The 72089-nt window shown below is 45.6% G+C and overlaps 1 protein-coding gene across 1 annotated transcript; it reads left to right on the top strand.

Annotated features, from left to right (window-relative positions):
* Window positions 1-45982: 45982 nt before the first annotated feature.
* Window positions 45983-65750, top strand: LOC135509173 (teashirt homolog 3-like). The gene is made up of 2 exons (XM_064929605.1): window positions 45983-46292; window positions 61467-65750. Exons 1-2 carry the CDS (start codon window positions 46253-46255, stop codon window positions 64757-64759), a joined length of 3333 nt encoding a protein of 1110 aa, XP_064785677.1. The 5' UTR covers window positions 45983-46252; the 3' UTR covers window positions 64760-65750.
* The last annotated feature ends 6339 nt before the right edge of the window (window positions 65751-72089 follow it).

The following is a 72089-nucleotide window of genomic DNA, read 5'->3' as shown; positions in this document are numbered from 1 at the left end:
AGCCTTGCGAGAGTTAACACGTTTACATTTTTTACCCAAGTCGGCCACAGAGAAGGAGAGCCCACAATCTTTGGTAGCAGGCCATGTCGGTGGCACTGTATTGTCCTCAAAGCGAGCAAAGAAGTTATTTAATTTGTCTGGAAGCAAGACGTCAAAGTCCGCAACGGGGCTGGTTTTCTTATTGTAATCTGTGATTGTCTGTAAACCCTGCCACATACGTCTTGTGTTTGAGCCATTGAATTGCGACTCTACTTTGTCTCTATACTGATGCTTTGCATGTTTGATTGCCTTCCGGAGGGAATAACTAAACTGCTTGTATTCAGTCATGTTTGCAGTCGCCTTGCCATGATTAAATGCGATTGTTCGTGCTTCAAGTTCAGCGCAAATGCTGTCATCAATCCACGGTTTCTGGTTATCCACGGAAATGCTGTCACTGTGGGTACAACATCTCCAATGCACTTCCTAATAAACACACTCACGAGTCAGGGTATACGTCAATGTTATTGTCTGAGGCTACCCAGAACATATCCCAGTCCATGTGATCGAAGCAATCTTGAAACGTGGAATCCGATATCTGATTGGTCAGATCAGCATTGGATAGACCTAAGCACGGTCGCTTAATGTTTACGTTTATGCCTATAGGAGGGGTGCAAAAAGATAGAGCCATGGTCAGATTTGCCAAATGGAGGGCGGGGGAGGGCCTTGTATGCATTGCGGAAGTTAGAGTAGCAGTGATCCAGTGTTTTGCTCGAGCGGGTACTACAATCAATGTCCTGGTAGAATTTAGGTGGCCTTGTTCTCAAATTAGCTTTGTTAAAATCCCCAGCTACAATAAATGCAGCCTCAGGATATATGGTTTCCAGTTTACATAGTCCAGTGAAGTTCTTTCAGGGCCGTCGAGGTATCTGCTTGGGGGCAGGGGGGGGGTGAACAAAAGAACTTGAGTTCCTGTATGTTGCTTTGATTACAACATGAGTCCTGAATCATGAGGCACACACCCCGCCCTTCTTCGTACCAGAGAGATGTCAGGACCCGGTTTCAAACCTGGGTCTCTGGAGTGAGAAACAGTCACTTAACCAACTGAGCCACGAATAGTCAGCAGAACGCAGAAGATGAGGCAGACACAGCAGTACTTAAGACGGTGTATTTAATAAAGAAAAAATCCTAAAATACAAAAAATGGCAAATCCAAAAGGTGGTAGGAAAAACACAAAAAGACCTCAAAAGAAACTCACCAAAAAATAAACAAGAACAAAAAACAGAATACCACAAGAACTTCACCCGGAATCGACAAGAGCACACAGAACACTAGGGCAGGGTGCTAACATACAAACACAGAGCACAGAACTGAGGGAAACAAAGGGTTTAAATACAATCAGGGGAAACGAGACACAGGTGCAAACAATAATGGGGATCAAGGGAAAAACACAGGGACAAAAAGCACAATGGGGACATCTACTGACAAAAACCCGGAACAACCCTGGCCAAATCCTGACAGAATCCCCCCCCCTAGGAACGGCTCCTGACGTTCCTACCAGCTCTCTCAGGGTGGAGAACCCTGAACTGACGAATGAGGTCAGGGTCCAGGATGTCTTTGGCAGGAACCCAGGAGCGCTCCTCAGGACCGTAGCCTTCCCAGTCCACCAGATACTGCCAGGACCGCTGCACCCGGCGGGAATCCAGTATCCGGTGGATGGTATAAGCCGGCTGGCCTCCAATGACACGAGGCGGAGGGGGAGGTCTGTCTGCCGGGACAAGGGGAGAAAAAACAACAGGTTTTAACAATGACACATGAAATGTGGGATTAATCTTAAGGGATCTGGGTAAGTGTAGGCGATAAGAAACTGGGTTAACTCTCCTGGCAACCTTGAAGGGACCGATGTATTTTTGGGAGAGCTTGCGAGACTCCACCCGTAGAGGTAAGTCTCTTGTGGAAAGCCAGACTCTCTGGCCGGGGCGCAGGGTAGGCCCGGGACGGCGACGTCTGTTGGCTTGTTGTTGATACCTCTGTGAGGAACGCATCAGATTAAGACGGGTCTTCCTCCACATAAGCCGACAGCGTCTGACGAACCTCAAGGCTGAAGGCACTCTGACTTCTGCCTCCTGGTCCGGGAACAATGGAGGAGCATAGCCAAACTGACACTCGTGCGGGGACATACCAGTGGAGGAGGAGCGCAAGGTGTTGTGCGCGTATTCGGCCCAAACAATAAATGATGACCATGTGGACGGGTTGTCACGAGTCATACATCGGAGGGTGGTTTCCAGCTCTTGATTCATCCTCTCTGTTTGGCCGTTGGACTCCGGATGGTACCCTGAAGATAGACTGGCAGAAGCCCCCATGAGTTGGCAGAAGGCCTTCCAAAACCTTGAGGCGAACTGGGGACCTCTGTCAGAAACCACATCTTGAGGAATGCCGAAGACTCGGAACACATGATTAATTACCAACTCAGCCGTTTCCTTGGCAGAAGGTAACTTAGTCAGAGGGACGAACCTGGCCGCCTTTGAAAACCTGTCGATTATGACTAGGATAGTAGTATTGCCATGGGATGGAGGAAGTCCAGTAATAAAGTCCAATGAGATATGGGACCAGGGTCTGTGGGGAACAGGTAAAGGGTGAAGGAGTCCTTGAGGGCGGAGGTGAGAAGATTTGCCCTGGCAGCACACGGGGCAGGCATTGACGAAAGTGGCAATGTCTTCTCTTATGGTAGGCCACCAGAACTTACGCTGGATGAACTCCAAGGTGCGACCTACGCCCGGATGACAGGTGAGGCGAGAGGAGTGCCCCCACAGAAGGACCTGAGTCCTCACTGCCTTGGGGACAAACAACCGATTGGCAGGGCCTCCTTTAGGGTCCGGTTCGCTAGCTTGAGCACGTCTCACGGTATCCTCAACTTGCCACGAGATCGGAGCCACAATCTTAGCAGCAGGAAGGACAGGCATGTCCGTGTCATCTCGAATGGCAGGAGCGTAGACTCGGGACAGGGCATCCGGTTTGAGATTCTTCGACCCGGGCCGATAGGTGAGGATAAACTGGAATCGATTGAAGAAAAGAGACCATCTAGCTTGTCTAGAGTTCAATCGCTTCGCCTGCTGGATATACTCCAGATTTTTGTGGTCCGTAAGCACTTGAAACGGGTGAGAAGCCCCTCGAGCCAGTGTCTCCATTCCTTCAATGCCATCTTAACCGCTAGGAGTTCACGATCCCCCACATCGTAGTTCCTCTCAGTCGGGGTAAGCCGGTGAGAAGAAAGCGCACGGATGAAGCTTCTTGTCTTCACCCCTCTGAGACAGGACAGCTCCAACACCAACCTCTGATGCGTCTACCTCCACCACAAATGGTTCATCCGTAGTCGGTAGTATCAAAGGATGGGAGCAGAGAGGACGCGCTGCTTGAGTCCTTGGAAGGCCGTCTCAGCTTCTCTTCCCCACACAAACCTTGCATTGCCACCTTTGGTTAAAGCTGAGAGAGGAGCTGCCACCAAACTGAAGTTCTTGATGAACTTGCGGTAAAAGTTTGTGAAGCCCAGGAAACGCTGAACATCCTTAACGGATTTGGGGGTGGGCCAATCCGCTACCGCCCCTACCTTCCTAGGGTCCATTTGGACTCGACCGGGTTCCACTACAAATCCCAGGAATTGTACTCGGGATGAATGGAATTCACATTTTTCCGGCTTAACGTACAGATGGCTGTCCAGGAGGCGTTTGAGTACTTGTCTGACATGCTTAGTGTGTTCTTGAAGGGAGCTCGAAAAGATGAGGATGTCATCCAAGTAAACGAACACAAATATGTTAAGCATATCCCTAAGCACATCGTTTATGAGCGCTTGGAACACCGCTGGGGCGTTGGTCAGGCCGAAGGGCATCACCAAGTATTCATAGTGACCAGTAGGCGTGTTGAAAGCGGTCTTCCACTCATCACCAGGTCTGATCCGCACAAGATGGTATGCGTTTCGCAGGTCAAGCTTAGTGAAAACAACTGCTTCCTGGAGCAGCTCGAAGGCTGTGGCCATAAGGGGTAGCGGGTAACGGTTACGGACAGTTATGTCATTGAGTCCCCGGTAGTCGATGCAAGGACGTAATCCACCATCTTTCTTGGCCACAAAGAAAAACCCTGCTCCCGCCGGGGAGGTTGATGGACGCATGAGGCCTGCTTCCAGAGAGTCCTTGATGTAGGTATCCATAGCAGCTCGTTCGGGTGGAGATAGGGAAAAGATCCGACCCCTGGGGGGCAAGTGCCCGGAAACAGGTCGATGGGGCAATCGTAAGATCTATGGGGTGGTAGCATGGTGGCCCTCTGTTTGCTAAACACCAGTTTGAGGTCATGGTAACACTCGGGAACTCGGGTCAGGTCGATGGATTCTAAAGACTCGGGAGTAGAACTCGGGGAATTCTGGAAAATACAAGTAGCTTGGCACGTAGGACCCCACTGCTTGATAGTGCCCACAGACCAGTCGATGTGAGGGTTATGGCTGTGAAGCCAGGGGTATCCAAGGACGAGAGGGAACTCGGAACAGGAGATCAAATGAAAGTTCATCAATTCCTGGTGTTGTGAAACTGAAAGTCTCAAGGAGGTAGTGACATGAGTGACAAGTCCAGATCCCAAAGGGCTTCCATCCAATGTAGTAACCCTCATGGGGTCACTTAGAGGTTCAGAGGGAACGCCATTCTCCTTCGCCCAGACACCATCCATGAAGTTACCTGCGGCTCCAGAGTCTACCAAGGCTTGAAGGTGAAGCTTGTGGTTGTCCCAGGAGAGGGTGACTGGAATGAGCAGACGGGAGTTGGACGGATGGGAGGAGGTTATGTTTCCCGTTACAGTTCCCCCGGTCTGTACGGGACAGAGCGTTTCCCTGGAGCCCGGGACACGTGGAACGGAAATGGCCCGGTTTGCCGCAATATAGACAGCGTCGCTCCCTCATCCGGCGGTCTCTCTCAGCCTGGGAGATGGGTCCAATCTGCATGGGTTCCGGTGGAGCCAGCGATGATAAAGGTGGGGACTCGGAGCTGGGACTGATAGGGGCTAGAGGTCTACGGTTGAGTTCTCTCTCTCTCAGACGCTGGTCAATGCGTGAGGCCAACTTGATCAGGGACTCGAGATTGTCCGGTGGTTCCCGAGTGGCCAGTTCATCTTGGATAGTGTCGGAAAGGCCTTTCAGAAAGCACACCGTGAGCGCCTCGTTGTTCCAGCCACTCGCTGCTGCCACCGTGCGGAACTGGATGGCATAGTCCGTCACGCTGCGCCAACCTTGATGGAGAGTCAGGAGCTGTTTGGCTGAGTCAGAACCACTGCTTGGGCCTTGAAACACTCGTTTGAATTCCTCAGCAAAGGCAGAGTAGCTGGCACAGCAGGAACTATGGGCATCCCACACAGCAGTAGCCCAGGCCAGGGCTTTTTCCGACAGCAGGGTAATGATATATGCGATCTTAGACCGGTCGGTGGGAAACGATGAAGGTTGCAGCTCAAAGGAGAGAGAACATTGAGTGAGAAAGCCTTTACAAGCACTTGGATCACCTGAGAACCGTTGGGGAGGTGGAAGACGAGGTTCAGCCAGGGGGTTAACTGCCATGGGTACGTGAACCTGAGGTACTGGGACGGGAACCGTTGCCGGGGTAAGTCGATCAGATATCTGCTTTATGGAAGTCAGCATCTCCGACAGAAGATGAGAATGTCTAGCCATTAAGGCCTCTTGCTGAACCAGGGCGGCTTCGTGGCGTTGGACAGTCTCCTGGTGGTGGGACAGCGTGGCAAAAAGGTCCTGGGAACTGGCTGCCTCTGGGTTCATTTTTGGCTCTGTGTTTCTGTCAGGACCCGGTTTCGAACCTGGGTCTCCGGAGTGAGAAACAGTCACTTAACCAACTGAGCCACGAATAGTCAGCAGAACGCAGAAGATGAGGCAGACACAGCAGTACTTAAGACGGTGTATTTAATAAAGAAAAAATCCTAAAATACAAAAAATGGCAAATCCAAAAGGTGGTAGGAAAAACACAAAAAGACCTCAAAAGAAACTCACCAAAAAATAAACAAGAACAAAAAACAGAATACCACAAGAACTTCACCCGGAATCGACAAGAGCACACAGAACACTAGGGCAGGGTGCTAACATACAAACACAGAGCACAGAACTGAGGGAAACAAAGGGTTTAAATACAATCAGGGGAAACGAGACACAGGTGCAAACGATAATGGGGATCAAGGGAAAAACACAGGGACAAAAAGCACAATGGGGACATCTACTGACAAAAACCCGGAACAACCCTGGCCAAATCCTGACAAGAGATGTTTGTTTCTGTCGGTGCAAAGCATGAAGAGACCCGGTGGCTGTACCGACTCTGACAACATATCCAGTGAGCCATGTTTCCGTGAAACAGGGAACGTTACAATCTCTGATGTGTCTCTGGAAGGCAACTCGTGCCCTAATTTCATCCACCTTGTGGTCTAGAGACTGGACATTGGCAAGTAATATGCTCAGAAGCGGTGGATGGTGTGCAAGCATTCCAAGTCAGGAGTCCTGTCCGCCTCTACCACGGCGACGACATTGCTTTGGGTCGGCCTCTCCTGCGGTGACCACGTTGCTTTGGGTCGGCCTCTCCTGCGGTGACCACGTTGTTTTGGGTCGGCCTCTGGGATTAGATCCCATGTCCAGGGTGGAGGTCCGAACAAAGGATCTGCTTCGAGAAAGACGTATTCCTGGTCGTAATGTTGGTAAGATGACGTAACACTTAAGCTTTTCTGGGCTAACAATGTAAGAAATAATACATAAAAAACAAATTACTGCATAGTTTTCTAAGGACTTGAAGCGAGGCGACCATCTCTGTCGGCACCATCTAGCTATCTGTAACTGAAGATCCCTCCTTCATATTTCTAGGTAGTACCTTCATTTCCAAAGAGGGTAGCATTATAAAAAAGAATCCCCTTAGAAGAAGATACTGTACTTTCACAAATAGACACATACGTTACAGTGCAGACCAGGCAGTATGATGGAGTAAACATAGGCACTGCATAAACACGGCTGTGGCAGGACTGATTGAACACCGGCCTGTAAGCTAATGTCTGTGTTAAAGCCCAGTGATGTATGCCGATGTTGTGGAGGCCTGTTGTCTGCTCAGCTCTAACTAGAGAGGTTTGTGAGGTACCGGAGAGATGGAACATGACAACAGAGTATGCGAAACCAAAAAAATACTTTGCTGCAGGGCACAGATTTTTAATGATGAATATATTCATTATGGAATGAGGTCATTATGCTTCTGTTGTTGTGGAAAGTACACATTCATCATAAATCCACCCAAGAACAAGTCTGTTGTCCTGTTTTACAGCATGACCTGGGTGTAGCTTTTACAAGGTGAACAATTCTATAAACATGGACACACACAGAGGGTTGGGAGTAACTGATTACATGTAATCTGATTGCAAAAAAACTTGAACTGTAATCAGTTACATTACCAGCAAAAAATATTCTAATCAGATTACAGATCATTTTGAAAAACTATATGATTATTTAGAAAGAATGTGTGCAAAAAAAATACATTATGACACCTTTCTGTTGTCTCAATGATATTAAATTCATAATTGAAAAAAGGCACAAGTTTCAATTTGTTCCACAGGAGCAAATCTGACTCCAATGCAGAGACCATAAGTCAGAGACCGCTATGATGACAAAAAAATGTGTTTGATGGATCCTTTTTGTCTTCTTCTAATGCCTCTTAAAGGAAAAGTCATCCAAAAAGTTATGTTACCAATTAAAATGTTGTACAGATAACTAGTAACGGATTACATTTAGGAAATAACCTACCCGTACCCTACACACACACACACACACACACACACACACACACACACACACACACACACACACACACACACACACACACACACACACACACACACACACACACACACACACACACACACACACACACACACACACACACACACACACACACACACACGTGAGATAAATGTTGGGTAAATGTTTTCTATTTTCCCCCCTGTGGGAAGTTCATCAGTGCTGTAACATCATTAGAATATCACCCAGATATACGAGCCTGTAATCAAACATTTTATGCTAATTGTATTTGTTTATGAGCAAATTAACGTCAGGGATGCAAAACAAATGATGCTGTGAGTGCACACTGCACACAACATGATGGGATTCCTGAAGAATTCATTAGTTGTTTACAGGTAATTAGAGGTTATAATTAAGGTGATTAGTGTGCATGACGCAGACACGCACACATACATACACACACGCATGCATGAAGGCACAAACGTACGCACACACACACACACACACTAAATCAAAGGATCTAATTCTCCCCTGTACTTCCCTCTCTGGGTTTCTGTGTCATTATGAAAAGTGCTGACATAGTTGTCTGCTATAAACCAAGCATTGGATGTAGAGAGTTTGATAGCACGTTATTTTAAGGGTTCATAATAAACCTTTTATACGGCATGTATAAGGCAATTACAAACCGTTTGCTCACCATTTATGAATGATTACTGCAAAACCAATATGGAAGTGGTCGGATGAAGCAGACGAGGCTACAAGACTGTTTTGCTAGTACAGACTGGGATTGTTCTGGGATTAATTTATAAAGTCACAGGCTTTATCAATAAGTGCATTGACGATGTCATCCCCACAGTGACTATAAGAACATATCCAAATGAAAACCCATGGCTTACAGGTGATATCTGCGCTAAGCTAAAGGCTAGCGCTACCGCTTACAAGGAAAGGGACACACAGTACAAGAAAGACCTACGACCTCCGAAGAGACATCAAACATGCAAAAGCAAAATATTGGAGGAAGGTAGAATCCTATTACACTGGCTCCGACGCTCGTCGTATGTGGCAGAGCTTGCAGACGATAACAGATTACAAAGGGAAACCCAGCCATGAGTTGCCCAGTGATGCAGAACTCCCAAATGAGCTAAATGCTTTTATGCTCACTTTGAGGAATATAACACTGTGCCTTGCGTGAAAGCCCCTGTTTTTCTGGATGACTGTGTGATCTCGCTCTCCATGGCCAATGTGAGCAAAACGCTTAAACACATTAACAATCACGAAGGCTGTCGGGCCAGACGGAATACTAGGGCACATACTCAAAGCATGCAAGTGTCTGCACAGACATCTGTCCTTGTCCCAGTCTTTAATTCCAACATGTTTCAAGCTGACCACCATTGTCTCTGTTCTCCATGATGCTCTCTGCACTTTTAACGGACCTCTGAGACTATCACAGTGCAGGTGCATTTATACGGAGACTTGATTACACACAGGTGGATTGTATTTATCATCATTAGTCATTTAGGTCAACATTGGATCATTCAGAGATCCTCACTGAACTTCTGGAGAGAGTTTGCTGCACTGAAAGTAAAGGGGTTGAATAATTTTGCACGCCCAATTTTTCAGTTTTTGATTTGTTAAAAAGTTTGAAATATCCAATAAATGTCGTTCCACTTCATGATTGTGTCCCACTTGTTGTTGATTCTTCACAAAAAAAATACAGTTTTATATCTTTCTGTTTCAAGCCTGAAATGTGTCAAAAGGTCGTAAAGTTCAAGGGGGCCGAATACTTTCGCAAGGCACTGTAGCTCCACATTGATCTGGTACTGGTACTCCCTGTATATATCTCCACATTGATCTGGTACTGGTACTCCCTTTATATAGCGCTACATTGATCTGGTACTGGTACTCCCTGTATGTAGCTCCACATTGATCTGGTACTGGTACTCCCTGTATATAGCTCCACATTGATCTGGTACTGGTACTCCCTGTATATAGCTCCACATTGATCTGGTACTGGTACTCCCTGTATATAGCGCTACATTGATCTGGTACTGGTATTCCCTGTATATAGCTCCACATTGATCTGGTACTGGTACTCCCTGTATATAGCGCTACATTGATCTGGTACTGGTACTCCCTGTACATAGCTCCACATTGATCTGGTACTGGTACTCCCTGTATATAGCTCCACATTGATCTGGTACTGGTACTCCCTGTATATAGCGCTACATTGATCTGTTACTGGTACTCCCTGTATATAGCTCCACATTGATCTGGTACTGGTACTCTCTGTATATAGCGCTACATTGATCTGGTACTGGTACTCCCTGTATATAGCTCCACATTGATCTGGTACTGGTACTCTCTGTATATAGTGCGACATTGATCTGGTACTGGTACTCCCTGTATATAGCTCTACATTGATCTGGTACTGGTACTCCCTGTATATAGCGCTACATTGATCTGGTACTGGTACTCCCTGTATATAGCTCCACATTGATCTGGTACTGGTACTCCCTGTATATAGCGCTACATTGATCTGGTACTGGTACTCCCTGTATATAGCTCCACATTGATCTGGTACTGGTACTCCCTGTATATAGCGCTACATTGATCTGTTACTGGTACTCCCTGTATATAGCTCCACATTGATCTGGTACTGGTACTCCCTGTATATAGCGCTACATTGATCTGGTACTGGTACTCCCTGTATATAGCTCCACATTGATCTGGTACTGGTACTCCCTGTATATAGCGCTACATTGATCTGGTACTGGTATTCCCTGTATATAGCTCCACATTGATCTGGTACTGGTACTCTCTGTATACAGTCGTGGCTAAAAGTTTTGAGAATGACACAAATATTAATTTCCACAGAGTTTGTCAGAATTTGTGTGTTTTTGTTTGTCCACCTGCCTCTTGAGGATTGACCACATGCTCTCAATGGGATTAAGGTCTGGGGAGTTTCCTTGCCATTTCCTTGCCATGGACCCAAAATATTGATGTTTTGTTCCCGAGCCACTTAGTTATCACTTTTGCCTTGCTCTATCATGCTGGAAAAGGCATTGTTGGTTACCAAAGAAGTTGTTTTCACATGATGTGTTGGTACCACTCTTTATTCATTGCTGTGTTCTTAGGCAAAATTGTGAGTGAGCCCACTCCCTTGGCTGAGAAGCAACCCGACACATGAATGGTCTCAGGATGCTTTACTGTTGGCATGACACAGGACTGATGGTAGCGCTCACCTTGTCTTCTCCGGACAATCTTTTTTCCAGATGCCTCAAACAATCGGAAAGGGGATTCATCAGAAAAAAATGATTTTACCCCAGTCCTCAGCAGTCCAATCCCTGTACCTTTTGCAGACTATCAGTCTGTCCCTGATGTTTTTCATTTACATTACATTTACATTTAAGTCATTTAGCAGACGCTCTTATCCAGAGCGACTTACAAATTGGTGAATTCACCTTCTGACATCCAGTGGAACAGCCACTTTACAATAGTGCATCTAAATCATTAAGGGGGGGGGGGTGAGAAGGATTACTTATCCTATCCTAGGTATTCCTTGAAGAGGTGGGGTTTCAGGTGTCTCCGGAAGGTGGTGATTGACTCCGCTGTCCTGGCGTCGTGAGGGAGTTTGTTCCACCATTGGGGGGCCAGAGCAGCGAACAGTTTTGACTGGGCTGAGCGGGAACTGTACTTCCTCAATGGTAGGGAGGCGAGCAGGCCAGAGGTGGATGAACGCAGTGCCCTTGCTTGGGTGTAGGGCCTGATCAGAGCCTGGAGGTACTGCGGTGCCGTTCCCCTCACAGCTCCGTAGGCAAGCACCATGGTCTTGTAGCGGATGCGAGCTTCAACTGGAAGCCAGTGGAGAGAGCGGAGGAGCGGGGTGACGTGAGAGAACTTGGGAAGGTTGAACACCAGACGGGCTGCGGCGTTCTGGATGAGTTGTAGGGGTTTAATGGCACAGGCAGGGAGCCCAGCCAACAGCGAGTTGCAGTAATCCAGACGGGAGATGACAAGTGCCTGGATTAGGACCTGCGCCGCTTCCTGTGTGAGGCAGGGTCGTACTCTGCGGATGTTGTAGAGCATGAACCTACAGGAACGGGCCACCGCCATGATGTTGGTTGAGAACGACAGGGTGTTGTCCAGGATCACGCCAAGGTTCTTAGCGCTCTGGGAGGAGGACACAATGGAGTTGTCAACCGTGATGGCGAGATCATGGAACGGGCAGTCCTTCCCCGGGAGGAAGAGCAGCTCCGTCTTGCCGAGGTTCAGCTTGAGGTGGTGATCCGTCATCCACACTGATATGTCTGCCAGACATGCAGAGATGCGATTCGCCACCTGGTCATCAGAAGGGGAAAGGAGAAGATTAATTGTGTGTCGTCTGCATAGCAATGATAGGAGAGACCATGTGAGGTTATGACAGAGCCAAGTGACTTGGTGTATAGCGAGAATAGGAGAGGGCCTAGAACAGAGCCCTGGGGGACACCAGTGGTGAGAGCGCGTGGCGAGGAGACAGATTCTCGCCACGCCACCTGGTAGGAGCGACCTGTCAGGTAGGACGCAATCCAAGCGTGGGCCGCGCCGGAGATGCCCAACTCGGAGAGGGTGGAGAGGAGGATCTGATGGTTCACAGTATCGAAGGCAGCCGATAGGTCTAGAAGGATGAGAGCAGAGGAGAGAGAGTTAGCTTTAGCAGTGCGGAGCGCCTCCGTGATGCAGAGAAGAGCAGTCTCAGTTGAATGACTAGTCTTGAAACCTGACTGATTTGGATCAAGAAGGTCATTCTGAGAGAGATAGCGGGAGAGCTGGCCAAGGACGGCACGTTCAAGAGTTTTGGAGAGAAAAGAAAGAAGGGATACTGGTCTGTAGTTGTTGACATCGGAGGGATCGAGTGTAGGTTTCTTCAGAAGGGTGCAACTCTCGCTCTCTTGAAGACGGAAGGGACGTAGCCAGCGGTCAGGGATGAGTTGATGAGCGAGGTGAGGTAAGGGAGAAGGTCCCCGGAAATGGTCTGGAGGAGAGAGGAGGGGATAGGGTCGAGCGGGCAGGTTGTTGGGCGGCCGGCCGTCACAAGAAGCGAGATTTCATCTGGAGAGAGAGGGGAGAAAGAGGTCAGAGCACAGGGTAGGGCAGTGTGAGCAGAACCAGCGGTGTCGTTTGACTTAGCAAACGAGGATCGGATGTCGTCGACCTTCTTTTCAAAATGGTTGACGAAGTCATCTGCAGAGAGGGAGGGGGGGGGGAGGATTCAGGAGGGAGGAGAAGGTGGCAAAGAGCTTCCTAGGGTTAGAGGCAGATGCTTGGAATTTAGAGTGGTAGAAAGTGGCTTTAGCAGCAGAGACAGAGGAGGAAAATGTAGAGAGGAGGGAGTGAAAGGATGCCAGGTCCGCAGGGAGGCGAGTTTTCCTCCATTTCCGCTCGGCTGCCCGGAGCTCTGTTCTGTGAGCTCGCAATGAGTCATCGAGCCACGGAGCGGGAGGGGAGGACCGAGCCGGCCTGGAGGATAGGGGACATAGAGAGTCAAAGGATGCAGAAAGGGAAGAGAGGAGGGTTGAGGAGGCAGAGTCAGGAGAAAGGTTGGAGAAGGTATGAGCAGAGGGAAGAGATGAAAGGATGGAAGAGGAAAGAGTAGCGGGGAGAGAGAGCGAAGGTTGGGACGGCGCGATACCATCCGAGTAGGGGCAGTGTGGGAAGTGTTGGATGAGAGCGAGAGGGAAAAGGATACAAGGTAGTGGTCGGAGACTTGGAGGGGAGTTGCAGTGAGGTTAGTGGAAGAACAGCATCTAGTAAAGATGAGGTCGAGCGTATTGCCTGCCTTGTGAGTAGGGGGGAAGGTGAGAGGGTGAGGTCAAAAGAGGAGAGGAGTGGAAAGAAGGAGGCAGAGAGGAATGAGTCAAAGGTAGACGTGGGGAGGTTAAAGTCGCCCAGGACTGTGAGAGGTGAGCCGTCCTCAGGAAAGGAGCTTATCAAGGCATCAAGCTCATTGATGAACTCTCCGAGGGAACCTGGAGGGCGATAAATGATAAGAATGTTAAGCTTGAAAGGGCTGGTAACTGTGACAGCATGGAATTCAAAGGAGGCGATAGATAGATGGGTAAGGGGAGAGAGAGAGAATGACCACTTGGGAGAGATGAGGATCCCGGTGCCACCACCCCGCTGACCAGAAGCTCTCGGGGTGTGCGAGAACACGTGGGCGGACGAAGAGAGAGCAGTAGGAGTAGCAGTGTTATCTGTGGTGATCCATGTTTCCGTCAGTGCCAGGAAGTCGAGGGACTGGAGGGAGGCATAGGCTGAGATGAACTCTGCCTTGTTGGCCGCAGATCGGCAGTTCCAGAGGCTACCGGAGACCAGGAACTCCACGTGGGTCGTGCGCGCTGGGACCACCAGATTAGGGTGGCCGCGGCCACGCGGTGTGGAGCGTTTGTATGGTCTGTGCAGAGAGGAGAGAACAGGGATAGATAGACACATAGTTAACAGGGTACAGAAGAGGCTACGCTAATGCAAAGGAGATTGGAATGACAAGTGGACTACACGTCTCGAATGTTCAGAAAGTTAAGCTTACGTAGCAAGAATCTTATTGACTAAAATGATTGAAATGAAACAGTACTGCTGGAGTAGGCTAGCTGGTAGTGGCTGCGATGTTGACACTACACTAATCAAGTCGTTCCGTCGAGTGTAATAGTTTCTACAGTGCTGCTATTCGGGGGCTAGCTGGCTAGCTAGCAAGGTTGATTGCGTTCCGTTACTTTAAAAGAACGACAATAGCTGGCTGGCTAACCTAGAAAATCGCTCTAGGCTACACAATTGTCTTAGATACAAAGACGGCTATGTAGCTGGCTAGCTACGATCAAACAAATCAAACCGTTGTACTGTAATGAAGTGAAATGAAAATGTGATACTACCTGTGGAACGACGCGGAATGTTGACCGGGTAGTTGGAGTTCAATTCGGTAGAGGTTGGCTAGCTGTTGGCTAGCTAGCTAGCAGCATTACCTACGTTAAGGACGACAAATAGCTGGCTAGCTAACCTCGGTAAATTAAGATAATCACTCTAAGTCTACACACTCTAAACTGCACAATTATCTTGGATACGAAGACAACTATGTAGCTAGCTGACACTACACTAATCGAGTCGTTCAGTTGAGTGTAATAGTTTCTACAGTGCTAGTGGACAGTGGATGTTAGCTAGCTGCTTAGCTAGCTGCTGGGCAGATACGTTAGGACGACGAAATACGATAATTATGCAATTGTCGTTGATACAAAGACGGCTATGTAGCTGGCTAAGAAGAAATTGCTAAGATTAGACAAATCAAACCGTTGTACTATAACGAAATGTAATGAAAAGTTATAAAAAGTTATACTACCTGCGGACCGAAGTGTAGATGCGGCCGCTCGCTCCAACCGGAACCGGAACACAGTACAGTACAGTACAGTACAGCCTAAATAATTGAATCATTAAATATCCAATCCCCTATCTCCCATTAGACAATATCTCACTTCCCACCTGGGTCTAAGACTACAAGTCCAGAATAAAGCCAGGTGATTATTTTGAGGTGATAAGCGGCTAGGCAGCAGCCAGTAGCACCTCCCCCTGGAGGTGTAATTTGCCTGCAATAGGTTCTGAGTGCAGCCGTGGCTCATTAGTGCCAGTGAGGGAATAATCACACAGTGACTGATGACCACATGCCACAGCCTCACACTGCTGATGACTTTACAGTCTAATCCTGATGGGTTTCTTCATCTGGGTCTCAGAGTAGGATAGTTGACCTAGGATCAGTTTAGCTTTTAGATCATAATTAATACGATTATGGGGGGGAGAGAGAGAGAAAGAGAGAGAAGAGAGAGAGAGAAGAGAGAGAAGAGAGAGAAGAGAGAGGAGAGAGAGAGAGAGAAAGAGAGAAGAGAGAAGAGAGAAGAGAGAAGAGAGAGAGAGGCGTTTGAGTTTATGATGGATCAAGACTACAGCTTTGGATGCAGAGAAGTCCTTGTGCACAAGAATACATTTCGGCACTAACTGTAATTTGATTTAAGAGTATTATGGATAAGCTAGCCCGGCTGTAGATACGATGGCTGCTACTGACAAAGGCTGCTGAGCCTGAGGGGGAACATGAAACGTTTTATCATATATTTTTTATTTTTTATTTTATTTATTTTCTGAATTTTTACCCCTTTTTCTCCCCAATTTCGTGGTATCCAATTGTTGTAGTAGCTACTATCTTGTCTCATCGCTACAACTCCCGAACGGGCTCGGGAGAGACGAAGGTTGAAAGTCATGCGTCCTCCGATACACAAGCCAACCATCCACACTGCTTCTTAACACAGCGTACATCCAACCCGGAAGCCAGCCGCACCAATGTGCCGGAGGAAACACTGTACCTGGCAACCTTGGTTAGTGCGCACTGCGCCTGTCCCGCCACAGGAGTCGCTGGTGTGCAATGAGACAAGGACATCCCTACCGATCAAGCTCTCCCTAACCCGGACGACGCTAGGCCAATTGTGCGTCGCCCCACGGACCTTCCGGTCACGAACCCAGAGTCTCTGATGGCACAGCTGGCGCTGCAGTACAGCGCCCTTAACCACTGCGCCACCCGGGAGGCCGATGTTTTATCATATTGATCAACTAAGAGCTGAGAATGTTCCAGTGTGTGAAGGGATTATTGGGTAATAATTGTACAACGCTGCCTCTCATTGGCTTAGACAGGGGTTCTGGGTAGATTGTCAGTGGTGACTGATGATCAGATTGAGACCCAGACAGTCTGAAACTCAGACTCAGACATTTAAAGGTACATGCCACCTGCACTAGAAGTCATTGAAAATGTCTTCTTGGGTCAGTTACAGTGAGAAATTGAATAATTTTGTCTGCTACTGAAGGGGGATAACTTTCTCCAAGATTATTAAAAATAAATTTAATAGCTAAGAGCATTAAAAGCAGGCTCCTGCTATAACCAGCGGCCAATAGTGAATAAATGATTGGGTCGCTGCATCCAGACAGCAAAATCAATGCAGCGTACCAGAGGACTTCTTGTGTTAGTTGTGCTGCTGTGTTCGTGTCGACATGGGAAGTGGTTTCGCTCAGAGCATCATTAGACTATACCTCTTACCACTATAGGCCTAGCTGTGGACCAATCCTCCACCTCCTGCTTCTTTGGGATTTGGTGGAAAGTAAGAGAATAGGTATACTAGATAATACCAATAATACTATATAGTATAAGAATAATTGAGCCAGTTATAAGCCTCTCGTCAAATACACTACTTTGTCATGTGAACTTGCTTCACTGAACAGCTCCTCATACTTCCGCCTTGTCCCCTGTCCCCTTATCCCTTTCACCTGTCCCCTGTCCCCTCTCTGCTATCCTGTCCCTGGGACTCTGGGGTACAAGAGAGGTAGGATAGAAAAGTGGAGGGAGATAGCTCTGCTCAGCCAGAGTGACCGGGTGAAAAGGCAGTGCAGATGTCATTTGTCCTCAATGGCTGTTTGGGAAGAGTAATTGTGGTGACATTGGCCGGTCGATAGTATGGATGTTTTGTTTGGAGTGCCCTGTGTGTGTGGTGCTAAGGGAGGCCAGGAAATATAAGACGGCTGCTCAAACACAATAAAAATGGATTGTGGGTGTGGTGGTTGTTTGCTGGGCTGGTATCTGTCGTTTGGCTGTGTGTGGATGTTATACTGTAGTCGGGTTGTTTCACAATCACAAATACCCCCTCTGTCCTTCCCTGCATGACAGGATATTGTCATTGGCTTGGTGGCCATTGAAATAGATATAAATCCTTAAAATATGCATTCAAAACATGTTAGTCAAAACATAACCCAACCACAATTCTCCCTGTGTACGCCCACTAAAAGTCAAGGCACACTGAAAATAAGCCTTAATGCCATCATGACTATCAACTATCAAGGTGACTTATCATGTAAAACCACCACACACTGTAGTGTAAAGTACTCTGAAAGGAATGCCACAGTGGGTAGTACATTTATGGAAAAGCTCTGGTGTGTTTCTACTATTTTTGTCTGCCATATGAGTTCTGTTATACTCACAGACATAATTCAAACAGGTTTAGAAACTTCAGAGTGTTTTCTATCCACCAGTAATAATAATAATAATAATGTAATAATGCATATATTTCCATCTGGGACAGAGTAGGAGGCAGTTAAGTTTGGGCACGCAATTTATCCAAAGTGAAAATGCTGCCCCCTATCTCCAACAGGTTATTAATGCCATCATGACTATCAACTATCAAGGTGACTTACATTTACATTACATTTAAGTCATTTAGCAGAGGCTCTTATCCAGAGCGACTTATCATGCAAAACCACCACATACTGTAGTGTAAAGTACTCTGAAAGGAATGCCACAGTGGGTAGTTCATTTATGGAAAAGCTCTGGTGTGTTTCTACTATAATACATGATGGTGGCGGACAGAGGGAGTTAGTGTGTGGGGTGGATTGACCCCTGCACTGCTGGTACATACAGTCCTGTGACAGTTGGGGGTGAGTAGCCCCGGGGTAGACCACTGGAAAAAGCCTGCTATGGTGTCCCAGTCAGCCCTGACTAGATGAGGCAACGGTGTGAGCGCTGTGTTCTGCTGTGTGCTGTATGCTCAACCCACCATGAGGAAAGTAATGAGGGAGAAGGAAAGGGTTATAACACAGTGGGAACACAGTGGACAGACATAGCCTACACTCCCTGTTACACATACAGATGTTACACATACACGCCCACACACATGCACACACCCATACAAACACACACACAAACGCACATTCACACACATTGACTTACACACAGATGTGCACACACATGGATGCACTCACGTACAAACACACACACACACACACACACACACACACACACACACACACACACACACACACACACACACACACACACACACACACACACACACACACACACACACACACACACACACACTCACACAGACAGATTAACATACTCATACAAATACTGTATCTTTGGTTAATAAAAGTCTCAGTGTCTGGTCTCAGTGGCACAGTGCTACTTCATGTACGGATGGGATATGGGCATAAGGGCAATCCCCCTGTCTTCTCTCTCTCTATCTCTCCCCCGCTCCCTCTCTTTCTCTCTCCCTCCCTCCCTCCCTCTTTCTCAGTCCAGTGTGTGGAGTAAAGTCTCTAAACCGAGTTGACTGGCCCTGCCTCCTCACTGTCCTCCCTGCAGTCTGGGGGTGTCACCACACAGCCTCTTCTCAGCTTTCATCTTGGCAGCTGTCCACCACCGCCTGGATAATGAACAATGTGTGGCCCGTCTTCTTGGGACACCTCCCACTGCGCCCAGGCAACCTCACCCTCTTTGCCTCGACCTGCGCCAGAACGCCCAGTCAGTGTCACCGCTGTGTCACAGCTGTCATCTCTCGTCAGGTCCCGTTTCACTCTAAAGCAGCCACTCGATGAGAACAAACAGGAACGCTGGGGAACGTTCATTGAGTCAAAAGAAGCTGAGGAGGCCCCGTTCTGACACGGTGTCCGCTACCCTGACTTAAGGGAGCGCGACACCTGACAGGGAAAAAGGTCACATGGCTCATCAGCGAGCGGAGAGGAGGTTGGACAGCGAGTGGCGCTTCAAAAGGGATGGCAGGGTCACAAACGAGATGCATCCAGAGAGCGCTGATGGACACATGGCTGGAGCATGGCCTTCTGGGAGCGGTGGGTAGGACAGGAGGCCTGCTGGGAAGTGTCCCTTCTGGTTTCAGAGCCAGGGTGATCAACCGACCTCCGAGCTGGACTGAGACAATGAGGATCACGCTAAGTATGATCATCACAATAGAGTGTACTAAGAAGACTTTTGAAATCAAGACAGTTAGTTGAAGATGCACGTCCCCTTTGAAGTTATACAGTTGAAGTCAGAAGTTTACATACACTTAGGTTGAATCATTCCACACATGTCTTGTTAACAAACCACTCCACAAATGTCTTGTTAACAAACTATGGTTTTGGCAAGTCGGTTAGGACATCTACTTTGTGCATGACACAAGTCATTTTTCCAACAACTGTTTATAGACAGATTATTTCATTTATAATTCACTGTATCACAATTCCATTAAGTCAGAAGTTTACATACACTAAATTGACTGTGCCTTTAAACAGTGTGTAAAAAATAAGCTTCTGATAGGCTAATAGACATAATTTGAGTCAATTAGAGGTGTACCTGTGGATATATTTCAGGGCCTACCTTCAAACTCAGTACTTCTTTGCTTGACATCATGGGAAATTCAAATGAAATCAGCCAAGACCTCAGAAAAAACATTGTAGACATCCACAAGTCTGGTTCATCCTTGGGAGCAATTTCCAAACGCCTGAAGGTACCACGTTCATCTGTACAACAATAGTACGCAAGTATAAACACCATGGGACCGCGCAGCCATCAAACCGCTCAGGAAGGAGACGTGTTCAGTTTCCTTGAGATTTCCTTGAGAACGTACTTTGCTGCAACAAGTGCAAATAAACCCAGAACAACAGCAAAGGTCCTTGTGAAGATGCTGGAGGAAACAGGTACAAAAGTATCTATATCCACAGTAAAACGAGTCTTCTATTGACATAACCTGAAAGGCTGCTCAGCAAGGAAGAAGCCACTGCTCCAAAACCACCATAAAAAAGCCAGACGATGGTTTGCAACTTCACACGGCACAAAGATCAGACTTTTTGGAGAAATGTCCTCTGGTCTGATGAAACAAAAATAGAACTGTTTGGCCATAATGACCATCGTTATGTTTGGAGGGAAAAGGGGGAGGCTAGCAAGCCGAAGAACACCATCCCAACCGTGAAGGACCGGGAGTGGCAGCATCATGTTGTGGGGGTGTTTTGCTGCAGGAGGGACTGGTGCACTTGACAAAATAGATTGCATCATGAGGACGTAAAATTATGTGGATATATTGAAGTAACATTTCAAGACATCAGTCAGGAAATTAAAGCTTAGTCATAAATTAGTCTTCCAAACGCAAATGGGTCTTCCAAATGGACAATGAACCCAAGCATACTCCCAAAGTTGTGGCAAAATGGCTTAAGGACAGAAAAGTCAAGGTATTGGAGTGGCCATCACAAAGCCCTGACCTCAATCCCATAGAACATTTGTGGGCAGAACTGAAAAAGTGTGTGCAAGCAAGGAAGCCTACAAACCTGACTCAGTTACACCAGCTCTGTCAGGAGGAATGTGTCAAAATTCACCCAACTTATTTTGGGAAGCTTGTGGAAGGCTATCCGAAACGTTTGACCCAAGTTAAACAATTTAAAGGCAATGCTACCAAATACTAATTGAGTGTATGTAAACTTCTGACCCACTGGGAGTGTGATGAAATAAATAAAAGCTGAAATAAATCCTTCTCTCTACTATTATTCTGACATTTCACATTCTTAAAATAAAGTGGTGATCCTAACTGACCTAAGACAGGGAATGTTTACTATGATTAAATGTCAGGAATTGTGAAAAACTGAGTTTAAATGTATTTGGCTAAGGTGTATGTAATTTTCTGACTTCAACTGTACGTATATCAAACAAGAGTGTTTTTTAAAAAGAACTAAGGCCTAGATTCAATCCGGACCGTGGAAGATTGGCACTGTAGCATGCTTGACATTTAAAGCTAATTTCAAATTGAGACAACATATGTAGCATTTACCGTGAATGCAGTCTCCGCGGGAACATTGCCTGTAAAAGCTGCATAGCTTTTTGGCCTAAGAAATTGTCTGAAACAAACACAGTTGCTTGAAGCTACCATTCCACTATAGTGAAATAAGCCACCATCACTGATCAGAAATGAATATGAATAGACAGACAGAATGCAAAGTGGTATGATGGTGGAGTGAGTGAAGATGCAGCTTTGTATTTTATGCAGTGTTGGGGAGTAGTGAAGTACATGTAGCTCCACTAGTCATTCTGTTAACATTATGACCCCAAAGTGAGTTCATGACATTTCAGATTTACATATGATATTTTTTCACAAAGTAGTTTGGATGAAGCGAACTACTTTTTCAAAGTAACTTTATTTAGGTGAACTATGTCTTTCTTAAGGGTAACTTTAGTGTAAAAAACTGTAGTGTGTTTAAACGGAATAATAGAAAACCAATAATAGAAAGTAAATGTTGAAAACCACAAGAATAACCAGTCTATCCTGTGCAAGCATTTCTCCCCCCATAAAGGATGAAACTTTGAAAGTCAAGCGGTCCTTTATCCTTCCCTGCTCTGACCTTTCTGCTAGGCTGCCCTGTACTCACTGGCTGTCAGTGGCTGTTTGTCAGCAGCCATCTGTCTCTGTCCGCCCTCTCCCCCTCCCCAAATCCCAGCCGACCCATTAGGCGCAAGGATCCGGGGAACGGCAGCGCGGCCAGCCTATGGGAGATGGGCTCAGCCTGCTTCAGGGCCCTGGGAGCCCGCCTGGTATCCTTTGGTATCCAAGTAGTGGTACCCAAGTACCCCAGAGAGCTAGCTAGCTCTATATATAACGTATGACAAAAACATCAACACAGCACACCTGTCTGACACGGACCCATGGGAGAGGGGAGCTTCGGAGTAGTTGATCACTATTGGGACATGGAGAGGTGGAGAGATAGCCGGATAGCTGTTATGCTGTTAGAGAAGGCTCTAGGGTCTGGTCCAGTCTAACTGCCAGCTGAATCTGTACAAGAGGATGGAATTACTTTAGACCGGTCTTGAAAAATGTTTTATTTTGTTTTTTATTTAACCTTTATTTAACTAGGCAAGTCATTTAATCATTTAAGAACAAATTCTTATTTACAATTACGGCCTACCCCGGCCAACGCTGGGCCAGTTGTGCGCCGCCCTATGGGACTCCCAATCACGGCCTGGAATCGAGGGAGGGAGGGAGGGAGGGAGGGAGGGAGAGAGAGAGAGAGAGAGAGAGAGAGAGAGAGAGAGAGAGAGAGAGAGAGAGAGAGAGAGAGAGAGAGAGAGAGAGAGAGAGAGAGAGAGAGAGAGAGAGAGAGAGAGAAATAAAGTGAACCTGCCTCCCATTCATCTCCTTCACCCCATCTCCCGTCTCGCTGTCAGGGCCTTACACCCACTGACTAATGCCACTCTCTGCACGTGGGCACAGACAGGAGTGCCACACACTGCCTTACCACACAAACAACAGGTTGGGTTGCCCTGTAACCGGTCTTGTTGGAGCCCAAACTCATTCTATTGACCTCAGAGATGAAAACTCTTAAAGATCAGTCGTAACATAGCTGAGATTTCTGATCTCTACAATATAGATGTTGTTGTTGTGTACGAACCTCCATAATGTTTTTCTACCGCATGTTCTATAGCCTAAATATGGAGTACACAGACAATTTTCTTTAAAAAAACAATGGTGCCCAAAATGATTTGTGAAGGAGATTTTCTTCTCCTTTTCAAGGCTGAACATTACAAGAGTTGAACAGACAACTTCCTCCCTCTTTTACTAGATATTATTTGGTTGATCTTGGCCTCTTTTCAACGCTGAATATTACATGAGATTTCCAGCTGATTTCCTTTTTCATTCATTTGATATTATTTGGTTTATTTTGGCCTCTGTTCAAGGCTGTGGTTGTTGTTCCATGAACAACAGCATTTCCCTTTCCTGACCTCCCCTCTGGCTGGCTGTGGTAAGCTAGCTGTGGTAATGATATGCACATCCCACTGTGACCCCATTAACCTGTCCTGAGCTGTTTCAGGTCACTAGCTTTTCATTGATTAGACACTGGGGAAGAATACTGTCCCTGTAATAGGGTTATGTCCGGGTTGTTACCTCTTCCATTATGCTTCACCTTTAGAGCTAGACCTGCTGTAATTAATGGAAATCAGGCCTGCTAGCCTATGTAACGTTCATTAAGGTTGAAGCTCAGAAGCTGAATATTCATGGTTTCGTTTGAAAAAAACAAAACTTTTCTGCAACATGACCTCTCTGGTGCATGACATGGAGTCTTTTCATTCCAGATGCATAAATGACTGATAAATTAGTAGGACCGGCAGTTGTGAATAGAAAAACACGGTTTGTAACTGCTCTGTGGTGGTCGGACTAAAACTACAAGGCTACAGATTACTTTCCTTGTGTGTTTCAAACGAAAATCAAATGATCAACCAATTGGCAAGGCATGGCACTTCTTGATCGAGGACTCCCCGTGTTATTTCAATCATTAAAGGCTTTAATTGCACCCAGGTATAATGAAGACATAACTAATTAATAATGAAACCCGAGCAGAGTAGAAACATTAAAACCTCTCCCTCGCTGTGCCTCACCTGCATGGGGTAAATCTGTCTTCATATCAGGCCGCTGACTTTAGCTCGTCCAGACAATAGATTAAACAATGAATGAATGATTTATTAGCTGTCGTTGTCATCCCATTTAGATTGATGGCTGTACACACGGCGTGACCTCACTTCCTTGTAAGCGAGGGTGTGAGGGAGGGGGATGTGGCAGGGCTGGGCAGGTCAGGTACACCACCGGCCAGTGACAGAAGCCAGCCTCATGATCAATGATCCCAGGATTCGGTTGTGTGTTGTGTTGTGTGTGTTGGGGGGGGGAGTGTGAAACGATGAGAGAATGTACTTACTCTCCAACCTCAACTCTCCCTCCTTCCCTTTTTCTCTTTCTCTCTCAAATGGGTAATTCTGGCGATGCCCCTGACAGGCCATGGTTTGGATTTTGATTTATGTTCCTGTGAAGCTGAAATCAAAGATTCTATCTAGTGCTGCTTTATGGCAGCTGCTATGATGAATGGTGCAGTCTCTCGGTCAAACCAAGCTGCTGTGTCTTTGCCCCACATTTTAATTGCTAAAGTAGCCAGTTATTGCTCAGCCAGTTTTCCAACCCCCTTTGTCTCTAAACCTCATCCCTTTCTTTCTCTTGCTTTTCTCTCCCCATTGTCTTTCCCTTATTCTCACTTTGATTTGTCACCTTATTTACTGGGTATTTTACTGGTCCATAATAATGCTTTACTAAAGTTGGTGGATGAGAATTTGCCATGATGCCATCTGAAACAATCGCTATTCCATTTCCATCTTCAACCCGAAGCAGTATAAAGTCAAACAGACATCCCTCAGTATTTCCAAATAGCATCTTTCTTCTCCTCTGGCCTACATCCTTTTTTCACACTTCAAGCGTTGCCGCATGATACACTGCAAACAAGTCTGATGAGGGGGGAAATTGATTCCCTGAATCAACATAAAAAGCCACTTTATTCGGGTAGGAAGAATGTGTTGATGTCAGGCTCTGATAGAGTTGATGTTTTCTCGCTATTTTTCAAAAGTAAACACATTCTCGTGTAGATGACATTACTAAGTAGGTTAAGTATAGCCTGAAGCCATCATACATCACGACAGGAATGAACGTAGCATAAAATGATTCTGCTTCGATGAGAGGTGAAAGTTTTCCACTGTGTCAAAATTACATTTAATTTTTCATCTCCTGCGTAGTCCTGGGAACTATTTTGGCAGACCTGGTGCAATTTAGCTGCTTGGCTGATGATTCACAATGTGGATTCAACGGGAGCCAGTCATCATGTAATATTTGTTCGCGTCAGGCTTGTGCGCTACTGGTACAAAGTCAGGTGCAGGAGAGCAGTGAGCTGTGATCAGGCGCACTTTTATTTGGGAAAAGCACAAAAGACAGACGCAACTGCGTCAAAAATGCTCCAGCCACATGCTCCAGCCAAAAGTCAATCAGCATGAAAACACTCACAAATATACAAATGTATGACAAAATACATACAACGGGTCAAAATACGATATCCGGGGGGAAAAAACAGCCTGGCGCATCACACTAAACATGTAACAAAACAATTTCACACAAAGACATGGGAAGGAACAGAGGAATAAATAAATGCAGTGTGATTAGGAAATGTAAATCAGGTGTGCAGGGAACAAGAAAAAACAAATGTAACAATGAGAAAATGGAGTGGCGATGGCTAGAAAGCCGGTGACGTCGACCGCCGAACACCGCCCGAACAAGGAGATGAGCCGACGGAAGTCGTGACAATACCCCCGCCCCCCCCCGCCCACCCCCTTGACGCGCGGCCCCAGCAGCGCGCCGACACCGGCCTCGGGGATGACCCGGAGGGCTGGGCGCAGGGCGATCCGGCCGGCGACGGTGGAACTCCTGCAGCAGTTCAGGGTCCAACACATATGCCACCGGCACCGAGCACCTCTCCTCCGGACCGTATCCCTCCCACTCCACAAGGTACTGAAGGCCCCCAGCCCGACGCCTCGAATCCAGGATGGAATGAACAGAGTACGCCGGGGCCCCCTCGATGTCCGGAGGGGGAGGAGGAACCTCACGTACCTCAGATTCCTGGAGCGGACCAACCACCACTGGCCTGAGGAGAGACACATGGAACGAGGGGTTAATACGGTAATCGGGGGGAAGCTGTAACCTGTAACACACCTTGTTCACTCTCCTCAGGACTTTGAATGGCTCTACAAACCGCGGGCCCAGCTTCCGGCAGGGCAGGCGGAGGGGCAGGTTTTGGGTCAAGAGCCAGACCCGGTCCCCCGGTGCGAACACCAGGTCCTCACTGCGGTGACGGTCTGCGCCCACTTTCTAGCGCAGCACAGGCGTCCCATGGTCCCTCCGCGTGCCGGAACCAGTCATCCACCGCAGGAGCCTCGGTCGACTCTGATGCCAAGGCTGATACCCCAATACACACTGAAAGGGGGTGAGGTTAGTGGAGGAGTGACGGAGCGAGTTTTGGGCCATCTCTGCTCAGGGCACGAACGCTGCCTACTCCCCCGGCCGGACCTGGCAATAGGACCTCAGAAACCTACCCACATCCTGGTTTCCTCTCTCCACCTGCCCGTTACTCTCGGGGTGAAAACCCGAGGTAAGGCTGACCGAGACCCCCAGACGTTCCATGAATGCCTTCCAGACCCTCGACGTGAATTGGGGACCCCGATCAGACACTATATCCTCAGGCACCCCGTAGTGCCAGAAGACGTGTGTAAACAAGGCCTCTGCAGTCTGTAGGGCCGTAGGGAGACCGGGCAAAGAGTGGAGACGACAGGACTTAGAAAAACGATCCACAACGACCAGAATCATGGTGTTCCCCTGTGAGGGAGGATGATCGGGCAGGAAATCTACCGACAGATGCGACCACGGCCGTTATGGAACAGGTAAGGATTGTAACTTACCTCTGGGCAGGTGCCTAGGAGCCTTGCACTGGGCGCACACTGAGCAGGAGGAAACATAAACCCTCACTTCCTTAGCCAAAGTGGGCCACCAGTACTTCCCAGTCAGACAGCGCCCCGTCCGACCGATCCCCGGATGACCAGAGGAAAATGTGGGCCCAATAGATCAACTGCCCAATAGCCCAATAGATCAACTGGTCACGGACAGCAGAATGAGGAATGAGCCTACACTTTCTGTCGTTTCCCCAAGGTGTCTGCAGCATTGTGACGTATTTGTAGGCATATCATTGGAAGATTGACCATAAGAGACTACATTTATCAGGTGTCCGCCTGGGGTCCTCCGTCGAAATTATTGCGCAATCTCGGCGTTGTAATGACTGAATTTTCGGGGGGTTTTCTTAGCCAAACGTGATGAACAAGACGGAGCGATTTCTCCAACACAAATCATCTTTTTGGAAAAACTGAACACTTGCTATCTAACTGAGAGTCTCCTCATTGAAAACATCCGAAGTTCTTCAAAGATAAATTATTTTATTTGAATGCTTTTCTTTTTTTTGTGAAAATGTTGCCTGCTGAATGCTAGGCTTAATGCTATGCTAGCAATCAATACTCTTACACAAATGCTTGTGTAGCTATGGTTGAAAAGCATTTTTGAAAATCTGAGATGACAGTGTTGTTAACAAAAGGCTAAGCTTGTGAGCCAATATATTTATTTAATTTAATTTGCGATTTTCATGAATAGTTAACGTTGCGTTATGCTAATGTGCTTGAGGCTATGATTACGCTCCCGGATACGGGATTGCTCGACGCTAGAGGTTAACTCATAGTCGAGGATCTTTTCGTGACAAAATATCTTGTTTAACACGGGAACGTTTTTTTATCCAAAAATTAAAAGAGCGCCCCCTATATCGAAGAAGCTAACCACAGCCAACAGCTCCCGGTCCCCCACGTCATAGTTCACTTCGGTGAAGTGCCCGAGCGCTGAGAGAGCAAGGTTCATATCCCAGCCTCGGACGCATCCACCTCCACTATGAACGCCAAAGAGAGATCCGGATGGGCCAGCACGGGAGCCGAGGTAAACAGAACTCTTAGGTGCCCAAAAGCACAGTTTGCCTCAACCGACCACTGCAGACGTACAGGACCCCCCTTCAGCAGTGAGGTAATGGGAGCAGCCACCTGGCCAAAACCCCGGATAAATCTCAGGTAGTAATTGGCAAACTCTAAAAACCGCTTCACCTCCTTTACCGTGGTGGGAGTCGGCCAATTACGCACGGCTGAAATGCGGTCACTCTCCATCTCCACCCCTGATATGGAAATGCGGTACCCTAGGAAGGAGACGGACTGCTGAAAGAACAAGCATTTCTCAGCCTTGACGTACAGGTCATGCTCCAACAGTCGTCCAAGTACCCTGCGCACCAAGGACACATGTTCGGCGCATGTAGTGGAGTATATAAGAATGTCATTGATATACACCACTACACCCTGCCCGTGCAGGTCCCTGAAAGTCTTGTCCACAAAGGATTGGGAGACTGATGGTGAATTCATCAACCCGAACAGCATGACGAGGTACTCATAATGCCCTGAGGTGGTACTAAACGCAGTCTTCCCCTTGTCTCCCTCCCGGATACGCACCAGGCTGTACGCGCTCCTGAGATCCAATTTAGTGAAGAAGCGCGCCCGGTGCATTGACTCAATCGCAGTGGCGATAAGAGGTAGCGGGTAACTGTACCTCGCCGTGATCTGGTTCAGACCTCGATAGTCAATGCACGGGCCCAGAACTCCATCCTTCTTCTTCACAAAAAATAAACTTGATGAGGCGGGTGAAGTGGAAGACCGAATGTATCCCTGACGCAGGGATTCAGAGACATATGTCTCCATAGCCGCCGTCTCTCCTTGCGACAGGGGATACACGTGACTCCTGGGAAGTGCTGCGTCTACCAGGAGATTTATCGCACAATCCCCCTGTCGATGGGGTGATAATTGAGTCGCCTTCTTCTTACAGAAGGCGAGAGCCAAATCGGCATATTCTGGGGGGATGGGCACAGTGGAGACCTGGTCTGGACTTTCCACCGTGGTAGCACCAACGGAAACCATTACACACCTCTCCGAGCACTCTCGCGACCACCCCAAGAGAGCCCTCTGTTGCCATGAAATGGTGGGGTCATGATGAGCTAACCAGGGAAGGAGAGTCACGAGAAACGCAGGAGAGTCAATGAGGAAGAGACTAATTCTCTCCTCATGACCCCCCTGCGTCACCATGACCAGGGAGATGGTGACTTCCCTTATTAGCCCGGACCCTAATGGTCGACTATCCAGAGCGTGTATCAGGAAAGGTCTAACCTCGTCCCCTGCCTCAAGTGGAAGAGCCGCTCTAGCCTCGGGCGGACGGCCCGGAAGTGGAGGGTGAACTCCTCGAAGTGGTCCAACGCCGCATCTTCTTCTCCCCACATGGCGTTTGCCCACTCCTGAGCTCTCCCCGAGAGGCATGAGACGAGGGCGGACACTCTCTCCCTTCCCGAGGGAGCTGGGTGAACGGTAGCCAGGTATAGGTCCAGTTGTAATAGGAACCCCTGGCACCATGCTGCCGTCCCATCATACTCCCTGGGAAGGGAGAGACGCATACCACTGGGACTGGATCCAGGAGGGACGGGTAGAGGTAACCCCGGTTGAGCTGATTGAGGCGCTGGAGAGACTTCCTGTCTCTCCCAACGGTCCTGTCTCTCCCAACGGTCTGGACTATGCGATCCATCGCGTCACCGAGATGTTGCAGCATTGCCGAATCTTCCCGGATGCCCTCCTCGATTCCTCTATCCGGGATACCTGCTCCTGCAGACTCCATCGGTGGTGTGAAATTCTGTCAGGCTTGTGCGCTACTGGTACAAAGTCAGGTGCAGGAGAGCAGTGAGTTGTGATCAGGCGCACTTTTATTTGGGAAAAGCACAAAAGACAGACGCAACTGCGTCAAAACTCCTCCAGCCACAGGTAAAAGCCAATCAGCGCAAAAACACTCACAAATATACAAATGTATGACAAAATACATACAACGGGTCAAAAAATTATTTCCCCGGGGGGAAAAACCAGTCTGGCGCATTACACTAAACACGTAATAAAACAATTTCACACAAAGACATGGGGGGGAAACAGAGGAATAAATACATGCAGTGTGATTAGGGAATGTAAACCAGGTGTGCAGGGAACAATACAAAACAAATGGAACAATGAGAAAATGGAGCGGCGATGGCTAGAAAGCCGGTGACTTCGAACAAGGAGAGGAGCCGACTTCTACAAGGAGAGGAGCCGACTTCTATAAGGAGAGGAGCCGACATCTACAAGGAGAGCCATGTGTGTGTGTCGAGGAGCTGACAAGGTCTGTAAGGTCTGGGGTTTGATATTTTGACAAAGAGCACTAAGGAGAAAAATCTTGAAAGTCAACCTAGCAGAGCCACTGTGAATGCAAATCCCTCCCTGTATCCCAAGACAAACTCGAATGGGGAAGGAAAAGACTGACATTGTTCCTGACACAATCCATTTCTTAGCCAGGCAATACGAAATGATGACAATGCAGAGGATTGGACAACTGATGTTTTGCATCAGTGTATCAGACCACACTGAACGCACAATACTTTTGACTGGATGTTGTTGGGGAAAGTTCAGCCACAGTCATAGCCTGGTCCCAGATCTGTTTGTGGTGTCTTGCTAACTCCTAGTGTCATTCATGTTGGCAAGACAGTATTAACAGATGTGGAACCAGGCTCGGCCACTCATACCAGGCATGTTTGTTTAGAGCTACAGTATACAACTTTATAGTGGGCCATTAAACATAGGACGTGATGCATACATGTATGGGGGATCGGTTGTATTTTATTGTTGTTTGCAGTGATTTGCAGAATGATGCCAGTATTCACCATTCACTTGTAGCCGTTTAAGCCAGAAATCAGGCCTCTCAGGCTGGCAGACTCTGCTGCTGTCTGAGCTGGTCAGGCCGACCCAGAATTCACAGATCCCCACTGCCCCAGAGTGTGAGCACCTCCACTTTCACAGTGTAAAATCACATTATCCTAATGAGAAGCCAAATAATGAAAGCATAGTGCCGTGGAATGGCCATAGACAAATTAGTTGTCAACCAGTTTTATTTGCTGCGATAAAGAGAGAGAAGAGAGTGGGGGGGGAGAGAGAAGGAGAAAGAGAGAGAGGGAGTTAAAAGGAGAGAGAGTTCTCTACAAAGTCATGCTTTCTGTGTTATCTTCCTGTTATAGTGGCTGGGTGCCAGCGATGAAGCCATCTTGCCTCTACTATGTGTCACTCTATTGTGATCGCTGCTTCTCAGTTAAAGTCTGAAGTGTGTGTTTCTCAACCATTGCAACTCACTGACTACACTCACTACAGTAAAAACAACAGACACCATCTTGATGTTGTATCCTAATTATACTGACTGACAAAATGAGCCCATCTTTACACACAGATCTCTCTGTCTCGTTGAACCGCCTCTGTTGCTTTAAAGTGACATTAGGACGGAAAATGTGAAGTGAAATCTGCATGCGTGTATAGTGAGGATGATTCAAATTGCCACTCAGCTGTGTGAGGACAGCCTTCATAAATACACTCATCACACAGTGATGTTGTTGTCATGTTCCTCACCCTTGTTGTGTGCTAAGTGGTGTCGCCAAGCACCATCAAATACATATAACTGTAGGCTACACCCACTAACATTCATTTCTACTCCTCCTCTTCACCTAGCGAAACTGAGGCAGAGGAAAAGGAGATATTTGAATGTGAGGGTTTTCTGTGGCCGCACAGTTGAGTCAACATTCTAATAGCAGAGATAGTGATTCTGGGGAAATGCTATGTCAACACATACACAGTATACAAATCATATATGACTACATTTTAGATGATAGTCAAAAACCAGGGCTTAGTTTCATTTGACTAAGCTTTAAGTTCCATTCTGAGACAGTTATATTACAGTGCTTGGCGTTATTTCAGTCCCTGTTTAGGTCACTAGTCCATTAAGGCTGTCTCCAGTAGTTACAATGGAGCCAGTGAAGACATGGCAGCCCCATTACAGCTTTAGTCCCTCCATCCCCCAAATATCTCTTGTCATTACCTGATGGACCTGGAGGGACCGAGGGAGTGCATTCGTTCCACAAACAGCCTGGCCAGGGCTCCCTGCAGAGTAGTTCAGATAGATTTCCCATTTGAGATCAGAGCAAACTGAAGTCAGCTTCGATTGCACCAGACAACTAGGAGTTCTTCGGGGCAAACCAGCTGTGACTGGGCTGATGTGTAGCTGTCACCGCGCCGTGACATGAAATAATATGAAATGATATTGAACAACACCAGTTTGGCACTAAATTGTTAGCAGGGCTTTAGCTCTGACAGCAGTCAGTTTACGACTTTAATTCCATTCCATTTTAACCTTGGTTGACATAAATTGAGTTTGGCTTTTGGAGAGAGAAAAAGGAAATGACAGAGGAAACAATTGATGTCCTTCTTCGCTTTTGCCTCGGCTAAAAACGTTTTTTTTTTCCCTGATCCAGTAATGTACTGTGTTTTGTTCTTGTCTGAGCCAAGAAATGAGATTGAGATGTAAATGCGTGTGTGTGTGAGCGCGTGTGTGTGAGTGCGGCAAGCGTGTCCATGTGTACATCAGAAGAGGCTGGTGGGAGGACCTATAGGAGGATGTGCTCATTGTAATGGAATTAATGGAACGGTATTAAACACAACAAACATATGGAAACCACGTTTGACTCCGTACCATCAATTCCATTCCAGGCATTTTCAATGAGCCCTTCCTCCTATAGCTCCTCCCACCAGCCCTCTCTGGTGTATATGCATGTGTATATGGTGCGTGTACATATACAGTATGTTTGTGTGTCTACCAGACCATATGCATGCATGACAGAGAGCTCAAGTCAGATCAAGTGTCGCCATCTGAATGTACTATAGCAGGACCTCAGTGTCACAGAGTGACATCGCACACCTCTACCACCCCTAGAGAGTCGTGTGTAGCTGAACCAGCCCAGCCAGCCCCATCCCACTGTGATCTATGATTGATCTGCTATGTAAAGCATCAATGGAAGCCCCTGAACACAGATCAGAAGGAACATTCACCATGAATAATGTCTCTGCTGACAGGGAAAGATAAGAGTCATCCCTCAACTCACCCAAACCCATTTCTCAGCACTAACGCTTCATAATGGAGGGCTCCCGGCCAGGTCGTTATTGTGTGAATAATTTAAATGGTGATTTAAGTTATTGGGGGCTGAGATGAGGTCAGAGTCAAAACACCTCAATGAGATGAGATATCGCTTCATTCTGAAAGACGTCGGACTAGGTGGAAATGTATCTAGAGTTACAGTACAGAGAGAGACAAAATAGCACAGACCAAAGAGCTCAAAAACATGGTATGTTGCTTAGCAAGATGTTCTGGTGGCATCTGTTTTGAAAGGGACACTGTAACTACTGCACATGAATTCACAATGAGTAAGGTGTGACAAAGATTCTGGCCCTGAATTCAAAAAGAGGAAAGTATGTCTGCTGTGTGTACAGATATAGGATCTTAATTTGATCACCCTGTTGCAGGATAACTTTCCTGCAATGCAGGACATTTTTATTTGTTGTTATTAGAGATTTAAAAGGCTTCTGAAGTTTGTAATTTCCCCTTTGAAATTTCAGACTTGATCTTCCCTTAAGAAAAATATGTCAACCCCTACATAAATGTCCATTAATTATAATCCATATAATAATTCACATTTCCTGTTGCTGCATAGTTTTCCTGCTGTAGCAAATAGGCTCAAATTAAGATCTGTAATGCTGTGATGCTTTCCCATCTGTTTGGCAGAAATGCTGCATGCTCCTCAGGTACAAGACGAGAAGAGGGATTCAAAATGGCCTAATGCTGATTGGTATGTCTCTGAAGAGGAAAATGGAACCAAGATGGAGTGGACATTACACCACTGAATCTTAGTTAAGGACGCCTCAAAAGTGGGTGACAGTGTCATTAATCTCATGATGTGAACAAAGAATCCAATACAATTGAATCCGGGGACTAATAGAATGCAGTCCTCTATGTGCACTGCAAAAATACCCAGTGAAAAACATCATGTGAGCATCAGGTTTTATTTCAGTATTACTATAGCCTTTGGGCAATGTAACATAAACACAGCCTTCTCTGTTTCTGTCTGACTAGATGAAGAGGGCTTCAGCCAGCGTTTCCAGCCTGTGTGGCACTGAAGTCCAAGGAGACCACTTGGCATATGGAGTGACTGCATGTCATCAGCATGTTAAGATGGAAATCTGAATTATGTTCACTCATAAGAGAAAAAAAATCGGTACAGTTACGTATCGGGATATTATTTTCAACGATATATTGCATAATTTTGACAATATCGCAGTATTATTTTTGTACTAAACACCAGTATTTCTCCCTCAAAGATTGTTTTCCATCTTCTTTTTAAATAGGGAGCCAGTTTTATTTCCATGACTGATCAAAACTCGTTTTATCATGGCTCTCTCTTGTCCCTCTGACGCAGACATACAGTATGGTGAGAAATATGTTTGGAACATCGAATCGCAATAAAATCACAGTATTGAATCGCAGTACATACGTGATAATTGCAATACACATCGTAACAGCACCTAAGTATCGTGACAATATTGTATCGTGAGGTCCCTGGCAATTTCCAGCCCTACTGATAATGACAGGTGATATACGATACGGGCCACATACAGAGTGGTTTATGACACATGGCAAAGTCAAGGGGAAAACTTTCTAATCCCAGAAAATGGAGTCAGTATGAAAGATGAGGTTGGTACTATTGGCCTCCATGATCTGTATGTATTAACAGGCAGCTTTGCCCTCAGATTTCTGGCTGATGAGATATTTTCGACAACAAATCCCTCTCTTAAACTATCTTTCCTTTCTATCTTCACACCATTCTAAGCCCAGGAAGATCAAAGGGTAATTGGTGAATATGATAAGACATACGAAGGGGTATTAAATACTTTTTGGAGGGTGTGAATTTATGAGATTATTTCCAAGATTGTTCAACCAGCATGCTTTTGCCTAAAACTCTGAAAAACTCAACTTGTCAAGGTACTGTACTTGTCATGGCGTTCCTGATTGGCACAACGGTCTAAGGCACTGTATCTCAGTGCTAGAGGTATCACTACAGATCCTGGTTCGATCCCGGGCTGTATCACAACTGGACGTGATCGGGAGTCCCATGGGGTGGCGCACAATTGGCCCAGCGTCGTACGGATTATGGGAGGGTTTGGCCGGGTTAGGCCGTCATTGATAAAAATACAAAAGATTTCTTAACTGACTTGCCTAGTTAAATAATGATGTAGATGTAGCCTACTCAGTATGCTGTGGATGCCATGTAGGCCTATTCAATGTCAAATAACAGCTGATGTATTTTATCATGCAAACTTTAACCATATCCATACCTATGTGATTGTGAGTGGGAAGAAAGTACACTTTTTACACCTTCAAAAATCACAGCTTTTAAATGACAGAAGTCATAGAAATCAGTGATTGATTGAAATGGTAACTGTAATGGCCTCCCTACCCCTCTGTCACCCTCTCTCCTTCTCTGCTTTCCTGTCTTCTGGATCCATCACCCTCTCTCTGGAGGAGTGATGATGCTGTCTGTTGTCTCAGCTCTGATTCCCCGGCCTCAACCCGACATCTCCACACGTGGAAAAAGAATGTTCCTGTCTCCTCACATCACAGATGTCCTGACTCCACTCCCTCTCTCCCACCCGACACTGTGATTCTTTTATTTTTAAATCTGCCTGTCCATCATAAACATGTTCTCTTTTATGTTCCCCACCTGTCTCAGACAGGAAGAAGAAGAGAGAAACCTGACGTCTCACAATGTCCAAACTGACAGCAATGGCTAACAGTAGATTGATATATGAACTGATGCCTGTTTTATATAGTGTGTTGTCATTAAACAACACCACACAATTTTTCTGAAATGCTATTAATATACATCCTAGTCCTTTAATCAGTCTCCTCCCAAAGGATCTGAGCAATAGTGCTCTGAACCTAAATTAAATCCTTCACCTTGACTCTCCATATAAATGTAATTCTGTCAACATAAGAGATATAAATAGATAGGCATGTAACCATTCATAATCTGCCTGAATATTTAATGGGATCTTTGGGCGACGAGAGAGAGAAAAGACTTGATCAATCGTCTGAGTTCCACCTCCACAATCAGAAACGTGCTAATTAGAACTGTGGTATCATCTATTCTACCACATGTTAACACCATGTAGTAATGATGAGACTCAGTTCAGTAGATTTAACATTACAGTAGTAGCATGATAGCCTGGGCACCAGTCTGTTTCTGCTCTCTTGTCAACTCCTTATGAAATTGTCATGCCAAACATGTGAGCAGTCCAAAGGCTAGTAGCAACGCACTTGAGGCTAAATCTAAAAGCTACTCTCCTATTACAAATGCCTCTAATAATCTGTCCGGGAATTGATAGAGACATTGATTGAGACAGTTAGCTGTTGTTGTCTAGGGAGGATTTTTCTGCACTGAGAAATATTAGGGAGACCTTTTAACTGTCACACTCAGCACAGTGTGCGAATGTTAATGTTCCTAATGAAGACATTAGCAGAAGTCTCTGAACTATACAACCTTATGAAAAACAAAACAGGGAAGAAATGGGACAGGGAAGAATAATTTGATGAATACTGTAGCTACTGGAAAAAATACCAAAAACAGTTGATGAAAAATAAATGAATATGGGATAGTAAAGTATGGGAATATGATAGGATGGGATATGATAGGATGGGGATGTGATAGGATGGGAATATGATAGGATGGGATATGATGGGATATGATAGGATGGGAATATGATAGGATGGGAATATGATAGGATGGGAATATGATAGGATGGGATATGATAGGATGGGATAGTAAAGTATGGGAATATGATAGGATGGGATAGGATAGGATGTGAATAAGATAGAATGGGACATGATAGGATGGGAAATGATAGGATGGGATAATAAAGTATGGGAATATGATAGGATGGGATATGATAGGATGGGAAATGATAGGATGGGATAGTAAAGTATGGGAATATGATAGGATGGGATATGATAGGATGGGATATGATAGGATGGAATAGTAAAGTATGGGAATATGATAGGATGGGATACGAAAGGATGGGATATGATAGGATGGGGTAGGAAAGTATGGGAATATGATAGGATGGGATAGGATAGGATGTGAATAAGATAAAATGGGACATGATAGGATGGGAAATGATAGGATGGGATAGTAAAGTATGGGAATATGATAGGATGGGATATGATAGGATGGGAAATGATAGGATGGGATAGTAAAGTATGGGAATATGATAGGATGGGATATGATAGGATGGAATAGTAAAGTATGGGAATATGATAGGATGGGATACGATAGGATGGGATATGATAGGATGGGGTAGGAAAGTATGGGAATATTATAGGATGGGATATGATAGGATGGGAATATTATAGTATGGGAAATGATAGGATGGGATAGTAAAGTATGGGAATCTGATAGGATGGGATATGATAGGATGGGAATATGAGAGGATGGGATATGATAGGATGTGAATAAGATAGAATGGGACATGATAGGATGGGAACTGATAGGATGGGATAATAAAGTATGGGAATATGATAGGATGGGAGAGGATTGGATGGGAAATGATAGGAAGGGATAGTAAAGTATGGGAATATTATAGGATGGGATATGATAGGATGAGATATGATAGGATGGGATAGGATGGGATAGGATAGGATGGAAATATGATAGGATGGGATAGGATAGGATGGGAATATGATAGGATGGGATAGGATAGGATGGGAATATGATAGGATGAGATAGTAAAGTATGGGAATATGATAGGATGGGATATGATAGGATGGGATAGTAAAGTATGGGAATATGATAGGATGGGATATGATAGGATGGGATAGTAAAGTATGGGAATATGATAGGATGGGATATGATAGGATGGGATAGTAAAGTATGGGAATATGATAGGATGAGATATGATAGGATGGGATATGATAGGATGGGATATAATAGGATGAGATATGATAGGATGGGATATGATAGGATGGGAATATGATATGATGGGAAATGATAGGAAGGGATAGTAAAGTATGAGAATATTATAGGATGGGATATGATAGGATGAGATATGATAGGATGGGATATGATAGGATGAGAAATAATAGGATGGGATAGGATAGGATGGGATATGATAGGATGGGATGGGATAGGATAGGATGGGAATATGATAGGATGGGATAGGATAGGATGGGAATATAATAGGATGGGATAGGATAGGATGGGAATATGATAGGATGGGATAGGATAGGATGGGAATATGATAGGATGAGATATGATAGGATAGTAAAGTATGGGAATATGATAGGATGGGATACAATAGGATGGGATATGATAGGATGGGGTTTTAAAGTATGGGAATATTATAGGATGGGATATGATAGGATGGGAATATGATAGTATGGGAAATGATAGGATGGGATAGTAAAGTATGGGAATATGATAGGATGGGAATATGATAGTATGGGAAATGATAGGATGGGATAGTAAAGTATGGGAATATGATAGGATGGGATATGATAGGATGGGATATGATAGGATGGGATATGATAGGATGGGGTTTTAAAGTATGGGAATATTATAGGATGGGATATGATAGGATGGGAATATGATAGTATGGGAAATGATAGGATGGGATAGTAAAGTATGGGAATATGATAGGATGGGATATGATAGGATGGGATATGATAGGATGGGATAGTAAAGTATGGAAATATTATAGGATGAGATATGATAGGATGGGATATGATAGGATGGGAATATGATAGGATGGGAAATTGATAGGAAGGGATAGTAAAATATGTGGATATGATAGGATGGGATATGATAGGATGGGATAGTAAAGTATGGAAATATTATAGGATGAGATATGATAGGATGGGATATGATAGGATGGGATAGGATAGGATGGGATATGATAGGATGGGATAGGATGGGGATATGATAGGATGGGATAGGATGGGAATATGATAGGATGGGATAGTAAAGTATGGGAATATGATAGGATGGGATATGATAGGATGGGATATGATAGGATGGGAAATGATAGGATGGGATATGATGAGATATGATAGGATGGGATATGATAGGATGGGAAATGATATGATAGGATGGGATATGATGAGATATGATAGGATGGGATATGATAGGATGGGACTGGATTGGATGGGACAAATTCTGAATCCTCATCAGGTTTTCCCAAGCTTTTCTATTTTCAGTGTGAAACTAATGAATCTGGTTCTGGAAATGTTTCTCTGCAGGCTTACAATGAGCAATGATGAGAGATTATTTTAGCAAAAAGATCAATGACAACGCCTGAAAGGTAAGTGTGACTGTGAAAGCTAAGGAATGAAAGGAGATACGTAACCCAAGGCGAGACAGTCATCTCATGCTCCCTCTACCAGTTAGTAAAAATACCCCACGTCATACACCGCCGATTTATGACCATCAAGTTATTAATAGTTAGAAATGCATACATTAAACAAAATGAGTAAAGGTAGCTTGAATTATGTATGTATTATGAAACGTGTTTAACTTCAGTGACTGCTAGGCTATGGGACTGGTTGTTCTGGGCCAATCATTATTACTCACCCACAACAACACTAGGGTTGGCAAGCAGACATAAAAGTCTGTTTTCCCAAGTTACTGATCTTGTGATTCCAATGATCTGATGGTCAGATGCACCCTGAAATGTATGTCTATTTCAAATCATGCCTTTTTTCACTATATTGAAAACAAATTTAGAAATGTGTGCATTTTATTTTAGGCCAATTTTCTTGCCATTCTGTTGGCTTTCAATGTTATCATAATTCAAAACATTAAAAAACTATTTTAAACAATAACAGATTGAATTTATGTTAAAATAAATTGAACAGTGATACCGGTGTAGTACAGTTTGGGGACACTAGGCCCTACCAGATGACTAGAATGGCCCCCTCTGGTGTTTGAGAGGGACATTGCATTGACCATGGCGTCACCTATCCCCTGGGGGATACCGCCATGTGATTTGTGGTGCTGCAAGACTGATGAAGTGCTGTTGCCACCCTGCTTCTTTAATAGATCAATTCTACATGTAGGAGTGGGCTTTATGAATGATGGAGACCTCCTCAAGTCATCCATACAGCTGCCCAAAGACACAGCCCTGGCCCCTGTAGCCCTCAAAGGCCGGAATAAAGCAATCACTCTTCCGTACAGGACGATGCATTACACAGTACACACCCACACAATGATACACACACACACTTCTGTATGTATGTCATTGAGATACAGTGTGTATATAACTCCTGAATATTTATCTAATTCAGTATTTCCAATCACACTGCTGAAAATAACCAGATAATTGTTTACAATAATGAATATACAATCTATTTTTCTTCTACTACTTTAGTTTAATTCTACTTTTTTAGTTATATCCAGTTGGGACTGATGTGCCTTCTTCTTATGAGAGAAGAGCACAGTCATAGTGCAATACACTCTGGTATGTCTGGATGGGCCCACAACTGGGTGCAAACGCATTAAGAGAGATCTGATGGTATTGAGGGATCACTGGCAACACTCCTCTGAAGGCTGAATAGCATCTTGAAACAGAGCGGCATCCATACAGTAGAATGTCATAAGTCCTGCCTCCTGTGGAGAGGTTGAAAGAGAAAAGTAGAGCGCAATGAATACTTGAGTGTTCTGGAGGCTATGGAATTGAAAGGCCTCTCCCCATTTTTTTCAGAAGATTTCAATAGAAGAAAGAAGCAGCGCATGCTTTTTAATCACAACTTTTAGATTGATTGGTTGAACTTATGTGTGCAAATCAATGCAACTCTGACAGACGTCCTCTTTTATGGTAATCTTTGTGTCGAGAACAAGGAGGAGAGCACAGAAAGGCTACCTCACGCACAAAGAGGAGCACACGAGCGTTCTACAAAAATAACTAAGAAACGATCATTTCTAAATCAGAAAAACCTGCCCTGATGTAAATTATATTGTTTGACACAATGTGAAACAGAGTTGAAATGAAAAGTGTTGTTTGTGCCTTTATCAAAGAAACAAATAGATTGTCCATTCTATCGGGAACATGTGTTTTATTTCATAATTCATCATGTTTTATGCCCATGATTCAAGGACATTTACAGAATTTGTAACACAATATGTAAATGTAATGTTCCCCCCATTGGGGTACAGTGGAGGTTATCTATAAGGTTGTATATAGGCTAGAAGGTATTTTATGTGCAGGTGTTCTACAGTCTCCTCCAACAAGACATAAGGCACAGATATTGGAGGAAAAGTGCATAGGATGCTGCAGTATTTATGGGTTAATCGATACCCCTTCGAGATGACACCATGTTCCTGTTACTTTCTGTCACCATGATGACTCACTAATTTTGGAGAGGATGCTTTCCCCGCCTCCGACAGGCCCTGAGACAGTTTAATTTGGCCATAAAAATGCCAATCAGCCAGTTACTTGTTTTTCCTTGGGAAGGTCATGATGAGGGTGAATCCATGGGAGAAAATATATTCACAAACTGCAACTAGACAATTCTAACCTCTGACGTCCCTTTTGGGTTGTAATTTCATGTTGTTAAAGTGACACTAAGGCTGAGACTGCAGCCACGGTGCTGTTAGAAGGGGGCATGGCCAGATCAGGGGGCTTAATGCTTTAATTTGTGTGTGTGTGTGTGTGTTTGTTTCCTTGTGCAGGCAATATTTTGTGTGTGTGTTTGGGCAATAATTGTGTGTGTGTGTGTGTGTGTGTGTGTGTGTGTGTGTGTGTGTGTGTGTGTGTGTGTGTGTGTGTGTGTGTGTGTGTGTGTGTGTGTGTGTGCGTGTGTATTGTTGACATGGGTCACCATTGGTCAAAGGCAAAAAGGGGAATCCAAGGACCTTACCCCCCTTGAAGGGTAGGGGAAATTAACATGGCCATGTAATCATTTTCCTAGTCCAACACCAAAAATGCATCTTTCCATTTTCAGTTGCATCCTTCCAGTGCCATAACTGTTAGTTAAAAACTGGTAGTTGACTAGAAAAAAATGCAGCACCATACTTTCTTTTAGTTTTCATATGCACTTTGATTATTATGAGGTTATTATAAAGAGGAGCATGCAATATTGTCACCTCTGACCACTTGCATATCTAGTAAATTGACTTCTATTCTATCTGAAAAGTATGTGTTATTGTAGTTATTTTATTCTATTATTTTCTACTCTAATTAAATGTTATATTATAGCCACATTTTGGACACACCTAATAATTCAAGTTGTTTTGATTTTTTTTTACTATTTTGGAGGTATAAAAATATAAAATATTTTTTTTAAGTTACATTTTATATTTGTGATTCTTCAAAGTAGCCACCCTTTGCCTTGATGACAACTTTGCACACTCTTGGCTTCACCTGGAATGCTTCTCCAACAGTCTTGAATGAGTTCCCACGTGCATGCCAGCAAACCCACTACACAACACTAAACAACACATTAATTGCACTATAATGGTGACAAACGGTGCCCACAAAATGTTAGGGCCTACATAAAGCTCTCCCGACAGCAGAGTCCCAACGGTAGAATCCCAACACCTTACCACTGCTACACCTGGCTTTCAGCTGAACCTTGTCTGGTAGCGAAATAGTTCATTCAGCCTCATTTACTGCCTTTTTAAAAAACACAGCTGATATGGCAGACTTGCTGAAACAAATGTGGTTTCTACTGACAATTGAGATGTACAAGCTATTGCATAAGAGAACAGCAAGAGGATAAGAGGCAATCCGGAATTTCGATTAAGATATTGATGAGCAACCGACGACGGACGTAGTCAATATAACTATTTGTTCAGCACTTTTGAAATGTACAGCGACAGAATTCAGAACACGGGCCTTTTTTACAGCATTCTCCCTGTACACCAAGTCAGAACCGTAGGATAAATAAAGGTGGCATATAAACAGACAATGAAAGCTCTTACATTATTCAATTATTACATTTACAATTATTACATTTCTCTATAGGCTATATGTGCACCACCAAGTTAGAAAAGTAGGCAAAATTAAGAGGTGAAAATAGACCAAACAATTAGGGTGAAGCACAATGAACGCCGTATGGGTTTTTGCGTGTCAAAAAAGATACATCATATAACACTATTTGAAGCGTTAAATAATATTTAGAATATATATTTCTATAATCTTTATTTAACTAGGCAAGTCAGTTAAGAAGAAAATCTTATAAAAAATCAGTACACATTTCTGCCTTGCATATTACATAATTTATGCAGCAGTATACAAGGTCCTTTGTGGGCAAATTTTGTCATCAAACTGTCATCAGTCTGGCATTCTCTGTATTTGTGGTGGGAACTCTGAAGAAAAAAAACACAGACACTCCATTGAATAGCAGGTTAGCGTTAGTGGTTTCTTTGAAACACTTGCAGTTAGCCACTGATTCCTTCCAAATGAGTCATTGTTGAATTTGTGATTTCCAACTTGTTGTATAACCTTTATGTCCAATGGCCGATGAGCACCGATATGTTTTATCTATAATTTCTCTTCATATGACAGGGATTAAAAAGGATTTGTAAATAGATTGTCGACTTGATGACAACTGATGATGACTGCTAGCTAAGACTTTGAAAGTAAGATGTTGACATGATCAGTCCAATCAAAGCTACTGTAGATATAATGTGATTTGACATAATTTTATCTGTGTCCAATGAGCCTTCTTGGAAGGGCACTTCTATTCTAAATCTATGGCAGAACCCAAAGGGCTCACATTCTTGATGTCTACCCTTACTAAAGGCGGGTGATGTAGTGTCCCCATGAGTGACAGAACACTGAGCCAATCATGGTGCAATGCTGAGCCAATCACAGTGCAATGCTCTTATTTTCTGCTGGCCTGCCCCACCACCACTGAAAGCACTGAGCTCGGCTGAAACACCTGCATTTTGGAGCTGCCTGTTTGTATGCGGCTTTATTAAATGCCCCACCTGACCTGAATGATGGGTCGCCACTGTAAAAGTGAATCGATTCTCAATTCCAGTGTGGTTCTAGAAACATAAATCCCTCTACTTTCATATCACATCAAAATAATTTCATAAATGCAAAATACACAATTACTTTACACTGTTTCAACACAGTTGCAGCCGAGAAGTATTTCAGTGTCTCTACGTTGGTTGCGTCCTTCTTTCGTTTACACACAGGTACGCAAATAGCTAATTAGCACAGGTAAGTCGTCCCTATTGTCTCCTATCTGTTTTCTGTAAACAATCACTGTAACATGAAAATATGTGGCAATGAGGGAACCCTAACCCTATAAAAGGTGTATCAATTTAAAATATATATATTTTTGTATTATCTCGCTGACATGAAAGATAAGGTCCTTATACTTCCAAAACCATACAGCAAGCAATGTGTGTTAGGCTACCGTCGCGGCTCTTCACAAAACTTCATCCAATGATTTATGTGTAATGGAACTGAGAGTTATGGTCAAGTGTAAAGAACATTGTAAACTTTAATTTGTATTGAATTTTTTATTTTACCTTTATTTTACCAGGTAGGCCAGTTGAGAACAAGTTCTCATTTACAACTGCGACCTGGCCAAGATAAAGCAAAGCAGTGCGACACAAACAACATAGCGTTACACATAGGATAAACAAACGTACAGTCAATAACACAATAGAAAAGTCTATATACAATGTGTGCAAATGTAGTAAGATTAGGGAGTTAAGGCAATAAATAGGCCATAGTGGTGAAAGAAATACAACACTGGAGTGATAGATGTGCAGAAGATGAATGTGCAAGTAGAGATAGTGGGGTGCAAAGGAAAGAAGAAAAAAAACATTACGGGGATGAGGTAGTTGGGTGGGCTATTTACAGATAGGTTATGTACAGGTTCAAAGATCAGTAAGATCGGGGCGGCAGTGTAGCAGTGTACCGAAAGGTTGCAAGTTCAAATCCCCGAGCTGACAAGGTACAAAATCTGTTGTTCTGCCCCTGAACAGGCAGTTAACCCACTGTTCCTAGGCCGTCATTGAAAATAAGAATTTGTTCTTAACTGACTTGCCTAGTAAAATAAAGGTAATAAAATAAAAAGTAAGCTGCTCTGACAGCTGATGCTTAAAGTTAGTGAGGGAGATATAAGTCTCCAGCTTCAGTGATTTTTGCATTTCGTTCCAGTCACTAGCAGCAGAGAACTGGAAGGAAAGGCGGCCAAAGGTAGGAATTGGCTTTGGGGATGACCAGTAAAATATACCTGCTGGAGCACGTGTTACGGGTAGGTGCTGCTATGGTGACCAGTGAGCTGAGATAAGGCGGGGCTTTACCTAGCAAAGACTTATAGATGACCTGGAGCCAGTGTGTCTGGCTATGAATTTGAAGCTAGGGCCAGCTAACGAGAGCATACAGGTCGCTGTGGTGGGTAGTATATGGGGCTTTGGTGACAAAACGGATGGCACTGCGATGAACTACATCCCATTTGCTAGAGTGTTGGAGACTATTTTGTAAATGACATCCCCGAAGTCAAGAATAGTCAGTTATACTAGGGTATGTTTGGCAGCATGAGTTAAGGATGCTTTGTTGCGAAATAGGAAGCCAATTCTAGATTTAATTGTGGATTAGAGATGCTTAATGTTGGTCTGGAAGGAGAGTTTACAGTCTAACCAGACACCTAGGTATTTATAGTTGTCCACATATTCTAAATCAGAACCGTCCAGATTAGTGATCATGAAGGTATAGGCCTAATGTAGACGAAACTAAAATTATGTCCCTATCAAAACGTAAACTGTTCTAATTACTAGTCGTGTTCCCACTGTAAACATACGTAACGTTAGCCCACACATTATTGACAGTAAAGAAAATAAGACAGACAGGCTCGTGTTATAATGTCCCTCCCCTCTCGAGGTGTAAAGTGGGTTTGCCCAGTCTCATGCTTTGAATGACGCTATCGTCTCGCTTTCGCTGAAGTTTGCCTGTTGCCTCGACAAGAGAGGATCCGAGGTGATCGCGTTTAACGCTGTTGATCATTACCTGTGGTCGCGCATAGGGGGACGAAAGACAGATAATCGCAGTTTTTTCCCGACTTGCTTCGTTTTTCTGTGCTATTTGGAAAAACAATGCTCTTAGCTTTTTTTTTACGGATAACACTCACTGTTTCGTGTATGAAGGCGTAATCGTTGTGTAGTGGAGTAGCTCTGATTCTGTGAGGCCAAAGATAACTATTCTTTGGGAAACCAAACATGCCGCGGAGGAAGCAAGAAGCGCCCAAGCGCGCTGCAGGTACGTAGGCTACTACGACGGGAATGGTTTTATATGTAGTTATAGCAGCTGAAAGATTTGTTCTCAAACCTCTGGATTTCCGTTTCCAGTATTTTTTTCCATAGGATTGCTAGCGCTTTCACTCGATGTATAGGCTAACCTGATTTGTAACACTAATGCGAGCCTACTATCCCAGGAGTAGCACGCTACTGTAACTATCCCTCGAATGTTGCCATTTGTTTCCCCAATGTACAAAGTAGCCATACTATTTTTCTCAGTAGCACTGATATCCGATAGCTACAGTCAACTTTCCTCTTCCCATTTTTCCCATGGATAGCTGACTTTCCCGGTAAACGTTAACTTACCATGGTGGAGGAATTAGAATATGGGAAACTGCTCAGTCTGCTATAACGGAATGCCCAAGGCGGTGCCAGAGCCTACTGTCTCTGTAGTAGGGTCTTTGTGAACATTTGAGCCAAGCGGCTAACTTTGGAATTGGGAGGTGGAAGAATGACCTCTCTTTTTTTTGGATAAAATAAACAATTGGGTACAGACAAAGGGATTATGTGGACTGGAAGAAGCTATAATCGACAGTTGCCATGTCTGATTTGACGGTTGATTGATTGGCTGTCATCCGGCTTTGATCTGTTCCTTCCCGATCTACATCAGGAATTCAGTCCACCATGTGATGCAGCCCCTTGACGTCACATTAAAACCACTTTGAAAGCATTGTGTACTTTTTCCTCCCTCTCCTCTGCAATGGTCAAGTGACTCACGAAAAAGCAAAGGGGTAAAGTGGTTTCACAGTCAGACATCACTGGCTGTATAACACACACACACACACACACACACACACACACACACACACACGGGGGGGGGGGGGGTTGTAAAAGGAGACGTACGCTATGTAATGGAAGGGAGGAATGGTTTGCTCTGTCAGACTGGCCGTCAGGACGGCTTTGTTTCATGTTTGATTTAATTCTCTCCTCTGACAGCCCCATTCATCAATGGCTTTAATGGTCAATCAGAGACAGGCTGAGTGAGTGCTCCCATTCTGTTTAGCCATACGCTGGCCCGGGCTTTTATTTCATCAGAATGCCCCTGCCTAATGTACACCCTCAATCTCTCCCAGAGAGAGAGAGGTTGGGGGGAGCACATAAAGAGTGACTGAAAGCTTTCTGATTTGAGATCAGTGGAATATCTTGTTTCTCCTCTTTTTCTTTCCTATCTGCTTGTTTTGTTGTCTCTGACGCAGGATCATGGCACGTTGTAATATAGACCCATTCTGTGTTAGTTGTGGAAATGTTAGGAAACTTTATTTTATTTCTTTGTTCATTCATTCATCCATTGATTCTCTTTGGGGTTTTTTAATCTCTTAGTCAGTGGGTCCCTTGCAGCTGCAAGTTATAAAGTTGTCAACTGTTCAGTTGCACACAAAGGGTGATGATGAATTGATTGCAGCACAGAAAATGGGGATGGAGAGAGAAAGGGATGACCGATGGTGGGTCTTGATTAGGGACTTCGGGAGAGAGCCAGCCCAAAGCAACCTTGAGACTTCCATGAAAACCTCTCTCTCTCTCTCTCTCTCTCTACCCCACTCCTTTCTCGGCCCCACTTTTCTCTCTGCCTTGTTCTTGGCTGGTAGAAAAAGCTAAGTTATTTCGCTAGCTTAATTAGAGTTAACCTAATTAGTTGGAAGGACTGATGGAGTCTTGACGGGCTTAATGATTGGAGATGACATGCCTTGGTGTGCCCGGCCCCAAACAACTACGATTGACACCACTTTGATGTAATCAAGTTGATATTACACAGTGCCTCGGTTCCCGGAGCAGCACTCACATTTGGTCGTGCTGTAACTCAATTTTCTACTGCAGGTGACAAATGGTCCAGTGTACCTGCATGGGTCAGGTTGAGTGCTCTGAAGACAGCCTAACAGGCGAAACTCAAACAGCTAGGGAGGAAACACGGGATGCATTCAAATGGCTTGTGATTGGCTTAGACTATAGGCCCAGGGGCTATGCTTTTTGCTTTTAAAGTATTGTAGTGAGTGTACTCTGTGTAGTGACTGGAGCCTAACAGGATGGCCCCTAGGTTAGCCTCCTCACAGTTAGTGGCTATATTTGGTGTGTGTGGGTGTTTCTATGGATGTGAGAGTTACTCTGTCCCAGCCAGGTATCGAGTCTCATACTCAGGCCAGCGTAGTGAAATCCAGGCCATTGCTCAAATCCAGCCTGTGCTCCAGTCGTGTGTGTGTGTGTGAGCAGAGCTAGCGACAGGAGGTGGGGTTTTGGTTTAGACTGGGCTCTATGGCTAGAGGTCTCCTGTTTCTGCAGGGTCAGAGTGGCAGCAATCAATCGTGTGTGCAGTTTGGATGGCAGGGGTAATGAAAGGAATGGCAGCCATAAAGTCTGCAGTGAGGAGGGTCAGTCATAGGTAGAGGTCGACCGATTAATCGGAATGGCCGATTTAATTAGGGCCAATTTCAAGTTTTCATAACAATCAGAAATCGGTATTTTTGGGCGCATATATATATATATATATATATATGATCATTTTTTCCTTCTATTAACTATGCAAGTCAGTTAAGATCACATTCTTATTTCCAATGACGGCCTAGGAACGGTGGGTTAACTGCCCTGTTCAGGGGCAGAATGACAGATTTTCACCTTGTCAGCTCGGGGGATCAAATCTTGCAACCTTACAGTTAACTAGTCCAACGCTCTAACCACCTGCCTCTCATTGCACTCCACGAGGAGCCTGCCTGTTACGAGAATGCAGTAGAAGCCAGGGTAAGTTGCTAGCTAGCATTAAACTTATCTTATAAAAACAATCATAATTATTAGTTATAACTACACATGGTTGATGATATTACTCGTTTATCTAGCGTGTCCTGCGTTGCATATAATCGATGCGGTGCGTATCATTGCAGTGCGTATCGTTGCGCCAATGTGTACCTAACCATAAACACCAATGCCTTTAAAATCAATACACAGAAGTATATATTTTTAAACGTGCATATTTAGCTAAAAGAAATCCAGGTTAGTAGGCAATATTAACCAGCTGAAATTGTGTCACTTCTCTTGCGTTCATTGCACGCAGAGTCAGGGTATATGCAACAGTTTGGGCAGCCTGGCTCGTTGCGAACTAATTTGCCAGAATTTTACATAATTATGACATAACATTGACGGTTGTGCAATATAACAAGAATATTTAGACTTAGGGATACCACCCGTTAGAAAAAATACAGATCGGTTCCGTATTTCACTGAAATAATAAACATTTTGTTTTCGAAATGATAGTTTCCGGATTCGACCATATTAATGACCAAAGGCTCGTATTTCTGTGTGTTGTGTTTATAATTAAGTCTATGATTTGATAGAGCAGTCTGACTGAGCGATGGTAGGCAGCAGCAGGCTCGTAAGCATTCATTCAAACAGCACTTTCGTGCGTTTTGCCAGCAGCTCTTTGCAAGCACAGCGCTGTTTATGACTTCAAGCCTATCAGCCTAATGGCTAGTGTAACCGATGTGAAATGGCTAGCTAGTTAGTGGGGTGCGCGCTAATAGCGTTTCAAACGTCACTCGCTCTGAGACTTGGAGTAGTTATTCCCCTTGCTCTGCAAGGGCCGCGGCTTTTGTGGTGCGATGGGTAACGTTGCTTCGAGTGTGGCTGTTGTCGGTGTTCCTGGTTCGAGCCCAGGTAGGGGCAAGGAGAGGGACGGAAGCCATATTGTTACACTGGCAATACTATAGTGCCTATAATAACATCCAATAGTCAAAGGTATATGAAATACAAATGGTATAGAGAGAAATAGTCCTATAAAAATACTATATTAACTACAACCTAAAACCTCTTACCTTGGAATATTGAATTCTCATGTTAAAAGTAACCACCAACTTTCATATGTTCTCATGTTCTGAGCAAGGAACTCAAACGTTAGCTTTTTTACATGGCACATATTGCACTTTTACTTCTCCAACACTTTGTTTTTGCATTATTTAAACTAAATTGAACATGTTTCATTATTTATTTGAGGCTAAATTGATTTTTATTGATGTATTATATTAAGTTAAAATAAGTGTTCATTCATTATTGTTGTAATTGTCATTATTACAAATAAAATTAATCGGTATTGGCTTTTTTTGGTCCTCCAATTATCGGTATTGGCGTTGAAAAATCATAATCGGTCGACTTCTAGTCATAGGCCATGGTTTCTCTGAACCCTTTTCGCCCTCTATCCCTCTTCTCTCGCTCCCCCCCTCATGCCTCCCCCCCCCTCATGCCTCCTCCTCACCCCATCCTCATCGTCACTCAACCATTGTCGTCATTGCAGAATCTCTTCGGCAGAAATGTGCTCAGATACTGTAGATTATCATTAGCGCACATTACACAAATTACTAAAATATACATTGAAATTGAAAACTCATGCACTCACTTACAAACTTGCTTCGAGACATATGGATTAGAGACCAACAGCTATTGTAGACAGACACATTTATATAGTGTCGAGATTGGAAATCACACCAAAACAAAACATTGTTTTTCTCTTTGGGTGACTGGGTGTTGTTTGTATGTGTGTGTTCTGTATATGTCATTACGGGAGTGAGGGGAGAACATGGGCTCGTAATTGTTCCACTAAACAATAGATAGGGCTAGACGGTGCAGGTCCGAGTCTTGAGGAAGTCTTGTTTGTTACACCACTCAGCCCATTGCTAATGAACGTTACTGTGGTTAGATTCCGGCGAGGTTGAGTCACGTCTGTGATGTATGTGTCTGATAAGTGCATACCTAATGAGTGCTACACGCCTGTCTGCCAGGCCGTGGAGGGGTGGGTGACAGAGTGCTTCCCACTGGTATTGACAGATGCCTTTTTGTTTTTGCCATAGGGCCTGACTCCATAAATCCACCCAGTGTAATGATAACAATGCCACCCTGAACTGCCAGTGAAAGAGGGAGGAGAGGTGGAACGGGCTCCTCTCCCTTTTAAACCCCACTTGACATATGTCAGACCATAGGGCCGGGCTCCAGAAAAGAAAAGCCAACCTTGTCACAGAAATAAACAACTTTCGCCATCCTCATATGTATGTCAGAGACCTCTGTCTGGACTGGAGTAGGCCTACGTAGGTACTTTATAAAAAAACGTCCCACCGTTTGTTGTTGTTATAGATGCAGCTGTGCTATAGTGACAATAGGAGCGGGTTCGCTCACTCAAACCCTCCCCCCCCCCGGGGGTAACGCGTCAGAGCCTAGTGGGATGTGTGCTCTTTTCAGGAAACTGAGCCCGCTCTGGTCTTCAGGGGTCCTGAAACCGAATCCAGGAGGAGAATAGCCCGGCCATGCCAAAAAGCCGATTTTCCTTTTCAACAGAGTCATTTATCACTGGCCCACCCTTTGCTCCTGACAAACTGACGTGTGTCATTTATCATACTGGCTTTAGCAGACACACAGGGAGGGGGTGAGGGAGATAATGAAAGAGGAGAGAAATAGACAGAGAGGACTGAGAGAAACAAAAAGAAAGAAGGACTGGAGAAAGAGGGGAAGGGTGAGTAGTGAGAAAGGGAGGAGCAAGAAGGAAAGAGACAGAAGAGAGCACTTTTAAAAGTTTTGCACAACAGTTTGGGACAGTACAAAGCACCTAGAGGGGATGGGGGAGGAGGACAAAGAGGTGTTTTTGGATGACAGAGGATTGAGTTACATGAGTTATGTTTTGATGAGTGACAATGTTTTTCCATGACGATCTCTGGATGTTTGTACAAATCTGAACAATATCTGGTTCTTGGATATGTGTGATATCTGTGTGTAATTACACCTTGTGTGCTGTGTGTAATGGGAGTATGTGTGTGTGTATCTGTGGCTGTGCGTGAGAGAGGGTGTATCTGTAGCCTAACTCTCTGATGAGCAGGCTGACGGGTATCACTCATGCTAGGCTGGCCTCAAAATGAACCCAAGCTGCTCTGCTCTCCTGTGGTCCTAACCGGGGATGCTTCTTTAAAAGGCAGATTAATGATGGATCCCAGGCTTATAGTGCCATTTATCATGGAGAATATTATTTAGGCTGGCCGTGTAGGGCTGTAACTGGAGAGCAGGACGAGCAGAGGCAGGGTGGAAAGCCTTAGACAGACACTCACTGTGTGATGGATGACCATGCTCTCTGCCTGAGTGTAACTAGACACCCGTGCCACAGCAGTTGGGCCGAATCAGATGGCCCAGCTATAGTGGATGATATGATGTTTATCCTTCAACTACACTACCCAGGTTTCTTTCCTTTGCCGGGAGGGTTCTTCCCTTTTGAAAGAGTAGATCCCAGTCTTTTAAACGAACAATGTGCTTGCAAAGCTAACAATGTGCTTGCAAACCATTTTGTGAGTGAAATTGGCTTTTTCTTCCTAGACGGTAAAAAAAGTGATGGTTCGTTTTAATGTATAATCAGTCAGTTGATAGTGTAGCGTAGATTAGAAATACAATGCATTTTTGACTGCAAACCCTTTTTGACTCTTTCCTGAGGAGGTCGTCAAGCGTCTGACCCATCGTGCTCCGTGCAGTTACACCACTATCACCAATAAGAGCTCCGTTAGAGGTCAAGGCAAGGCCAGCACCACTACCGCTTCCATTCTCTTCCACAAAGAGAGAAAAGGTTATTTTGTTTTTGTCCGTCTGTCTTTAGTTTCTCCCCCCCCCACACACACACACACACTGGTGATGTGTGATTTATGGTGGGCATCCATCTTAGGGTCGTCCATCACCACCTCGTTGCTAGGCGATCATCGCAACAGCTGTTTGTTGGGAGCGAAGTTGGCCCTATGTCCTGGCAGAGGCTTAGGTTCAGGCTAAGTCAGAGACAAGTGACCTGTGCTGGAGTCACCCCATCAGAACATTCATCTACAGAGCAGTTAACAAATGACCTATGGAGCTGGCTATAGTGGGGTGGACAAGCGAGATGAGAACAGATACAAGGAGGTAGGGGTTATGTGGGTAGAGCAACTGTAAGACAAGTGTACTGGAGTGGATAATATATCATCCTATCATACATGGTAGATCTTGAAGGATATATGATTGATGTAGAGCTGAAAGGAATAACTGGGTGATATGGGTAGAAAACTCTACAATTACTGGATAATATGTGACCCTATGTTATAGTGCGTGGTCTTGGCTGATAGGTTTGGGGTAGATCTGAGAGCACAGCTTTCCCGTAACGTAGAATTCTTCCACTCTGATGTTTGAACTTGTGAACCCATTGCCACTTGATTCTGAACCTGTGTAAGCTGTTTATGTAGTGTTCATTTGTTTATTTCCATTTATCCATCAGTTATTGTGCCTGGGTCAAGTTCTAAACACTTTGATAGGCCGAGAATATAACATCTGAAACGGTCTCTCTCTCCCTTCCAATCTTTTTGTGTGTGGAAGATTGTAATGTTTTAACTGTACCCGTTTGAAACCAATACAGCTCAGGTCCTAAAGGTCTGTATATACAGCTGCCTGTTGGAGGTACAGTCATTAAACAACAATGCAGCTTTCTGGGAGCACAGTACAGTTTAATATATATGCCTGCTCAGCCTCTCTCTCTCTTCCCCTGCTTTGACATGGTACAGCCCTAAGGCTTGCCTGGAGCGAGAGGGATATCTCTGATTTTTCGTATCTCCCAGAGTACACATCCTGCACTACAATCAGCGGACAATGTGTATTACCTCGTTCATTAGGGGCTAAAAAATAGGAACAGAGATGTACAGTTACAATAGACTGTCGTGAGCATCTCTATCTGAGCGACCAGGCGCAGGCACATATTAGTAGTGATGGGGGAAAAAAATCTATAGTTAGATATCGGCAAATTATTTTGGACCATATTATATAGATACTTTGACTCCCAAGTATCGATTTGTAAAATGACAATAATAATTGCTAGGTAGTGGTAGCTAGCGCTAGTCTGCTGTACATGTGACAAAACTATAGGATGAAAAACACAGGAATTGTTTTCTCCATCTTCTTTTTAAATGGTGAGCCAAGCTGTTTTCAGTACTTTTAGTTCTGACTGATCAAAACTAATTTTCTCATGCTCTCTCTTGTCTCTTTGCAGCAGCCATATAATGAGCAATATGTTTGGAACATCCGATCACAATAAGATTGCAGTATTGAATCGCAATACATATAGAATCATGGGAATCGCAATACATATCGTGATAGTATACATATCGTGATAGTACCGTATCATGCGGTCTCTGGCAATTCCCATTCCTACATATAGTAAATCTTTTTCTTGAGGGTGTGACTTATGACACCTGTAGCCTATTTGTTCTGACAGTGAGTGTCATTTCACCTCATCCTGCTTCCTCCTTCCTAGCAACAGAGACCACGAAGGGAGCACCACTGCTAGAGCAAGGAGTGGTTAGCCTAGCATGACAAATGCTAATGGAATAAAGACATTTCAATGAGTATAATACTCTCCTCCTTTACCCACTAATCTCGGGACAGTTTAACAACCAAACAAGACTGTTGTATGAAATGATTCCCTTCTTCTAAAGCCTCTACTCAGTTGACTGCTGGGAAACGAGCTAGTGGAAGTCAGTGACTTGCGGTTGTGTGATTGAGGCAGAAGTGGTTTCCTGCCTGGAGGTTCTAAGTGTTTTAAGGCATCTTCCTGTCGGTAAGCCCCCCCCCCCCGCCGAGGGGCTGTGTTGCTTTAAGGGCAAGAGGTCCCAGTTAAAGAAAACATCAGGAATAAGAAACTACTCCGCTGTGTAGTGAGGCCCCGTTTAACTCTCTGCGCTCTCGGTACCCTCCCTGTGATCTAGCTATGATCATAACTCTACCGTAGACTGTTGTTCCTTACCACCTCAGGATCCTCAAAAGATTTTTCCTTTTTAAATAACCCTTTTTTTTTCACACCTACCTATTTTTCCAGTTACCCTGAAAGCAGTATATGGTGCAGAATAGATTAATCTACAGTTTGGATTTGTTTAAATAGCCACTCCTAACTCGAGCTAGCATTAGCCAATTCTAACCGGACAACCCTAGCCTCCTTGCTGTAGAGCTGTTGTTGTTATGTGGTACAGTTGCAGAATGAGAGCGTTTAGTGATGCTAGATGATGATCTACGTCTGCAGCTCTAGGCTAGGCGGTGGTTGGACCACCAATGAATATAATACTCCTCTTCTCCCCCCTCTCCCACATTTCAGCTGATCTCTGCTCAGCTCCTGTAGCTAGCTGTAAGCTGTTACAGTATGTCATGAAGTGGTTGTAGTGCAGACTTGGGTAGTAGTGTCTTGATTACACATCCTGTTTACCCCGGTTTTGTGTGTGTGATTTGGCTCCTAGCTCTACTGTTTCCCCAGCTGTGTAGGATGACTGAGGAGGTTAGTTGTGGAGGGAGCAGGGGACTGAGGGGCAACAGAGATTCCCCCAACACCCTTACCATTCTTATAAATTGATAACTTCAGATTGCATGTTTTGTTTTCTTTCAACATCAATAAAAATCTGGTTGTAGACTAAATCGTGTCTTGCTTCCTTCTCTCGACAAGCTTTCCCTTCCAGACTGTGACTATATGAATACTGATGATGAACTAGGGTGTGTGCCTCTTACTTTGAGACATGCTCTGCTTTGATTATACCATCTACCGTCAGAGAGGGCCTGGTTTTGGTTCTATTACTGTTGTTGTAGCTTTTTACCCCATGTCTCTGCAGCTTTCTATCAAATGATCTATCCTTCCGCGTCTGCGGCCCTAATGTTTATGAAATTGATACTCCACAGGAATGCCGTGAGCACGCCAAAGATGTCACTGTCTTTTCTCATCGCCTGTATGTGTGTGTTGCAACCGACCACAGACTATATTTGTAGGGTTGAGTTTGTGTTCGTGCAGGATGTGTTTCTCTACATGTGAAAGATTTGTGTGTGTGTGTGTGTCTGCTGGTCTTGCTATTTCTGTGTTCTGGTCTTGCTATTTCTGTGTGAAGCGTGACTGAGATGTGAAACTCTCTCCCACACTAAGTCCAAAGTGCAGCGTTTGGCAGATTTTAATCATGATGAAGCCCACACAACCACTATTAGCAAATACACCACCCAGATACTTTAGAAAAAACAGGTGTTAGCTAGAACCATAAAGGGTTCCTCAGATGACAAAGCTTCCATGTAGAACCCTACCCCACCACAAATAACCTTTTTAAGAACCCATGAGTGTAGCCATCTTAATTATCCATCCAGATGTATTCTTATTTCTTAATAATCCATTCTGTTTCTCAGAATGAACCCACAAAACCCATCATACTTTATTAGTGTGATAAATCACCTCTGTTGTCAGTCAAGCCAGGGAGAATAATTGGATGGTGGTTGTCACCCACAGTGATGGATGATCAGTCATTGGGGATCAAATTAACAGATAGTGCTCAGATGTAATGGCTGTTTGGCATTTTAAATTGCCTGGGACCGTTGGCTGCTGGTCGGCCATTTCTGTTTTGTTTTTGTGAGGCCCTTTGGGCCACCTTTTTAGTCTTGCTTTCTTTGGCTGTCTTGACTTCACACTTATGAACAGTAACCTACAGTAGGTTGTATGTGTCTGTATTTAAAAAAACATTTGTAAAAAAAATTAAGGACCTTGAAATTGGGATATTTTTATGCAACAGTAAGAAAGAATGGCTAGATGACTGGTTCACTTTCACCAAAAGTGGTCATATAAAGATAGAACAGAGATTTGAAGAAATGCGTGAGACATGTTCATGATAGGTCAAGACTATAAGAGCGACTTAAGGACTCGTTCAACCTGCCTGCTAATGCCAGAGTCATAACCTCAGTGATTAAACCTGACATCTGTGTCCAGATGCTCTGTATACATTAACATAGCTACCTCATCCTGACTGTATTTCCTCCTTCAAATGAGACACTCGCACAAACACCATCCGGAAGAGGAGAGGGAAAAAACGACCAAGATATCTTCCCTGCCGGTTTGCCTGCCGAGCGGTGAGCGATTTACCTCCTCCTTTCACATTATCATAATTGTGTCCAGGACATGGGAGGCCAGGGAAGTGATCATGTCATCTTATTTACAGCCTGTTTGGCTCTCTTTACGAGCGCTGTGCCAGGCCCTGCCAGGCGCACATCGCCCGGTGACATCTTTTGATCAGAGCTGTCGCAGGCGATCAGCAGAGACTGGCAGTTAATGGATACCCAGTGACAAACCAAATCTACGGGCAGGATGGGAGACTAGGCCACACCTGTCAGGTCCCCATTAGACTGGCCCTCTGTGGGGCTGCCTGCCTGCTGACACTCACCACCCCCAGGGCCCACATCAGACCAGCACCACCCGCTTCCTGCCCTGAGATTGGCTGTTAGCACTGGAAATGGGAGTTATTCCAGCAATTACTTTTTTTGTTTAGACTGGATGTTTTTGTGTGTAGGGGATGTGGGATTCGAAGTGGATAGTATGGGTGGGCTGGTGGTTGGTTGGATGGGTGGGCTGGTGGTTGGTTGGATGGGTGGGTGGGATGGTGGTTGGTTGGATGGATGGATTTGCTGGGTGGGGGGTGGTTGGTTGGTTGGTCGGGTGGGCTGGTGTATGGGTGGGTTGGATTGGCTGTTGATTGGTTGGTTGGCTGGGCTGGTGTGTGGATGGATGGATGCATGGGTGGGTTGGATTTGCTGTTGGTTGGTTGGCTGGGCTGTTGTGTGGGTGGGTTGGTTGGATGGATGGACTGGATTGGATGGGCTGGTTGGTTGGTCTGTTGGTTGAATGGATGGGTGGGTTGGATGGGCTGTTGTGTGGATGGGCTGTTGTGTGGGTGGGCTGGTGGTTGGATGGATAGATGGGCTGGTGGTTGGTTGGATGGATGAGGACTGAGGGAGGGGTCGGTGTCTGTGTCCCCTGTGATTTGTCAGGGCCAGGCACCCATATCACACACACTAACAAGTCACCTGTCTAAGGTGAGCTGAAGGCACACACATGCAAAGTGACCTGTCCCTTATGTGTTGCCGCTGTCTCCTCCTCAGCCTCACACTCTTCTTCGCTCTGTCTTTCTCCCTCCCGCGCTTTCTCTCTGAGGAAATGTCTCTGATGTCCTGATACTGTGTTTGTCTAATACCAGCACCTGGGACATACAGGGAGACTGCTACAAAAACCATTCCTGCCCTGTCTGCAATATGGATGGGCTGTTGGTTGGATGGTTGGGCTGATGGTTGGGCTGTTGGTTGGATGGATGGGCTGTTAGGCGGTTGGATGAATGGGCTGTTAGGCTGTTGGTTGGATGAATGGGCTGTTAGGCTGTTGGTTGGATGGATGGGCTGTTAGGCTGTTGGTTGGATGGATGGGCTGTTAGGCTATTGGTTGGATGGATGGATGGGCTGTTAGGCTGTTGGTTGGATGGATGGGCTGTTAGGCTGTTGGTTGGATGGATGGGCTGTTAGGCGGTTGGATGAATGGGCTGTTAGGCTGTTGGTTGGATGGGCTGTTAGGCGGTTGGATGGATGGGCTGTTAGGCGGTTGGATGAATGGGCTGTTAGGCTGTTGGTTGGATGGATGGGCTGTTAGGCTGTTGGTTGGATGGATGGATGGGCTGTTAGGCTGTTGGTTGGATGGATGGATGGGCTGTTAGGCTGTTGGTTGGATGGATGGATGGGCTGTTAGGCTGTTGGTTGGATGGATGGATGGGCTGTTAGGCTGTTGGTTGGATGGATGGATGGGCTGTTAGGCTGTTGGTTGGATGGATGGATGGGCTGTTAGGCTGTTGGTTGGATGGATGGGTGGGCGGTTGGTTGGTTGATTAGATGGGTGGGCGGTTGGTTGGTTGGATGGGTGGGCTGTTGGTTGGTTGGATGGATGGGTGGGCGGTTGATTGGGCGGTTGGATGGATGGGTGGGTGGTTGGGTGGGTGGGTGGTGGGATGGGCGGTTGGATGGGTGGGTGGGTGGTGGGATGGGCAGTTGGTTGATTGGGCAGTTGGATGGGTGGGTGGTTGGGTGGGTGGCTGGATGGGCTGTTGGGTGGTTGGATGGGCTGTTGGGTGATTGGATGAGCTGTTGGATGGATGGGCTGTTGGGTGGTTGGATGGGTGGGCGGTTGGGTGGGTGGTTGGGTGGGTGGTTGGTTGGATGGGCTGTTGGGTGGTTGGTTGGATGGGCTGTTGGGTGGTTGGTTGGATGGGCTGTTGGGTGGTTGGTTGGATGGGTGGGCTGTCGGTTGGTTGGATGGGTGGGCTGTTGGTTGGATGGGTGGGCGGTTGGTTGGATGGATGGATGGATGGATGGGCGGTTGGTTGGTTGGGCTGTTGGTTGGTTGGGCTGGTGGGTTGGATGGATGGGCGGGCGTGCGGGCGGGCGGTTGGATGGATGGGCTGTGGGTTGGTTGGATGGGTGGGCTGTGGGTTGGTTGGATGGGTGGGATGGGCTGTTGGGTGGTTGGTTGGATGGGTGGGCTGTTGGGTGGTTGGTTGGATGGATGGATGGATGGGCTGTTGGTTGGTTGGATGGATGGATGGATGGATGGGCGGTTGGTTGGTTGGATGGATGGGCGGTTGGATGGATGGATGGATGGGTGTGCTGGTGGTTGGTTGGATGGTTTGGTGTTTGGGATGGTGGATCAGTGTGTGCCGAGTCAGTATGCCCATCTGCATCTATATCTGTCATAAGTATACAAGATGTTCCAAGTATCTTTGCTCATTGTTTTGGAGATGTAGTTTTTTTGGGGTGGGGGAGTTGAGTCCAGAATGAAGTGGACAGAAAGGGAAGGGGCACAGGGAGGAGGCTGGTGACACGGCCTTCACTGAGACATTTGTGCCACTTAGCTGTGTCAGAGTGACGGTGTGTGGGGGACAGTCTGTCACTACAGGGGACCGTCTATCTCTGAGGACGGGAGGGGGGCACTGCGGGAGGGGTCTGTGTTCCCTGTGATCTGTCAGGGCCAGGCACCCATCACACACACTAACAAGTCACCTGTCTAAGGTGAGCTGAAGGCACACACATGCAAAGTGACCTGTCCCTTATGTGTTGCCGCTGTCTCCTCCTCAACCTCACACTCTTCTTCGCTCTGTCTTTCTCCCTCCCGCGCTTTCTCTCTGAGGAAATGTCTCTGATGTCCTGATACTGTGTTTGTCTAATACCAGCACCTGTTGGCGACATACAGGGAGACTGCTACAAAAACCATTCCTGCCCTGTCTGCAATACTCATAATCCACTTCACTCTTGATAATCTGTTGTGACTGGCTTCAATCTAGATGACATTGAAAAATGTCATTCTAACATTTACCTAGTCAGTAACACTTTATTTTAAGGGTCCATAATAAAACATTTACAAACATTTACAAACCGTGTACACACCATTTAATAATCATTACTCCCACATTTGTAAATTTAGTAAGATATTTATTCACACGTGTGTGTGTGTGTGTGTGTGTGTGTATATATATATATATCTCCTTAAACATCCTGTGTTGACAGGAATGTCTACCAATGGCATGCCCATTTTTTTGTGAGAAATTAGTGGCCATTCAAAACATTTATAAACCATAAATGGCACTCACTTTAGGGACTGCAAAAATGCTTTACTAATGATTAGTAAATAGTTTCTTAATGTGGGAATAATTATGAACAAATAGTGAACACAGAATTCATAAATGCTTTTTAAATGGTTTATTGCGGACCCATATAGTCTTATCGTCATAAATCCAGCTTCCCTTTTTTAGTAATGAGTGAAACTTCCTTGTTAATGTGGATGGCATGTGCATGTAAGGAGACAGAGGCAGATGAAGAGGCGTCACACATATTAACTGACAGATGGAGGTTGATCCAACACATTTATTACCCCAGAGGAGAATGCCACGGCGCGATTGGGCTTCATTAATTTCAGATTCAGCTTTCATTTCAAGCTGTTGTGCCCTGAGATAAATAAAATGGCACATTATGTTTTTGCCAAGATTACTTTTTTCCCCACCATAAACAAAGTAAAGGTGAAATGAGCATCAGTAAGTTATACATGTGGCTGGGGTAGTATATAAACACTGGCTTGCCTTTGGAGGAAAATAACACCTTAACGGTTGATGAGGTGAAATGGGATGACTGTCATTTCTCAACTTGGCTTTAACTCGGATCCCTCACAGATGGCTCATTTATTCCTGCGAGACCTCAGGCACCTGTAGAAGATAAACTTTCTCTATAGTAGTTCTACTAACACTGTATTCACTGGCCTTAATATAACTCGCTCTATTTTCTGTTTTCCCTCCAGCCTACTCTCCAGAGGAGATGAAGGAGGAGGTGGAAGAAGAGGATGTGGACTTTCCAGAGGAGGTAGAGAGCTCAGAAAATGACCTTCTCACCAAAGAGCCACTGGGTGACCAGGACTCCATTGCTGGGGCTGAGCTCTCTGCTCAGGAGATGGACAGTGAATCACACGTGAGCGAGGCCAGCGACCCCCTGTCAGACTTTGAGACCGCCTCAGTCAAATCTGAGGGGCCTTCCAAAGAGCCTCTGAACAGCGCAGGGGTGAGGGTAGGGACCCCCTCGGGCCTGGACACTCCCTTGGCGCAGGACACCCTGGAACAGATGAAGGCAATCTACTCCAGCTTCCTGACAAACTCCTATTGGTCACCCCTGAACTTTAACTCAACCCTGACACAGACACCTGTGGAGAAGCCACCACGGACTAGCAGCACTAGCAGTAGCTGCAGCAGCAGTAGTTATGACTGGCACCAGTCCGCAGTGGCTAAATCCCTGCAGCTGCAGGCTTCTCAGAGCCTCCACAACCCTCCTCCCTCAGAGCCCAGTATCTTCAGCACAGTGCAGCTCCACAGGCAGAACCCCAGACTGTACGGCAACATCTTCACCGGGGCCAGCAAATTTCGCTGCAAGGGTTGCAGTGCTGCTTACGACACCCTGGTGGACCTCACTGTGCACATGAATGATACGGGTCACTACCGCGATGACAATCACGACAGGGGAGCCAATGGGGCCAGGGGGCGCTGGTCCAAGCCTCGCAAGCGCTCCCTGCTGGAGATGGAGGGCAAGGAGGATGCCGCGAAGGTGCTGAAATGCATGTACTGTGGCCACTCCTTCGAGTCCCTGCAGGACCTGAGCGTTCACATGATCAAGACCAAACACTACCAGAAAGTGCCTCTGAAGGAACCCTTGGCCCCTGTGGCAGCCAAAATGATCTCAAGGAAGAGAGGCCCACTCTCTGGGAGCCTGGACCTCCCTGGCTCTCCACGCTCAAGAGAGGTGACCCCCAAACCCAAAGCCTTTGTAGGTAGTGACCACAACATCCCATCCAACAAGGCTTCCAACCCCTACATCACCCCCAACAACCGCTTTGGCCACCAGAACGGTGCCAGCTATGCATGGCAGTTCGAATCTCGCAAGTCCCAGATCCTCAAGTGCATGGAGTGCGGGAGTTCCCACAATACACTGCAGGAGCTGACCGCCCACATGATGGTGACGGGTCACTTCCTCAGGGTCACCAACGGCAACCTCCCTAGTAAGAGAGGTAGGCCAGTCCCAGAGGCCACGTCCCCCAGCCCTGTACAGGCCACACCCACCAATGAGGAGCAGGTTCAATCTATCCCATTAGCTCCTTCTACATTCTCCCCTCCTCCACCCTCTGCTGTATCACCCCCGGCTATCTCCCCTCCTCTCAAAGACATTAAGAAAGAGGAGATGGAGGAAGAGTTTACCCAGGACATGGTTAGCCATGACAAGCAGGTGTTGAACGGGGACGATGAGGTGGAGGAGAAGTTTGACATCTCCACCAAGTATAACTATCTGACTGAGGAGGACCTGAAAGAAAGCCCCAAAGGTGGCTTCGACATCCTCAAGTCCCTGGAGAACACCGTGACATCAGCGATCAACAAAGCCCAGAGTGGTAACCCCAGCTGGGGGGGATACCCCAGTATCCACGCTGCCTATCAGTTCCCCAACTCCCTGAATATGCCCCAGGGTAGCCCTGAGAAGAGCTCCCCTGTCAAGTACCTGTTCAATGGAGGGGAGGGGGGGCTTTCCTCACTCAGCATGTCCCAGTCCCCGATCTTCCCACCCGATAGTCAGAGCTCTGCCCTCCCCCACCTCAACAACTTCCAGGCCATGGAGGAGCTGGTGAAGAAGGTGACAGAGAAAGTGGCCAAAGTGGAGAGGAGGGTAAAGAGCGAGGTGTCCCCCAAGAAAGAGGTGAACCTCTCACCCTGTAGCAGTGAGGGGTGGGAATCGACTGGAGCAGACTCACCCCGAGAGTGGAGGTCAGTGACCCTGGCTAGCAGCGACAGAGGTAGCCATAGCGACAAGGTCTCACCGTCCGAGAGAGAGCGCATGAGAGAAATGGTCCAATCGCCTGCCTCCGCTTTGAGCTGCAGCACAGCCTTCATAACAGGCCACAACCCTCTGGAGCAGCCCTTTGTTAACCCTTTAAGTGCCCTTCAGTCTGTGATGAATATCCACCTGGGGAAAGCAGCCAAGCCCACCCTGCCCAGCCAGGACCCTCTCAGTCTGATGTCCAGGCTGAGCCAGAGTATGGCCGAGAGGGCCGCCGTGGCCACTCCCCCCACGCACAACAAAAAACACCCAGTGCCCGTGGCTCATAGTAGTGTCTGTCAGTCCAGTGATGACCAGCCCATGGACCTGACCAAAGGGAAGAGTGATCGAGGTGGCTCTATTGGCTCTGCTCCTCTGACGCCCTCCTCAACAGCCTCCTCCATCTCCCCTTCCTCAATGGTGATCCCTGCTAAAATGACCGTGGTCTCTCCCTTCACATCCAGCAGCCCTCACCATGAAAATGCCCTGTCGGACATCTCCGACATGTTGAGGAACCTGACACAATCAGCACACCACATCTCCATGCCTCCCTCACGGACCAGGATCACGGAGCGGGTCACAGACATGGTGGGCTCCACCACCGCAGAGGATGCTGAGGGGTCCATGGCCAACAAGAGGAAGGGGCGTCAGTCCAACTGGAACCCCCAGCACCTGATCCTCCTGCAGGCCCAGTTCTCCTCCAGCCTCAGGCAGACGTCCGAGGGGAAGTACATCATGTCTGACCTGAGCCCCCAGGAGAGGATGCACGTGTCCCGGTTCACTGGCCTTTCCATGACTACCATCAGCCACTGGCTGGCCAATGTCAAGTACCAGCTGAGGAGGACTGGCCGAACCAAGTTCCTCAAGAACCTGGACTCGGGCCACCCAGTGTTCTTCTGCAGCGAGTGCGCTTCACAGATCCGGACCCCCACTGCCTACATTTGCCACCTCGAGGCCCACCTGGGCTTCAGACTGAAGGACCTGGCCAAGCTCTCCCCCAAACAGACCCTGAGGGACTCCTTGAAGGGTGGGTCTGATAAACTGCCCCAACCGGACCCCTTCCTCCTCTCTTCTCCACCCTCCTCCCAGTCACTGGAGGAGGGCAGTGGGACTGTGTACCGGTGCCAGCTGTGTATCCGTAAGTTTGCCAGTAAGCATGCCATCAAGCTCCACCTCAGCAAGAGCCACGGGATGTCCCCGGAGGACCACCTGCTGTATGTCTCTGAGATAGAGAAACACTAGAAGTAGAATTGTCATTACATTATAGAAACACTTGAGTGCTGCCAGCATTGGACATACTGGAATATACGCTGTAAAAAAAAGAAGAGAATTTACAAAGGAAAAAAGAAAACAAATTAAGTGTGTGACAAAAATGCACAATGATGCCATTAACTACTGTTAAGTGTCAGCACATGGTATTTACTTCCATGGCCTTTGCTTATCTGTATTTTCCTCTATTTCAAAACACATTCATTTCATATGTTGAAGATATAGGTCATGAATATTCAGCTTTTAAAGGGATAGTTTGCTCAAATTGCAAAGTTACATGTTTCCTTACCTTTTACCGTAAGTTGTCTATTGACCAGGAAGGACCACGATACACACTTAAGATTTGTTTTCTTCGCTGAAGGTTAGGAAACATTTAAGTCGTTTTGGGTAAGCTCTCCCTTTGGAAAGTATAGTAATTTCAGTTTTATGACAATGTATTTATTTTGTGAAGTATCGATACATTTGTTGAACTGCATGTATGCATTGACAAGTTAACAGTTCAAAACAAATTTGGTGCGTCAGTTTTTAGTTGGTCCATTTTTACTGTAAGATACCTGGCAAGAATGTGGGATTTGCTCTTTCTGAGAATTTGCCAAATGAATTGACAACATAGTAAGTAGTCTGTTACATCACATTTTATATGATTTTTATATACAGTTTGTGTTGCAGATCTGTCAAATCTGCCACATTGCTTATCATCAAGTCAGGGGACCTCAAAATCCAGGTCTATGTAGAAATGTACATACAGTATATAGGCTTACCACTTGCTGTTATGCATACTTGTTATATTTCCTCATTTAAGAGGACTATGACTATCCACTGGTGCAGAGCCTTTGAAGAAGACTAACATGAATATGTTTTGCACAATAGTTTTCTAAATGTTATTTGATAAAACAAAATATATAAAATGGAACGTTGTTCATGCCCTGTTGCTTCTATTATTAAATTGACTTAAATTGCTTCACGCAACTGTTGTTTCTTCAAATATCACAAATGCTTTTAACACCTTAATTTATTCTCTTACCCAGTCCCAAAACGCACTACAGAAACTAGATTCTGCATCCACAACAACACTGTTAGTTACTGCAGACAGAGCCTTCAGATCTGTGTAGTAGACTGTATTGTCTGCGCAGGCCAACCAAGCTGCATGTGCGAGCTAAGAGCAGGGTGTGTTGCACTGAGGAGTCTGCCAGGTGCTGTGTGCTGCATGTCAACCACCAGATGATCCTGAAACAAGCCACTGGAGGAGAGCGCAACAGCAGGCTGAGTGGGCTGATTACAACCAGGCGTCAATGTCATTACCATGAGGCAGCTCGGGGCACAGGAGCTGGGACATCACTGGTTAATGGTCATGGCAGACATACAGATGATCCTCACAGCCAGACTTACACTTAGCAGTTGCATCCCTAAGCAGCTAGGACATGAAACAAACTCCTATTCTGTCTCATGAGGTACTGTAATTTACAACAGACTAACTGCTAGGTCACACTGCATCCTTGAGGCCATGAATAAAGTGAATATACACACTGTTACCAAATGAATGCAGAGTTTGTTATTATGGTATCAAAAGAATGTCACATGCGCAGAATACAACAGGTAGACCTTACCGTGAACCGCTTACTTACAAAAATATCCAAAAGTAACAAGAAAATGACATAAGGAGGCTATATACAGGGGGTACCGGAACACAAGTCAATGTGAGGGGGTACAGGTTAGTCGAGGTAATTTGTCAAGTGACTATGCGTAGATAATAAACCGCAAGTAGCAGCAGTGTAAAAACAAGGGGGGTCAATGTAAATAGTCCGGGCGGCATTTGATAAATTGTTCAGCAGTGTTATGGCCTGGGGGTAGAAGCTGTTAAGGAGCCTTTTGGTCCAAGACTTGGTGCTCCGGTACTGCTTGCCGTGCGGTAGCAGAGAGAACAGTCTATGACTTGGGTGACTGGAGTGTTTGACCATTTTCTTGGGCCTTCCTCAAATGCCTTTTGTATTATTTTAAAAATATTTTTTAAATTCTGACACAATGCTACATTGACAAGCTACAACATATTTCTTTATTGGTCTAAACTGAGTGATCTGGCTTTGAGTTGGCTTGGTTACTATGGTGAGTGATGCAGTTGCCCAGACTAACCCCCTGTTCTCTCTCCTCACTCACAGAGGACAGTCTGCTCAAGCAACACACCATTTACTCTTTTAAATCTCCTCTCGCTTCAGTTCCTCTCATCCGGGAACACATTAATTAACACACACTGTCCTGAACCTGTCTTCTCACACAAACTCATTACCGCCTCAGACTTTTGGAATATGTTGTGATAACGTTGCATGGGGACCTTGTGAGCAGTCACTTCAGACTAGCTGAGTAAAGCCTCTAGCTAATAAAGACTGACCATTGAAAGATGGGGCGTAACACGTCATTGATTATAGTATAGTTCAGCAGACAACACTGTTGTGCAGAACATACGACTGAGGACATGAACATGTATACAGTATTCTGTGACTTAAAGGTATATGAATCTGAGTGTTTGTTGTTAATGCCTTAGGAATTGATGGGTGAGTGAATCGTATTGACTTCTTGGAGAACACGGCTAAGATTTTGGGGCGAAGATAAGATAATTGACACTATGGGGGTTAATGAGAGGCTTGAGGAGAAAGTCCTAAATTATTGGACTTCTGTTTGAATGAGCATTAATACAGACCGTTAGGTAGGCTAAGCAACTGCCTTAGCCCTTGAAAAGTGACATTTCAGGAGATTGAGGAGAATGATTCTAGATGGTTTTATATTGTAGAAAGTAATTCAGATGAGATGAGATGTCTCTTCTTTGTCTCGAGGATACCCGAGCCGAGGAAAGGGATAGCCGATGCCACGCCTCACTGATCCCAAAACAAAGTCACTCAGCGTCGTGCAGGCGGGTGGAGAGAGAGAGGGAGAAATGAGTCCCCTCTCCTCCTCCAGAGAGGCCCATCAGCTCTTGTCATCTCTCTAATGAATATCAGTTAAATTGCTCTGTGTGTATCTGACGAGTTGGGATGTCAATGTGATTTGTGTTAGTGTGGCGGACGGACAGGCCCAGACTAATGAAAGGAGAGCATCAGAGCCATCACACCAATCTGAACAGAGAGGCTGACTGACAGGGCAGACAGCTCAGTGTTTTAGGAAAACAAAATGGCTGCCATTGTTTCAGGGGGTTGATTTGGATCGAGCCATGGATACACTGCACCGGTCTCAAAATGCTAGTGATAGTGTAAAATACTTGGTGTATATTTCTGTATATATGCATGTCTAAATCCATAGAGATAAAACTGTCTAAATCATTCTTGAAACCAATTACATTGTGGGCCATTGATTCAATGAATGTGTTGTTATTATCTGGGCCAAGTAACATTAAAATATTTATATCAGTCCCTTCAGGATTTTGCAGGGATCTTTTGTGAGATTTGCAAGCAAAAATGCTTGATGTTACTGGGCAATTCTGACATTTTGCATGGCAATATGCAATGATTTTGTCAAATTCATCGCGAAAAGGCGCTGACTGTAAATGTGAGATGGTTGGTTGAAATTGCAAGCCCTCTGTTTGTATTGCGGAGATGGGTCCGTTTTATGTGATAACATTGCGATGATTTTACTGTTTTATGCTGAAATAGTGCATTGATTGGTAGTAGTGCCGTCACATAGTGCCGTCACATAATATAGAGTGGACTGTTGGTGAAAAAAAGGAGTCCTGGAGGGACTGATTTAAATCAAATCAAACTTTATTTGTCACATGTGCAGTGAAATGCTTACTTACAAGCCCTTAACCAACAGATCAGTTCAAGAAGAGTTAAGAAGATATTTACCAAGTAGGCTGAAATAAAAATTAAAAATTAAAAGTAGCACAATAAGAATAACAAGAGCGAGGCTATATACAGGGTGCACCGGTACCAAGTCAGTGTGCGGGGGTACAGGCTTGTTCAGGTAATCTGTACATGTAGATGAGGACGAAGTGACTATGCATAGATAAAAAACAAACAGCGAGTAGCAGCAGTGTACAAAAGGGAGGGTCAAGGTAAATTGTCTGGTGGTGATTTTATGAATTGTTCAGCAGTCTAATGGCTTGGGGGTAGAAGCTGTTGAGGAGCCTTTTGGTCCTAGACTTGGCGCTCCGGTACCACTTGCCGTGCGGTAGCAGAGAGAACAGTCTATAACTTGGGTGACTGGAGTCTCTGACAATTTTATGGGCTTTCCTCTGACACCGCTTATTATATAGGTCCTGGGTGGCAGGAAGTTTGGCCCTAGTGATGTACTGGGCCATTCACACTTCCCTCTGTAGTGCCTTACGGTCAGATGCCGAACAGTTGCCATACCAGGTGGTGATGCAACCGTTTGAGGATCTGGGGACCCATGCCAAGTCTTTTCAGTCTCCTGAGGAGGAAAAGGTTTTGTTGTGCCCTCTTCATGACTGTCTTGGTATGTTTGGACCATGATAGTTTGTTGGTGATGTGGACACCAAGGTACTTTGGCTAGAGCGTTGGACTAGTAACTGAAAGTTTGTGAGTTCAAACCCCCGAGCTGACAAGGTACAAATCTGTCGTTCTGCCCCTGAACAGGCAGTTAACCCACTGTTCCCAGGCCGTCATTGAAAATAAGAATTTGTTCTTAACTGACTTGCCTGGTTAAATAAAGGTAAAAATTAAAAAATTAAAAAAGTACTTAAATCTCTTCGATGTTGGAGTCGTGTTTGGCCACGCAGTCGTGGGTGAACAGGGAATACAGGAGTGGACTAAGTACACACCCCTGAGACGCCCCAGTGTTAAGGATCAGCGTGGCAGACATGATGTTGGCCACTTGGGGGCGGCCCACTTGGGGGCAGCCCGTCAGGAAGTTCAGGATCCAGTTGCAGAGGGAGGTGTTTAGTCCCAGGGTCCTTAGCTTCATAATGAGCTATAGTGGGCACTATGGTGTTGAACGCTCAGCTGTAGTCAATGAACAGCATTCTCACATAGGTGTTCCTTTTGTCCAGGTGAGAAAGGGCAGTGTGGAGTGCGATTGAGATTGCGTCATCTGTGGATCTGTTGGGGTGGTATGTGAATTGGAGTGGGTCTATGGTGTCCGGGGTGATGTTGTTGATGTGAGCCATGACCAGCCTTTCAAAGCACTTAATGGCTACTGATGTGAGTGCCACGGGGTGGTAATCATTTAGGCAGGTTACCTTCGCTTCCTTGGGCACAGAGACTATGGTGGTCTGCTTGAAACATGTAGGTATTACAGACTCGGTCAGGGAGAGGTTGAAAATGTCAGATAAGACACTTGCCAGTTGGTCCGTGCATGCTTTGAGTACACGTCCTGGTAATCCGTCTGGCCAAGCGGCTTTGTGAATGTTGACCTATTTAAAGGTTTTGTTCACATCGGCTACTGAGAGCGTTATCACACAGTCATCCAGAACAGCTGGTGCTCTCGTGCATGCTTCAGTGTTAATAAAAGGCATTTAGCTCATCTGGTAGGCTCTCGTCACTGGGCAGCTAGTACGATTCAGTCTTAAACCTGTAATGACGCTTTGCTTGTTTGATGGTTAGTCTGAGGGCATAGCGGGAATTCTTATGAGCGTCCGGATTAGTGTCCCGCTCCTTGAAAGTGGCAGCTCTAGTATTTAGCTCGATGCGGATGTTGCCTGTAATCCATGGCTTCTGGTTGGGATATGTACGTACAGTCACTGTTGGGACGAAGTTGTCAATGCACTTATTGATGAAGCCGATGACTGAGGTGGTGTTCTCCTCAATGCCATTGGATGAATCCCGGAACATATTTCCAGTCTGTGGTAGCACAACAGTAGTATAGTATCTGCGTCATCTGACAACTTCCGTATTGAGCGAGTCACTGCTACTTCCTGCTTTAGTTTTTGCTTGTAAGTAGGAATCAGGAGGTTATAATTATGGTCAGATTTTCCAAATGGGGGGTGGGGGAGAACTTTGTATGCATCTCTGTGTGTGGAGTAAAGGTGGTCTAGGATTTCCCCCCCCCCTGGTTGCACATGTAACATGCTGGTAAAAATGAGGTAAAACTGATTTAAGTTTGCCTGCATTAAAGTCCCCGGCCACTAGGAGCGCCGCTTCTGGGAAAGCATTTTCTTCTTTGCTTATGGCCTTATAGAGTTGGTTGAGAGCGGTCTTAGTGCCAGCTTCGTTCTGTTGTGGTAAATAGACAGCTACAAATAATACAGATGAGAACTCTCTTGGTAGGTAGTGTGGTCTACAGCTTATCATAAGGTACTCTACCTCAGACGAGCAATACCTCAAGACTTCTTTAATATTGGACATCGTGCACCAGCTGTTATTGACAAATAGACACACACCACCACCCCTGGTCTTACCAGAGGTAGCGTCTCTGTTCTGCCGGTGCATGGAAAATCTCGCTAGCTCTATATTGTCCGTATCTTCGTTCAGCCATGTCTCAAGGGAACATGTTACAGTTTTTAATGTCCCGTTGGTAGGATGGTCTGGGCCTGTTCCAGTGAAAGCAGGATATCCTTCTCGTCGGACTCGTTAAAGGAAAAAGTTTCTTCCAGTCCGTGGTGAGTAAACGCTTTTACTGGAACAGGCCCAGATCGTTTGGCATGAAGAAAAGACGCCTGAAAAGGGTCCGCAGATCGGGCAGCCTCCTGAGAATCCGGAGGCGAGTGAGAAACTCCCACTGCCATTCGTTCTTCTTGCTAACGTGCAATCATTGGAAAATAAAATTGATGACCTACGATTACTTGGTGACAAGAACAATGGATTTACGAGAAAGACACAACAACTCATATGTCCAATCTGATTACGGATTACTTTGATTATCAACTGTATCGCATACTCTACTCTGACCTTTGAGTTTCTTATAACCCTTGCGTGCTTCTTAGGATGGTGTCTCTTCCCACTGCGGCCGCTCCATCCGAGGTGACATGATGCTTAATGACAGTACAGAGGGAATCATGGGTAGTGCTGAGATGGCTTTAACTTTGACCCTTGACCTCTGTGTCTTCTGAAAGAAAGGGATCAACACATCCTATGATGACAGCTGGTGTCATGGTCAATGGCCTGTCCCTTACTACACATAACCCTTTGTAACACCTAACCCTTTGCTTTACCTGAAAGTGTTAAAAGTCAAGATGTAGCGTATTACATGAGTTATCCTAAAGGACAAGCCAAGGAGATGAATGAAAAAGGAGAATGCTGAAAAGAGACAAAAAGAGGAGAAAAAAATCAGATGTAACAAATTTCCTGTGACTGGCGGGAAGGGTTTCATGCTGCTGAGTTGCAGTGAGGCCCGGCACGACACCTCCATCCTGAGATAG

This window comes from Oncorhynchus masou, chromosome 22 (assembly GCF_036934945.1).
Source record: "Oncorhynchus masou masou isolate Uvic2021 chromosome 22, UVic_Omas_1.1, whole genome shotgun sequence".
NCBI classification, from domain to species: domain Eukaryota; kingdom Metazoa; phylum Chordata; class Actinopteri; order Salmoniformes; family Salmonidae; genus Oncorhynchus; species Oncorhynchus masou.
This window is presented reverse-complemented; position numbering and strand designations above follow the sequence as displayed.

Excerpts from the sequence above, each read along its gene's own strand:
- LOC135509173 (XM_064929605.1), top strand. The coding sequence starts at position 46,253 with ATGCCGCGGAGGAAGCAAGAAGCGCCCAAGCGCGCTGCAG. Across the intron at positions 46,293-61,466 it reads AGCGCCCAAGCGCGCTGCAG|CCTACTCTCCAGAGGAGATG; the intron begins GTACGTAGGCTA and ends TTTTCCCTCCAG.